Genomic DNA, 72,089 nt, shown 5'->3' with positions numbered 1-72,089 from the left:
GGGGAAGGCTACCTTATCTACGCCATTGACGCATCCTTAGGAGAGCCAGATATCCGAGAGATACCAGTGTTTTGTGACTTTCCAGATGTATTTCCAGAGGAGATTCTAGGTTTGCCACCAGTAAGGAAGATTGAGTTTGGCATTGAGTTAGTGCCAGGGACTGCACCAATTTCCAGAACTCCTTACCGATTGGCACCGTTAGAAATGAAAGAGCTGCAGAAGCAATTGCAAGATTTTCTTGATAAGGGTTATATTCGACCTAGTGTTTCGTCATGGGAGCCCCAGTACTGTTTGTCAAGAAGAAGGATGGTTCGATGCGGTTGTGTATTGACTACCGTTAGTTGAATCAGGTGACAGTGAAGAATAAGTATCCTCTTCCGTGGATAGATGATCTCTTTGATCAGTTGCAGGGTACTTCTGTCTATTCGAAGATTGATCTTTGGTCTGGGTATCATCAGTTGTGAGTTCGACAGGAGGATGTTCCTAAGACAATATTTCGTACGCGGTATGGACACTATGAGTTTCTAGTGATGCCGTTTGGTCTGACGAATGCTCCAGCAGTTTTTATGGATCTGATGAACAGAGTTTTCCGCAACTTTCTGGATAAGTTCGTGGTGGTGTTCATCGATGACATTTTGGTGTATTCTCGCAGTATGGATGAGCATGCCTACCATCTCTATACTGTATTGCAGGTCTTGAGGGAGAGACAGTTGTATGCGAAGCTGAGTAAGTGTGACTTTTGGATTGACCGAGTTGTGTTCCTTGGTCATGTAATTTCTCAGGAGGGCGTATCAGTTGATCCTAGCAAGACAGAGGCTATTTTGAATTGGTCACGTCTGACTACAACTTCTGAGATTCGTAGTTTCCTTGGTTTAGCAGGATACTATCGTCGTTTTGTGGAGAATTTCTCTCAGATAGCTAAGCCTTTGACTCAGTTGATGAAGAAAGACGTTTCTTTCGTTTGGTCTGATGCTTGTGAAGACAGTTTTCATGAGTTGAGACGTCGTCTGACGACAGCTCCAGTTCTTGCTTTACCGTCTGGATCAGGTGGTTTTGTAGTCTTCACTGATGCTTTTCTCCAGGGTTTGGGGTGTGTGTTGACTCAGAATGGCCACGTGATCGCTTATGCCTCCAGACAGCTGAAGACTCACGAGGAGAACTATCCCGTACATGATTTAGAGCTTGCAGCCATTGTCTTTGCTCTTAAGATATGGCATCACTATTTGTACAGAGAACGATTTGAGATCTTCACCGATCATAGGAGTTTGAAGTATCTATTCACTCAGGCTGAGTTGAACATGCGGCAGCATCGTTGGATGGATCTGTTGAAGGATTACGATTGTGAGATCAAGTACCATTCAGGTTCTTCAAATCCTGTTGCTGATGCGCTTAGTCGCAAAGTCTATGCGAGTTCCCTTCGTACCAATTTGGTACGGAAGGCAGTGGAAGAGTGTTGTTCTTCAGGATTCACATTCCGTCATAAAAAAGAACAGAAAGGGATTCGTGTTTCTTCTTTGCTTGCAGAGCCAGCGTTGTATCGACGAATCCGGGAAGCTCAAAATTCTGATCTGAAGACACAGAAGTTAACCCGTTTGGCTGAGGGTGATAATACTTCTGGTTTCCATTTGCAGGGAGACGGTCTATTGTGTCTTTCTGGTCAAGTTTTGGTACCCGAGGATTCTACTTTGAGGGATGAGATCTTATCGCAAGCTCACCGAAGTCGATTCTCTGTACATCCAGGCAGCATGAAGATGTATATGGATCTTCGCACTCGATTTTGGTGGAAAGGCATGAAGCGCAGTATCTATCAGTTTGTGTCCCGATTCCTTGTGTGTCAGCAAGTCAAGGCAGAGTTTAGACAACCCGGAGGGTTACTTCACAGCTTAGAGATTCCTGAATGGAAGTGGGAGCATGTGAAGATGGACTTTGCCACCCACTTGCCTATGTCTTCCAGGAATTGTGATGCTATTTGGGTTGTCATGGATCGGTTGTCGAATTCAGCGCATTTTCTTCCCTATAACTGCGATTACACCTTTGATAGGATGGCGCAATTGTATGTGCGGGAGATTGTTTGATTGCATGGGATTCCGTTGAGCATTGTCAGCGATAGAGATCCGAGATTCACCTCGAGATTTTGGGGTAGTTTCCAGCGAGCCCTTGGTACTACTTTGAGCTTGAGTATGGCTTATCATCCAGAGACGGACGGACAGTCGGAGCGTACTATTCGCACTCTAGAGGATATGCTTCGCGCGGCGGTGATGGATTTTGGTCCAGCGTGGCATGATCATTTACCCTTGGTGGAGTATGCCTACAACAATAGTTTCCATCGCAGCATTGGCATGGCACCATTTGAGGCTCTTTATGGACGTCGTTGTCGTATACCTTTGTTTTGGGACGAGGTTGGCGAGCGTCAGGTTGAGGGTCCTCAGATGATTCAGCAAATGATTAGTGCAGTAGAGTTGATCCGACGCAGGATTAAGACGGCCCAGGATCGACAGGATATATAGCTACGCGAACACTCACCGGAGGCCGTTACACTTCGAGGTGGGAGAGCTTGTTTTCTTGCGTGTGTCATCTTTCCGGAAGGTGATGAGGTTTGGTCGCAAGGGTAAGCTGACACCTAGATTTATTGGTCCTTTCGAGATTCTCGAGAAGGTTGGGGATGTGGCTTATCATCTAGCCTTGCCACCCGATCTTTCGGAGATCCACAATGTGTTCCACGTGTCCTTGTTGAGGTAGTATGTGGCGGACGAGTCGCATATTTTGCATCCGACCGAGGTAAAGGTAGATCGGGATCTATCGTATGTGGAGAAACCCCTGCGGATTCTTGACATGAAGGACAAGGTACTTCGTAACAGGAGTTGGAGAGTCGGATGTTAGCCGAGCACCCCGAGTTATTTTGAGATTTTGTATTTCATTATATCAAGCTGTACTTGTTCAGTTGTAATAAGATTATTTGGTTGACTATTCCTATTTTCCTCTAAGACTTAAATTTCGAGGACGAAATTTCTTAAGTGGGGGAGAATGTAGTGATCCGCAATTAATCGAGGTAATTAAGGTAATTAATTACTAAAATGTACCTAAATAGTCCAAGGTAGATCGGACGGTCCGAAGAGGAGTTCAGAGGATCCGAAGTGGATCGGAAGCTCCGAAGTCAGGATCGGAAGCTCCGATCGAGATCGGAAGCTCCGTCGGCAAGATCGGAAGCTCCAATCGGACTCAGTGTACATTTCATCGCTTACGTCAGCAAGGTGACGTCATGGCTGACGTAATATCGGGCGATCGGAAGCTCCAAAGAGGGGGTTCGGAGGCTCCGAACTGTGTCTATAAATAGGGGATCCGAAATTCATTTTTCTTCGCACCAATTCCTCTCTTCTCTCTGATTCCTAAGCCTTCTAACTCATATCTAGGGAGATCTAGGAGTCCTATCGGTAATCCGGAAGTGGCTTAGTGATCTAGGCGTCGACGCGGAGCTATGGCCTAGTTTTGAGGCTATCGACAGCAAAGGGCTAACGACAGACACAGGTATAGCTTTGGCATCCGAAAAATATTTAGGAGTACGCTTTAGCTTAGTTAAGGCTTTTAGAGCTTTATTGTTAATGCATGAATATTTGCATTGTAGTAGCAGTAGACTGGACTAGTAGGCTTGGAGTATAGGCCAGTGGAGCTAGGTTTGTCTAGCAGTGTTAGAGGTACGTAAGTACTGACCGAGATAGCCGGCATGATATATTTGCATGTATGTTGCATGAGCATGTGCTATATTTTTTTATCATGTTTTATCGCCTTAGCACATGCATGATTTTACGTATGACTGCATCCGGAGAGATGTGAGTCATTGACAGTCTCCATAGGGAACTATGATCTCATTTTGGACTCGAGTCAGGTATGATAGTTTCCATATGGGGCTTGTATCCTGTTTTGGATTCGGGTCAGGATGGGGTTGGCTCAGCCCTGATATGGAGTATACGAGTACCCCGCGGAGTCGCTCTCTAGCCAGTACTGTATATTCTCGGCGCCATGAGCAAGTGTTTTCACTTGAGTTTTAAATCATCTGTGTGCGCATATTTGTATTTATATCATTTCTTCGTATTGAGCGTTCTAGCTCCCGCCCCTGTGTTTGGGTATTCGTTGTGTACCCTGTGGCGGGGCAGGTTTGAGGCTGGACGGTCCAGGCGGCTCTCAGCAGAATTGAGCTTGGGAGGGTGTGAGGTTGTAGAGGGTAGGGATTTATTTACCCTAAACCTTCGATTTGGTTGTATAACAGTACTTATACACTTGTTATATCGTCGGTTGTATTCTGCCGATTGGATTTGTTGTATTTTAATTATCCGTACTTTACGCTTTAAGCTTTTATTGCATGCGCTTTTACTGTAACTCTGATTAGGTAGTGGATCCGGGTTGAGTCACCACAAATACCCTCAAGTTTCCACTTTTTGACTTAAAGGAATAGCCATCAGTGTCCAGAGTTCCCAAAGATTTTAAGTTCCTCTTCAATTCAGGAACATATCTCACTTGATGCAGAACTCTATCAATTCCATCGCGCATTCTCATTCTGATTGAGCCTATTCCCTTGACTTTGCATGATTTATCATTGCCAAAGATAACCATTCATTGATCAGTTTCTTGAAGGTATTCAAACCATGACTTATTTGGAGATATGTGGAAGGAACATCCTGAGTCAAGTATCTATTCATTTACTGAGTTTTTATTTGTAATGGTCAATGATTCTGTTGAGTCATATGCATCAGGTACTAGTGAAGCCTCTGCAATTTATTTACTCTTTTCTGATTATTTTTGCTTTCTCTCAGGGCAGTCTTTTTTAAAATTCCCTTCCTTATGGAAAATTAAGCACCTTAGCTTAAAAGGTGGCCTTGACTTGCTTCTAGATCTAGTCTTACCCCTATTTCCCTTATGAAATCTCTTCTCCTATCTGTCTCTTGTCAAAAGGCTCTCACCTTGGGGTTGAGAATGTGACTGAAGCTTTCTTTGTAATTCTTTGGCCTTGATAGCAGATTGAACTTCATCTAAGGTTATAGTTTGATCTCTGTCATAGAGCAAAGCATCACGAAAATTATCATAAGAGTGAGGCGGTGAGTTAAGTAGGATCAGGGCCTTATCCTACTCTTCCAACTTGATTTCATTGTTCTCTAGATCATCCAGGATCTTTACAAACTCATCAACCTGCTCAGTGATCCCTTTGTCATCAGAAATCTTGAATGAATACAATCTTTGTTTCATGTAAAGTCTATTTGCCTAAGATTTTTTCATATACAGATTTTCAAACTTAGACCAGATCCCTGCAGCCGATGTTTCCTTCGAGATTTCCTTAAGTGGTTTATCTCCCAAACAAAATATGATTTCACTATGAGCTTTCAACATGATCTGGGCTTTATCTTTGTCTTCCCCTTTTAGTGTCTCCTCTCCTTCCAATGCTTCAAGAAGTCCCTGTTGAATCAAGATTGCATGCATCTTGGTTCTCCATAACCCAAAATCATTGCTGCCTATGAATTTCTCAATGTCGAATTTCATAGTTCCCATCTGTTTTGTTTCTCCTTTCTCGATTCCCACAGTCGGCGCCAGTTGGTGACAATGAATAAAGAAACAAAACTACAACAACCAATATACTCCAATCTCCAATTCACAGAGTAAAAACAATGTATAACCAACAACATTAATATATCAGCAATCAAAATGAAGAACACACGCAGCACCAGTCACACAAGAACACAATTCAATTACGTGGTTCGACCTCTTTAACAAGGTCTACATCCAAGGGAAACCAGCCACCACTTTTATTGATAAACCTCGGTATAAATCCGATTACAACCAATACCAGAAGAAAAGTATACAGCTCAAGATTGAATCCTTGAGTTCTACAAAGAACATGAAGTCTTACACCTTTCTTCTCCTCGATCAGTGCTTCTGGATGAACACCTCCAAATCCCAGTTTTACTTGTGCTTCTTGATTCGAGATCCTCCCACTCTGTAATCTCGAGTCTCTCAGTCTAATTGTCTCACTCTACAAATGATTCCCTGAGCTGCTGTTTATATCTTCTCAACCGTTCAACCAACTCTTAACTACCGAGCTGGACTATATATACCAAGATTGAGTGATCAAGTCCAATAGCATATTGTTGCTTACGGAGATCCAATAAGAATTAAGCCCAAGAAACATGGTCCAACATGGATAGACACCCTTTTACAGATCCTCTATCTCCCTGAGCTCCTAAGTTTGATATATATATATATATTTAATTTATTTATTTATTATTTATTTGAGCCTACAAAATAATAATTTTGTGGCCAACAGCTGGTAAAAATATTATAAATGGCTTGAAGCGTTGAAGTAATTAAATTATTGGTCCAATAACAATTGGTTGAATCTTGTACATTACAATTTTCAATAATGACCAATTTGGATATTAATCTAGTATCGGAGATGAATCAATTTATATTATATTCTAATATCAAATGAACTGTAAAAAATGTTTTTGCATTTTTTTTTTTGTTTTGGTTATATAATGTCTGATTTTAATTGGTACTTTATTTCTGAATCACCTTGCAGATAAGTTTAAAATTTGTTTACACGTACAGATTCTAGTAATGAAAATACGTTAAAAAAAAACCAATTGAAGTCATATCATGAACACCCTTTTTCGTCAAAATAGGCAAAGAACATAACTTTATTCACACAATTTACAAAACATTTCAATCATACCATCTCTCCACTTTTCCCCTCCTTTATGAATTACAAGAACAAATAGAACTCATCAATATCCTACCAATCTCTCACACATCTTTTTTTTTTTTTTCTGATCACTGCATACTGTATCCTAATCCATAATCTTGATACATTATTTCTCCAGATTGATTAAGCATATTCGCCGAATCCCATGAGTTTGAAGACGCTGAATTCGCCTCAAACTCGTTGCTCCACCATGCGAAATTCTCCTTCGACACATCGATTTGTTTGAAACAATCAAATTCAGAAACCTGGTGGCCACTCTCATGATCCGTTGCAAGAAAGTTGGAAACTTTGATTTCCAATAATTCATCCATTTCTCCTTGAGTGAAGCCTGAACCTCCTCCCGGCTGGTGATCAATTCCTGTACTGTCCATTTGCCCCATAATCTGATTTGAATCTTGAAAATTGCTTTCTGTGCTATTGAAAGTTGTGGTATTGTTGAAAAGTGTTTCGTCTGCAGTCTTTAAGTTGCCGATCAAACTGCGATAATCGTGATCGAGACCAGTGGCAGCAACAGATTGAATGTTTTGATTTTCATCCAAAGAATGAAGGGTTTGGATCATCTTTTGCTGCAGATGATTTAGCTTAGGCCAAAGTGAAGGGTTATTGTAAAACGAGAAGGGGTTTTGAAGGCTTTGAAGCTGGATATGAAGCTGAAGCCTTTCCAGGGCTGAATTGCTAAGGTTCTCCATGCTATAGTTGCTCTCTTCTCCAATACTATTTGTGTGATCTTTCGAAGGATCTTGATCGGAGATCGATAAACGTTGATTCGCGGACGAATTTTTACGCCTTCCCAACAATTTTTTCTTCAATCTCGTGTTCCAGTAGTTCTTGATGTCATTGTCCGTCCTTCCAGGCAGCTGTGCTGCAATGATCGACCACCTGTTTCGAACACCGAAAAATTATATATATATATAAATTTAGAATCAAGAAACCCTAATACATAACATGGTTTTGAATCTTTTAAATCGATAACAAGTTAAATGAAAAAGAAATATCCAAATGATCCTTTCAGAGAAATCATATTCGATTTATGGCCATGAACATGTGATTTTTCGAATTTTTAGACAAAGAGTATCGTAGACAAGGGCAAAAAGACAAGCAGCATTGGATCAAGCCGTTGCATGTGTTTTTCGAGGATTTCTATATTCTTTGTTGGTGTTTTTTGAGGTAAAGGGGGTAAAAAATTTACCTGCTGCCTATACTTATATATAGGCTACAAATGATATTATCTTCTTCTTCGGTAAATCCGCCGTGCTTAATATTCGGCCTCAGATAATTCAGCCATCTTAGTCTGCAGCTCTTCCCACATCTCTTAATCCCTATAGTAATATATAAATTCACATCAAATCATATGAACATGGAAAATAGATATCAAATATCCAACCCTTACTATGTAGTACTTAAACTAAAGCTTCCGTTTTTTTTACTTCCAAGAAACATCTACTTTATATATAGTTTCATGTCAAAAATCAAATTTAAGCGCGATATAAATAACTACCAATTAGAAATCGAAATCCAAAAACAACACCAATTCATGCATATGCATACCGATTTTCTGAGGAAGAGCGATCCAATTTCCGCCTGTCCCGTTCTTGTCGATATAAGCTTTGAGTGTGGCATCTTCTTCAGGAGACCATGGTCCTTTCTTGACATTAGCTTTGTCACAACATGGAGCTCTTCCCATCTTCTAGTTTGATATATTATATTTGATCGATTTCTTGGTGCAGATGATAAATCTTGAAACAGATGAAAAAGTTTTTTGTTGTTGAGACAAAAATGTCAGAAGGGAAGACCAGAATTTATAGGTGGGAAAATGGTGATGTGATACTTGCAAAGTCTTACAGCTTCCTTAATCTCTAGGGTTTCTGCAATTATCATTTTTTTTTGGTTCTGGATTAGGTCAGTCATGATATTATAATATATAGTAGTCTCTGATTATTAATTAATGGTAGTATATAAATGACAAAATAATAATTAAATTTCTTTGGAAAATATACATTTATAATACGATCATTAATTTGCCTTTTGGGTTGCAATGATTATTAGTGTTTCAGGAGTTGTTCTAAGTGAGATAGATTTAACAGTAGTAAATTAAGCACTAATTATGTTCAATTTTTAAAATATGAATTTTCTCCATTTTTTTGAAGTTCAGTAATATGATTTCTTTTTTTTTTTTTGTTAATATATATATATATAATATTTTCATAAAAAGAGCGGGTAAACATAATAAATTTTAGGAAAAATTGCGTTTTTGGTCCTGTATGTTTGTCACTTTGCGATTTTAGTCCTTTATATTTTCAGATTTCAGTTTTAGTCCGCTATCTTTATTTTTTTGGCAATTTTAGTCTTTTTTCCGACGTGGCGCTGACGTGGCACCAATTCAGTGCTGATGTGGAGCTGACATGTACAGTGTCACGTAAGTATTTTTGAATAAAAAGGACCGAAATTGCCAAAAATCAGAACATGTAGGACTAAAACTGAAATGTGAAAACATAGAGAATCAAAATCGCAAAGTGACAAACATACATGACGAAATTTGCAATTTTTCCTAAATTTTATGTGTATTGTTTTTTAAAAAATGGATATATATATATATAAAATTTATAATTAATTAAACCTGTCAACTCAATTTCCTTAATTACATGCTTATATCGAATCCACGCACATTTCAAGAAAGAAGAAATTATACATGCTCTCTTTTTGTCGCCAACTTCTATAAAACGTTCGATTATTGGGGGTATTTTTGTCCTCGTAATTAGTAGTTGATTAAAATGCTTCACATTATCTAATAACTCTGACAGTCAGTCGGAAAGTCATGTCTCAGAAAATATAATAATTCCCCTTAATCTAATCACCAATATTAATTCATCTTTATCCGGTTACAGTTACTAATAGGGGTGTAAACGAGTCGAGCTACTCGTGAGCAATTCACGAGTAGGTTGGTCAAAGCTCGACTTGAGCTCGATTTGACCGAGCTCGAGCTCGAGTAGCTCGAGCATACAATCGAGCTCGAGTCGAGCTTTGAAACTATGTGATCGAGTAGCTCGAGAGCTACTCGGTAAGCCACATATATATATATATATTAAAAAATAATATAAATATATATAAATATAAATATAATATATATAATATAATATTATATTTATATATTAATTTATTTATAATATTTATATATTTATTTATAATATTTATTTTATTTTATTTTATTTATTGTATTTATATATTTATTTATTTTATAATATATATAATATAATATTTTATTTATTTATTTATTAATATATTTTTAATTTATATATATATATAATATAAAAACTCGAGCTCAAGTACTCGAACTACAATCGAGCTCGAGCTCGAGCTCATATTTTACTACTCGATCGAGCTCGAACTCGAGCTCAAGTAGTAAAATATGAGCTCGAGCTCAAGTAGTGTGTTACTCGAGCTCGACTCGGCTCGATAACACCCCTAGTTACGAATCACGAGGTTAAATAAGTGAAATATTAATGATATGAACCATTTGTACTAGCCACTATATTATGGAAGATTAATGCATGTGTTATCACTAATTAATGATGAAAATAATTATCCCTCGCTACTTTTGGTAAGATTAATTAGCGAGCTTTTATTTTAAATCAATTATGTTTTAATATAAATCAGTATGCTTTGATAAAGACGGTACGTATTTTAACAATAGAATCATAAAACATGAATTGTGTTTTGGCATTTCTATGCACAACTATACATATTAATTCTCACCATGCACAGATATGGTGTCAATTGAAATTTAATTTGATGTAATAATCTATATTCGCACATGTATAATAGTAAAATAAAAGATAACTTTTTACCATTGGATCCCCTTGATTCTGACGGGATATACTCAAAATCTTCACGAAATTTCTTCGAAAATGGAGTACCATTACTTTTAAGTTAATGTTTAACACGGTAAGAAAATGATTAGAAGAAGCCAAAACAGATAAAAACAGGATTAAATATCAAATATCTTGTCAATCCTATCATGTTCTTCAGTTGAAATATTTTTCTGCATCGCCCACAATGATCTAAGAATTTTGATTAGCATAACATATGTATGTATATATATGCATAATATATATATATATATAGAGTTTTGCTATGTTGTCTATCCACCGTGCACACTCAATGTGTCATACATAGTTATGGATATTCTTGTTGGCATGATTTTGTATTGTTTCTTAAAGACATCCTAAAAGTAATTAAACAAGTTGGCGTAGGGATTAATTAATTAATCTTGATTAAATTACTAAAAAGCTAGGGGCAATTAAAAAATAAATATTTCTTAAAAAATTCACTAACTTTTAGAAATGGAGAACCCAATTGATTGACCTTGGTTCCCTACTAAAATATTTTTAATTAACGATTAATATTAAATAATAAGAAACAAAGGGTCCGGAACCGCACTTGGACAGAAATTACAAGGGGAAAACAATCAAAATTTAAAAAGATGTGACAAATTTAAAATAAATATAAATACTCAAATTGAGTCAGATCTTTAGGAAGAAGAAAACATGCTTCTGCTTGTCTTTCTCCCGAGGCTAGAATCTCTCTCTCCATTGACATTGCACTTTCTTGCATCAGCAAAGAAGACCTTTGTTGTCTTCATTTTTTTAAGGAGATTTGGTGAAAAAGAGAATTTCAAAAATTGTTATATTACATTCACTCAAGAGATTAATTGAGCTAGCCATTTTATCTAAGTTTAATTGTATACATTGTCTCTGTAAAATCTCGAAATTGTTAAAAATAACCATCCATAAATAATATTTAACTAACTCCCTATGTTTTCAAATCTTGAGCACGAATATGTGTGTTCAAGATTTGAAAACACGAAGATCGGATGATAGATAATTTTTTTTTAAGGGTGGTTATCGACAATATCGGGATTTCACCAGGATAAATGTACATAATTATCCCTTTTATCTATTGTTAGTCAAGCTTCAGGTAATTAAAACTATACTTAATTAGTGTAAATGGTTTCTTAAAGATGTTTGAATTTCCTAGTTTATAAATTTCAACTTACTTTTGACAAATTTAAAACAAGAATCTAGTTTAAGTTTAGGTACTTAGTTTATTTATTATTTAGATCATTAATTTATATTAAACTTGTTGACCTAGAGTACTACTAGCTAGCTAGGGTACAAAACGTACTAGTTCAAATTTGATTTTCTTGCTTCATAAATCAAGAATCAAGAGAATGAGGTGTTTCGGTGTACAATGAATTAGTATTTTTGAGTCATGTAATTTACTTTTTTCCCCATTTGTGGTCTTTTTATCGACTAAAATCCATGGTGTCTTCTGGATATCACTCATGTGATGACCATTGATGATGGTATGTATTTTTGGAAGAAAAATTGCACGTATTATGATTTTTTTTTAACATATATAATATTAAGAGAATTTGGGATTGCCGGATTGATTCATTTTTTTTTTTAGTTTATTGTCAATTTAGAAAATGAGAACCACATTAAACATGTAATTTTCTTTCCAAAAATCTACGTCAGCATACGTAGCTTCCACATAAGTACGTAATTTCAGCCGACACGTTCGAATCTGATAAAAAAAGAATCCAAAATTTAAAAACCAAAGCAAGCTACATGGCTGAAGATGCAAATTCAATGTCATGATCATGACCAAAATATACCTTCAAACGCACGAATTTTTTTAAAAAATTTTGTATAAATGAAAATATATTTTGTGGTGTAGCATGCTCCAAGCAATACAGTTAAATTTAGCATTTATGCTTGGTGTGTAGCATGCAACAATTAGCAGTATAGGGTCTAAATTGGTTTTCAACTTTGAAGCTTGTGAGTAGAAATATATAAGAAGTGTTGACTTATTGGGCGATGGGTGTGACCGTACGTCGTTTCAAGGTCATACCAAATTTCCTTTAAGTAGACTTGGTGTGGTAGAGCAACAAATCAGATTAGACTAGCTTCCACAAATTAATTCACTTAATTGGCATCTTCTTTTACTCCAATTATTGCTTTGACATAAGTCTCTGTAGTAGTTAAATATGCCGGGAATTTTTTTTTTAAATAAACAATGGTCGGAATTAATTAAATTTTGATTGGATATTATTTTTATTTTATTATTAATTTATATATAATAACGAAGAAAAATACGAAGGCTTAGTACCTGTTGAATCCGATATTTTGGTGATAACAAACAACAACTCATTGTATAGGAATGTGCTGCCAACCATTGTATTTCAGGAATCTACTACAACTTCTACCGGAAGCTTGTCAATCGCCCTTGCTCTCGATCGGCTGAAGACACAAGGATAAATCCTTCTACCGGAAGGTTGTCAACCGCCTATGTCTCTCGACCGGTTGAAGTCTCAAGTTTATCGACTGGTTATTCAAACCAGCAGAGGACAAATATCCCTACCGGTAGAATGCCAACTGCCTATCAAGATATCTCGAGACAAGTACCTGTGACAAGATGTTCTTTGCAGGATCCTTTATTAAAAGCAGAACCGGTGTATCAGAAGATTTGTTGACTCCTGTAAATCAAGACAACAGGTTATACCAAAATGGCAAAAACACAGAATGAATGCAGATAAAGCACTCGACCGTTTATTCCAGTTTTGGACCCTGGAAGTTGTCTGCAGTGTACGATCCTCATGCAGAATCATCAATGCATTTATGAGCATTAAATGTGCATTCAATGCAGCATCAGAACGTTCAAAATAAAGACGTTGATGATTGACCTATTTAAAGGGAGGATTGCTCAAGAAGTCAAAAAAAACAACAACAACAAAAAAGGAACAACATCAAGTGATACGAGACAACGAAGAGAGACATTTTCAATCACTTGAGTAATATCAGAAGTCCTCATCTGATATACTTGAGCACACTCACAAGATCATTCATCTGCTGCTCAAATAAACCCTCGCTTATAGTTCACGTATCTGATCATCAAGGATCATCCTAGGGTTTCCAAGCCTCTCGACCGCTCTGCAGTCTGAGAAGCTCAACTCAACTATACTCAGTGTTGAAGAGACCTGAAGCTGCTCTGAAAGCTTCCACCAGTCTGATAAGAACTGAGAATCTTATCTGTGTAAATCTAGGAGTTTCGGATTAGGCATTGGATAAGTCCTAAGTCTGAAGTGGGTGTATTACAAGACGTTGTAATAACCAAAGTCTTCTAGTGAATTCCTTCCTAAGTGGAAGAAGGGGAGACGTAGAAGGATTAAGCCTTCGAACTTCCATAAAATCGTGCTTTAGCCTTTACTGCCATTTATCTTACATCCTGCTCATACATTGCTTTATAAACTTTGCATCACTAAAACCTCTGAACCAGTTCCGCACTATTTAAGTTGTTCAAAACGTTTTAGAAGTTGAGAAAACAGATTAAGTGAACTAAACCTCACTTGATCATTTTTTTTTCTAAAGAAGGAGAAGAAAAGTTTCAGAGTGTATTCACCCCCCCCCCCCTCTACCCTCTGAACCGATCCCAACAAGTGGTATCAAAGCGGGTTCCTTTCTCAACTGTTGATCTAAAGTTTTAAAATCATGACTTCTTTCAACAGAATTCCTATGTTTTCTAAAGAAGAGTATGATGATTGGAAAATTCGCATGCAGGCACATCTTGCAGCACAGGATGATGACATGCTATATGTCATAACAGACGGTCCTATCAAAATTATGAAGGTCAACCCAGCTCTAGCCGATGGTGCAGGACAAATGATTGAGAAACCAAGAGCTGAGTGGACCACTGAGGACAAAAAGAAGGCCAATCTTGACAATGTGGCCCGGGACATCCTATACAAAACACTGGACAAGAATATGTTCAGCAAAATCAAGTCATGTTCCACAGCAAAGGAGATTTGGGAGAAGCTCACTCAGCTGTGTGAAGGGAATGACCAGACAAAGGAAAACAAGCTCACCTTGGCCATTCAAAAATATGACAACGCCAAAATGAAGCCAGGGGAAACCATGGCTGAATTTGATGAACGGTTCAGTAGTATCATTTGTGATCTTATTGCTTTAGGTAAAACTTATACTAACCGTGAAATTGCTGTGAAGGTTATGAGAGCTCTGCCCAAAGAATGGGAGATCAAGACAGTGGCCATGAGAGAGTCGAAAGACTTGAGCAAGGTTGAACTGCATGATCTCTTTGCAGATCTTAAAGCCTACGAGTTCGAGCTCAATATGAGAACAGAAGATGAACCATCTACCTCTCAACCAACCAAGGCTTTAACCTCAACCGTGATACGTCCACCGGTCGAGGAAGCTCCAAAGAGATCAGCTGAGCAAATCAGCAATGAAGCCATGACACTCTTTGTCAAGAAATTTGGTAAATTTATGCGTAAAAACAATTCTAAATTTAAAAATTACCATAAATCGGACCATACAAACGATGGTCCTACTTGTTTTAACAGTGGCAAGCCAGGCCATTTCATTACAGAGTGCACCAAGCCTAAGAGCAATGATCAGAAGCAATTTTCTGAAAGAAGAAGGGGCAAGGAGGACAAGAGGACCCTTAGAAAAGGAAGAGACCAAAGGGTTCTAGTAGCAGACGAAAGCAAAAGCAAGTGGGCCGAGTCTGACTCCGACAACTCCAACACCGGAAGCTCTTCAGATGACAGCGATGATGAAAAGATGGAATGCCTTATGGCTGACATCGAAGAAGAAGCTGAGGAGGTATTTGACTTTGGCTCACCTGAATTTACTCACAGTGAGTTGGTTACTGCTTTACACGAAATGGCTAATGAATACAAAGCATTATCCAAGGAGTTCGAGGAAGTAAAGGCAAAAAGAGCCGACCTAAAAGATAAGTCAAGCGAATCAAGATGCATGCAGCAAAAAGAGCTTGATGGTCTTAAGGTCAAGCTAAGTCTGCTGGCTACTGAGAACGACACCTTGAAAAGAGTATTCCAAGCTACCTTGATTGAGAATAAAAAACTACTTGAAACCATTAAGGCTTGGAATAAATCTTCTGTAACCATTGACAAGATTCAAGAAATCCAAAGACCGGTACATGATAAGACCGGTCTAGGGTTTGGAACAAATGAACAGTCTATGGAGTCCTGTATTCAGTCAAGCCTGGACAAAGACAATCTTAACAAAATAAGATTTGTCAGGTCCAGCACGATATATGAACACGATAAGTGCAGCTTTGACAAAAATCAGAAAGTATCTAACGAACGAAGTTCTAAGCATAGAGGGCTGGGATATGTGGATCCCCAGATCTCTAATCAAAGAGGAACTTGGATCAAACCTAAACCTAATGAAAGAAGAAAGGGAAACCAATCTAATTTCAAAAGGCCATGGAATGAGCCTAACTACTCTAAGAAAAGATGGTCAAAGGAGAAGCCTTACCAGTACTTTAATTGCAGGCCAGTTCAAAAGAGGTACAGGCTAACTGATAAAAATAAAAAAGGCAAGCAGCACACAGTAACCTCACAAGCACACACATTTACTGCCTATCGACCGCACAAATTTCTGGACACACACACAGGCAAACCTGTAAGGGTGTTCCAGGTGTGGGTCCCGAAAGGGCTAATCCGACCTGGACCCTACTAGATATGGGTACCAAAAATTCTTCACCCTTTGCAGGTACTAAAAGTCCAAACAGGCGAGAAAACCACTTCTATCAAGGACACTACCTGGTATTTAGATAGCGGTTATTCACGACACATGACAGGGAATCCTGAACTTCTAACAGAAGTGGTGTTGTGCAAAGGACCAAAGATCACCTTTGGAAACAACTCCAAAGGTAAAACCATGGGTAAGGGTAAGATTATCCATGGTAACATCATTATTAAAGATGTGTTACTTGTTGACAAACTATGTTATAATTTGATAAGTATTAGTCAACTATGTGACAATGATCATTCGGTCGAGTTTCACAAACACACTTGCCTCATAAAAAATGACAAAGGTGAGACTCTTATGACCGGTGTACGAGACCTAAACACCTACAAGGTAAACTGGTCTTGCTCACATATTTCCTCACCTACTTGTCTTACTGCTCATCATGATAAACATTGGCTGTGGCATAAGCGATTAAATCATCTAAATTTTAAGTCCATTTCTAACTTGAGGAAGCATGGTTTGGTTTCTGGATTGCCCGAAGGAGATTTTATAAAAGACAAAGTTTGTCCTGCTTGTCAACTAGGAAAGCAGGTGAGAGCAACTTTTAAAAATAAAGAGTGTATATCTTCTTCCAAATGTTTAGACTTACTTCACATGGACCTATTTGGTCCTATACCAGTAAGAAGCTTAGGGGGAATGAGATATGCTCTTGTTGTTATAGATGACTTTTCTCGATTTACTTGGGTCATCTTTCTCTCTTCAAAAGATCAAACTGCACCTCACCTGATTAAGCTTTTTAAACGCTTGCAAAATGAACAATCTACTGTGATAGATAGGATCAGGAGTGATAGAGGGACTGAATTTTTAAACACCACTCTTATGACTTATCTAGATGATCAGGGAATCAAGCATGAGTTGTCAGCTGCTAGATCCCCACAGCAAAATGGGGTGGCTGAAAGAAGGAACCGTACTTTAAAAGAAGCAGCCAGAACTATGATTGCTGATTCAAATGTTTCTCAAAGGCTTTGGGCAGAAGCAGTTAACACAGCTTGCTATACTCAAAACAGATCTATGATTAATAAACGATTTAACAAAACTCCATATGAGATCTGGAATGGCACAAAACCTGATATTTCATACTTCAAAATTTTTGGGTGCAAATGCTTTATCCACAATAATGGCAAAAACCATTTGACAGCCTTCGATGCCAAAGCAGACGAAGGAACTTTTATTGGTTACTCAGCCGTTAGCAGAGCTTATCGAGTGTTCAATCAAAGATCACTAACGGTCGAGGAAACCATTCATGTTATTTTTGATGAATCTACTCTTTGTACAGAACAAACTCAAGGGAGCATAAATGATCTGAGTCACAGATTGGAAAACACAAATCTACAGGAAGAGAGTGACAGTGATCTATATCCTCCAAAGAAGGATGATCCAGCTCCCTCTACCGTTTGTGATCAAACAAGGCCAGGAGTGGATCCACCGGTGGATAACGATCCTCCTGCCAATGATGATCCAGTAAACGAGGACGTTCATCAACCAATTGATGACAACCCTTTAGGGAATTATTTTAGGTGGAACAAAAATCATCCACCTGGGTTGGTCATAGGTGACCCTTCTGCTCCTCGAAAAACACGTGGTCAAATGATTAATGAATTCTTGCATGCAGCTTTCATATCTCAGGTAGAGCCCAAGAAGATAGATGAAGCCCTATCAGATGCCAGCTGGATCGAGGCAATGCAAGAAGAACTGAATCAATTCACCCGCAACAATGTTTGGCATCTAGTTCCTCGACCGGAAAATCAAAATGTGATTGGAACTAGATGGGTGTTTCGTAACAAGCTCGATGAACATGGCACTGTTGTGCGTAACAAAGCTCGACTTGTTGCTCAAGGATTTAGACAAGAAGAAGGCATAGACTTTGAGGAATCCTTCGCGCCAGTTGCAAGACTAGAAGCAATCCGCATCTTTCTTGCCTATGCAGCTTTTAAGGATTTTAAAGTTTATCAAATGGATGTCAAGTCTGCATTCCTCAATGGTCTACTTCAAGAAGAGGTGTACGTTGAACAACCACCAGATTCAAATCTTAATCTTATTGGCTATTCAGATGCAGATTATGCAGGGTGTAGAATTGATCGCAAAAGTACAAGCGGCACATGTCAATTCCTTGGAGATAGACTGATTTCGTGGTCAAGTAAGAAGCAGACATCAATTGCTACCTCGACCGCCGAAGCAGAATACCTTGCTGCTGGCAGCTGTTGTGCTCAAATACTTTGGATTCAACAGCAGCTTAAGGATTATGGAATCCGGTCGAGTGAAGCTCCAATCTACTGTGACAATACAAGTGCCATAGCCATCACTCACAATCCAGTGATGCACTCTAGGACAAAGCACATTGATGTCAGGCATCACTTTATCCGAGATCATGTCTTAAAGAAAGAAATCAAGCTGGAATACATCTCTACCAATCAGCAAGCAGCAGACATATTCACCAAGCCTCTACCGGACGCTAAGTTTTCTTATTTTCGAAATATTCTTGGCTTAGTAGATCTGAGTTAGTATGCATGTGTTTAGGGGGAATAATTGCCATTATGACATTAATAGCTTAGCTTTTACATTGCCATAAATAGTGGCATATCATCCGCCTTAAACTAGTGTCTGACAGGCTTAGTACTAGCAGCCTTGTGCTTTGAACCAGTTGACATTAATTGGGCGCGGTGATTATTCTCCTCAAATTTTTTTTTTGAATTTCAAAAACACTTTTTCATGACGTCACCCTATGGCCCATAGGTTCCTATATATACCTCTTTACACTCGTATATCAACCTTTCACATTTGCTAAAGCTTTCATATTGCACTAAACGTTCCATCGAATTACTCTCTAGATTTTGTTTACTTTCTGCTCTAGTTCCTATCTACAGCTATCATGTCGATCCAGAAGACCTGCCTGGCAATCAACTTTGACTCCGTGGTTAAGGCAAACAATGCAGGAATTACAGAGGTCTTCACCATGCTTGAAGCCTCTGGACTGAAGAAATTTCTGGAATGCAGTGCCATCTGCGATTTGCCTGTTTTGAAGGAGTTCTTCACTACCGCTCAAATCGAGCATGGGACTATCAAATGCGTGATCAAGACAGAAGTCTACTCTTTCAATCAGCAGTTCTTCGCTAGCATTTTTGATCTGCCCTCCAGGGGTTTGACAAAATGCACGGATCTTCCAGACGGTAATTGCTCTTACTGGTTGAAGGAGTTCTCAACCACTGATGCTCCAATCAAACTGCCGGCCCAGAAGACATCTCTCAAAGCTCCATTCAGGCTCTTGACCAACATCGTAGCCAAGAATCTTCTGGCCAAGGCTGGTTCTTACGACAAAGTCACACTGGAGAAATTTCAATACATGGCGTGTATTGCCTCCAAGATCAACATAAACTGGTCAGACATTCTGTTCAATATTCTATGTGAAATGATCAGGGGCAAAGGGCAATCCGAGGGATTTGCTCTGCAAATTTGCCATATTTTGAGCACCCTTGGAGTGGACTTCTCCAAAACTGAGCCTCTGCATCCCACCAAATGGCTCAACAAGTCCACGATTCACAAATTCCTGAACAAAAAGGAGACTGCGGTCGACACCTTGCCCGCTACCGCAAAGGTTATTGCTATCCCACAACCGTTTTCAACGGTTCCGGTCGTGGCCAAACCAGTCGACACCAAAAAGTCTGCCAAGCGCCAACTGATCATCGAATCTGACTCTGAAGATGAATCACGTGAGAATGTTCCACTGATTCAAGCTTTCAGCAAATCATCTCCTTCTCTATCCAAAGCAGCTGTGTCATCTACGCCTGCAGGCGAGAAGAAGAGGCAGCACAAGAAGCTAAAGTCTCTGTCTGGCCTTGCTCCTACCCTGCCAACGGTCGAGACCACTACCGCTGCTGCTTCTACTGCTCCTCATCCTACAAAGGGTGTGACAATCCGGGAAGGTGCCTTATCAGCTCCTAAGGTCACTCTAGCTGATCCCAAAGACAAAGGGAAAGGTGTGATGATCTACACACCCAAGGCTCAACCAGCAGCTACGATAGAGCTAAATCTGATCATCTCACACGTCCTCCGCACTGTCAAGCGTCACCTACAACGCTTTGACAGATGGCATCACTCCCGCACACACCTGACTCTGGCTCAAATATTTCCTAAATGAAAATCTCTAAACCTTATTGAGCAAAAGATGCTTCTATTTGCTGATACTAAAGACATCGTGGAGGCTTTGGGAAGAAGACAGCTCATAGACTTGAAGCTTCGAGGAAGCCTGCTATCTCTGTTAATTAATGAGCGTGTCAAGAATTTCAAATCTAAGAGTTCTACCGCTGCCGATGACTTTGTGATTTTGACTGGACTACAGGATAGTCTACGTCAAATCACTCAACTGCTTCAGCACTATCAAGCTCTCAACACTGACAACACACCAGCTTCAGCAGCCTGTTTACAAGCTTATGTGCTGGAAGGACAAGTGATGATGAAGACCTTTCTCACTCAAGATCAGGATGAGGAAGACGTCTCTGCTTTTTCTTCTTCAGATGGGATTCTGACCGATCTCATCACTGCCGACCTCTTTCAATCATCTGCTCTAAAATCGAGTGTGGCAGCCTCTTCATCGGTCGACCCCTCCTCCACCGCAGTCCAAGCAGTCACTCAACCGGAAGTAGTTGTGATTGCTCACTCCTTTCCAGTGACGACCGCTTTCACCTCTCCAAGTCATCCACAAGATGTTTCAGAAGTGGTTGCACAAGAGATACCTGTCACCTCTGTGACAGAGGCTCCTTGCAGTAGTACAGCAATAGTGCCCCCAATGGAGACACCAAGCACTATTGTATCACCTGCATCTCCAGTACAGCAAGTGACTGATGCTGATCAAGCACATCAACCGTCTCCATCCACTGAAAAGTTTATGGAAGATCTCATTATGGATGAACCAAGTGCTGATCCTGATACTCCACCAACCATATTGGCTGCAGTCGAGACTATTACATCTCCAACTGTACCATTATTGGAGGGTCCATCATCTAGCTCTCCAGCCAGATCACCATCACCACATCATCGTGAGTCTAGCCCGGTTTCACCAAGAAATGACCAACAAGGGCAAATGCTTCAGACTGATGAGTCTTTGATTGACGCCATGGCCGCAGCTCTAGATCATACCTTGATTAATAGGCTACATGAGCTCACGCAAACGGTTAGGTCCTTCTCTCAAGATATCACTAACTCCTCCTTCTCCGTTGATAATTCACGCCAGACGATGATTCGGCATTTCGAGACCGTGTCTCGAGATCTTGCTCGTATGACCACAGAAATCACTAATCATCATCGCACTCAAATCAACACGCTCTCTACCGTCTCTGAACAAGTTATCCGCTCCGAAAATCGCCTTCACAAGCAGTTGAATGATCGGATGGACACTATGCAAGCTACTCTACTTGCTCAACTCGATGCAAAGATTGACAATATGCAATCCTGCCTTGGCACTCAACTCACTGAGATCATCGTTCGACTCAACCAAGGTGATGCCAAAAAGGGGGAAGAAGAGCAACGTAGAGCAGCAGAGGCAAGAAGACGAGAAGAAGAGTCCAGAAGAAAGGAAGAAGCCGACAGAAGAAGAAGAGAAGGCGACAGGTCAGGCGATAGGTCGGGAGGAGCCAGTTGGTTCAAAAGATGAACAATCTTCACTTATCTCAGCTGCATCTCATTTTGACTTTCTTCAGTAGGTGTAATAAAAATGTTTATTGTACTTAATGAAATTCATTCTCTCAATGAAGTTCATTGTACTGCTTTCATATTGTTCTTGGGGTACTTAAGTTTTGTCATCACCAAAAAGGGGGAAATTGTTGAATCCGATATTTTGGTGATAACAAACAACAACTCATTGTATAGGAATGTGCTGCCAACCATTGTATTTCAGGAATCTACTACAACTTCTACCGGAAGCTTGTCAATCGCCCTTGCTCTCGATCGGCTGAAGACACAAGGATAAATCCTTCTACCGGAAGCTTGTCAACCGCCTATGTCTCTCGACCGGTTGAAGTCTCAAGCCTATCGACTGGTTATTCAAACCAGCAGAGGACAAATATCCCTACCGGTAGAATGCCAACTGCCTATCAAGATATCTCGAGACAAGTACCTGTGACAAGATGTTCTTTGCAGGATCCTTTATTAAAAGCAGAACCGGCGTATCAGAAGATTTGTTGACTCCTGCAAATCAAGACAACAGGTTATACCAAAATGGCAAAAACACAGAATGAATGCAGATAAAGCACTCGACCGTTTATTCCAGTTTTGGACCCTGGAAGTTGTCTGCAGTGTACGATCCTCATGCAGAATCATCAATGCATTTATGAGCATTAAATGTGCATTCAATGCAGCATCAGAACGTTCAAAATAAAGACGTTGATGATTGACCTATTTAAAGGGAGGATTGCTCAAGAAGTCAAAAAAAACAACAACAACAAAAAAGGAACAACATCAAGTGATACGAGACAACGAAGAGAGACATTTTCAATCACTTGAGTAATATCAGAAGTCCTCATCTGATATACTTGAGCACACTCACAAGATCATTCATCTGCTGCTCAAATAAACCCTCGCTTATAGTTCACGTATCTGATCATCAAGGATCATCATAGGGTTTCCAAGCCTCTCGACCGCTCTGCAGTCTGAGAAGCTCAACTCAACTATACTCAGTGTTGAAGAGACCTGAAGCTGCTCTGAAAGCTTCCACCAGTCTGATAAGAACTGAAATCTTATCTGTGTAAATCTAGGAGTTTCGGATTAGGCATTGGATAAGTCCTAAGTCTGAAGTGGGTGTATTACAAGACGTTGTAATAACCAAAGTCTTCTAGTGAATTCCTTCCTAAGTGGAAGAAGGGGAGACGTAGAAGGATTAAGCCTTCGAACTTCCATAAAATCGTGCTTTAGCCTTTACTGCCATTTATCTTACATCCTGCTCATACATTGCTTTATAAACTTTGCATCACTAAAACCTCTGAACTAGTTCCGCACTATTTAAGTTGTTCAAAACGTTTTAGAAGTTGAGAAAACAGATTAAGTGAACTAAACCTCACTTGGTCATTTTTTTTTCTAAAGAAGGAGAAGAAAAGTTTCAGAGTGTATTCACCCCCCCCCCCCCTCTACCCTCTGAACCGATCCCAATAGTACCCTTGTTAAAATACAGATAATATCCTTGATAATATATAATCATCATTTACAAAAATGCGAAGAAAATATAACACATAAAGTAAACTATATATCTTCAAATTAATATCCTTTTGTTAAAAATTTAGTACCCTCGCACCATATATATCACATTTAAAATCCTTTGACTTTTTTTCAATTTTAATTATTTTTAATCCGAGTACTAATATAATGCCAAATTTTTCTGATGTGTGTGCCGATCATTATTTACATGAGCTTGATATTACTGATGTGTCTGATATTATATCAATTTTTTTTACCAAAAAAAAACTAAATTTTGAAGACAAAGCAAAACTAGACCAATACATGACCAGTTTTACAATGTTTCCCTACAAAAAAATAATAATAATAATAATAATAATAATAAAATAAGAATCTTACATGAATATTTATAAAATTCACGACAAAGTGGTTGTACATTGGAATCGAACACTTATCGTTTAACCAAAAATTATAAATGATAACGATGCACCTCAAATATTTCAAACAACGCAACAACTCAATATTATATTTTAATTGATCTATCGACAAAGACAATTATATATAACACAAAAATAGTAATATATTTTATATTCATTTATTACATCGCCATACAATATTGATGTATAACAGTTATTGTGTAGGCCACCTGGCAAACGACGACGTACGACGTAAGAGTTGATGCTTGATTATATTTAATCCAGGAAATTACGTACGAGTCATAAAAAGGTCAGCCCCACCTCGTAAGTCGTAACAAAACGGGTTTGTCAAAGTAAGACGACACAGTAATTATACAAACTAGGGAAAAATGCAAATGTCTTGCATGTGTAAATAGAGGGATTTTTTTATATGTAAATTTTTTTTTTTAAAAAACAAAAAATGGAGTGAGTGAAAAGTTTAGTGGAATAGTGGATAAGAAGGGGTAATTACGAAATAAAAAATTTTGGTGTCCTCAAAGTTAGTTAGTATAGTATGCCCATCTTTTATATAATAGTATAGATTATGTACTAATTGCTTTGACACATATGTAATTACTCTAATATTTATTTCATACAAAACCTTTAGACTTTTTGGGATTCATCATTTTATTTAATAGTAAATTTTTGTTCAAAATTGTTGGAGTATTCATCGTTGATTATCTATTTCTATATATCTCCTTATTAAAGTTATAAAAAATAAGTTTTTTGATCCATTAACTTGTCTATGTTTTGGTTTTGGTCCATTAACTTTTTTGTTGTGGGTTTTGATATACTAACTTTGTATTTTCAGTGTTTTTTGGTCTAACTGCTTGCGTGTCAACTTCTGATTGGTCCAAAATGATGACGTGGACCAATCAAAAGCTGACACATATGCAGTTGGACCAAAAAACACTGAAAATGCAAAGTTAGTGTACCAAAACCCACATCGGAAAAGTTAATGGACCAAAATCCAAAGGGGATAAAGTTACTGGACTAAAAAACTTATTTTCTCATTTCAAAAAAAATTAAAATTTTTGGTCATATATTTTTGTTTTTTTGCGATTTTATATATTGAATTATCAAATTTCAGTTTTAATCTCGTATCTTTCCATGTTTAGTTCATTATTTATTGTGAGAGTTATGTGTCACTGCGCATACATACATTGTAGTGACTCAGTCTAGATCACATACTAACTTGCAGTCTTAAGTATGCAATTAGCTTAATATAAAATATTAATTAAAACACAGAGTTTGTTGCGGAAACTTAAAAACCTACTAAAAAAATCGACGGAATACAACCGGTACTAAGAACTCAAAAGTGTCTTCCGATAACTATTTCCAACATGAATCTGACTGTAGACATTGTTACTTCAAGCAGCTCCTGGCCCTATCTTTAACCCTGCCTCGATCCACCGTCCAGCCTGAGACCTGCTCCGTAGAATGGAGTGTCCAAGATAACATCGTGGACGTGAGCGACTAACCTCCATTACGTAAATATGAATATACAAAAATAATATGATGCAGGCAACGTGAGATGACTGGGGTGACTGGTCAACTACCAAGTCCTGCTCAGATTGGGCGCCTATGAGTATGTAGTACCATCTGAAAATCCGACCGCTGGATAACTCACACACTAGTCTAAACAGTCATAGTATCAGTCTCTGCGCATTGCGGTAACTCCTGGTGGCAGACAGTATAAACAGGTGTAGGGCTGAGTGACCCTACGAGAAAGACTATCACAAATGATATACGGTTTGAGCTCAATGTGTGGTACGTATGAAAAGCAGTAAAACATGCATCATGGCACATAAATGCAACATATAAGCATGCATACTCAGCTGATAATCTTAATCAGTACTTACGTACCTCTAATGATAGATCAAGTACAATCAGGGTATAGGTTCCAAGCATACAGTCAAGTAATTATCATATCACTAAATATGTTTTAGAAGTCTTAACTAAGCTAACAGATACTCTTATAAATCAATAGAATTTTCTAACCATACCTTCGTTCGTCGTTAGCTCAGCCCATTGATGTCGATACCTAGTTTCTACTCACCACTGGATGCTATTCCAGAAGCACCTCACTAGCTATTATCATCGGGCCCTCTTATTTATAGACTAATCAAGAAGGGAATTCAGGAAATTGTACCAAAAATTGAAGTCTCGGACCCTTATTTATAGGCGAAGTTCGGACCTTCCGAACTCTGCATGCAATACATGTATCTGGCTGGTTGGGTTCAGATCTTCTGAACCCTGGTTCGGACCATTCAAACTCTGCATGAAATTGCTGAGTCACAATGGTTCGAACATGTAGCGACCCTACCTGGATCCACTACCTGATCAGAGTTAGAGCATAATTAAGCATGCATTTAAAATAAATCGCTGCGGAAGACTTAAATAAAAGCAGACCGATAGAATACAACCGGTTAAACAAATTCGATTATACAACTCAATCGAATAAGCTTAAATACAACCTAAGGAAAAACCTACAACTAATCCTGTTGTCTCCAAGGTCAATGGCCTCTCCAAGCTCCTGGGTACACCACTTGTACCTGCACCTGCCCCATCGAATGAGGTGTCCAGATACACAGAAAAGACTGGACGTGAGCGACTACGCTCAATACGCAAATACGGGTAAACATACAAACATGATGCATGCAAATGACATGGTATCCATATCTAGAATAACTGTATAAAATTGCTCAGAAAGGCGCCTAGGATATGAGTGGTACAACCCGGGACAATCCACTGAGTACACTTCTCATTCCTACTGGATGTGGACCGTGTCTTACAGATGTTAGTTGATGGGCATGTTTGTGTTGCATATTTTATTATCATTTTATTGTCATTTGTGCGTGAATTCATTTGTTTTAATTAAGTTTTTGTTGGTTTTTCATACATCGTGTCTACATTATGCGCACCCGTGTTTATTGTATAGGACGTAGCGTTTTGTCGAGGAAAAGATGGAGAAGCTATTGCGCAAGAATGAATTACGGAGCAGCAATGATCAGAAAATCATATTTAATTTTATAGAAGTCCAAATCCAATCTTCACCGTCCCGAATATATTTAAAGATGTTTTGAAACAGCTGTCCAAATTTCATCTCAATCCGACGGCTAGATCTCTGGATATAAATTTTACAAAATCGCTGCTCGCTGGGAAAAAAGCTGCGCGCTCGAGCGCATGAACTCGGTGTGCCCTAGCGCGCCTATTACCAAATTTGGGATAGTAAGATGGATGTTTTGTGCACGCTCGATCGCACGTACTCGGTGTGCTCGAGCACACCGACTTTTTCGAGAAATCTGTTTTAATTAGGAAACTTTCTTGGGAAAGACTCTAGTCTTTAAATACATCATATAACTCGAAAATTACTATCTTTTGATCACTTCTGAAGATCTTTAGACGGCTACATACAGAGAATTCATCTGGTGGCTAGGTTTTATCTTTCTTGTTCTTAGATTTTAATTCTTCTTGTTTCTATTCTTGGTTGAGAAAGACGAACCCTTGAATTTATTTATCTTGTGAGATTCAGATTTTCATTGTTTGATTTTTATCGAGTATCAAGAGTTGTTCTGGTTTATTTCATGCTTGTGTGTTTGATTATTAGATTGATCACCTGATAATTCTTTCGTACAATCTACCGCTAAATTAGAATTCAAATCCGTAATTGTTTGAATCATCTGATTTGTGAAGCAACTATGATTAATATTTTTTGCTGTTGAATTTGTTAAATCGTAGGAACAACAATTGACTAGACTAAATACAACCGCTGGTGTTTGTGTTGTCTAGCTTCATTAGTTTTACTCATTTGAATGCTCTTGTGAGTTTAAATCTAGATTGCTGTTATCGGATTAATTTATTGATAAGGGTTAACTTAGAACGCTGGTGTCTAGTTAACTAAAATTAAGGTAAAACAGGAATTAAATTTTCAATGATAAATATTCGATGTGAATTAATTATTTTTAGGGAATCAATGATCGAGTGAATGATTTCAAGGGTGTAGTCGATCGATACCAAGTCTCATTAATTTATTGATCTTCCTTTATTTTAATTCTTGCATAGTAGATTTTAAAGTTCAAAATCCCCTTTTATTTATTTCCAGTATTTTTAAGAACACAAATAAATTTCACTTTCCTCGTGGGAACGATCCCTACTCTCGCTACTACATGTTTATTTAGTTAATCTGAGTTGGGTTAATTTGGGCGTGATACGACTAAGCGCTACCATTAGTGCCGGCTAACCCGTCGGTCGCGGGACGCTCGACATCGATCGTCCAAGCAGGGTTGAGCGGCCCTACATTGCTCATCTCAAAAGATGGACAAACACATTATGATATGCACATGCTGCAGAATAATATGGCACACAATGCAACACATAAGCATGCAAACCCGCTGGCTATCTCAGTTAGTACTTACGTATCTTACTACAGGTAGTCCTAGCTGTCCCACTCTAGGATCCAAGCCTATCATCAACTCTACAATGCAAATACACATGCATCATTCATTAAGCTCTAAAAGCCTTAACCAAGCTATTGCATACTCCTAAGTAATTAAAGGAGACCATAGCTATATCTGCGTCCTTCGTCAGCCCGCTGATGGCGACTATCCCGCAACTAGGGGCACACCCCTGCTGCATCTCCATAGCCTCGAGCACGGCTCCGCTACACGAGCACTGCTCTACAACTATGTCAAACACTGTTTGACTATACTAAGATATATTTCCTACTCCAACTCTAAAATAAGAGTACCCAAAGCCCTAAAATAGAGCCGGGCAAAGGAGAGGAAGTTGGTGCGGTTCAAAATGAGGTCTCGACACCTCCTTATATAGACGCAGATCGGATCGTCCGATCCCATGTTCGGAGCGTCCTAACTCGATCGGAGCCTCCGATCCCTACATCGGACCGTCCGATCTGTGCCACGCGTCAATACCTTCGCATGCAACCATACACCTGTCCCGAACTCCGATCGGAGCCTCCGATCTACACCATCGTATCGTCCGAAGTCATCTCTGTGACGTCACCAATGACGTATTATTTCGAGACAGCTGACCATGCACGTTTGGATCCTCCGAATGAACTTCGGACCGTCCGAACTCTTCAGACCCTCCGATCCTTGGCTCCATTCCCAGTTCGGATCCTCCGAACCTGCATCGGATCGTTCGAACCCTCGGAACTTTTCCGGCTATTTTCGATTGCTCTGGATCCATTTCTGTACTCCGTTAATCCATTTAGAATTTCTTTAATCATGTTTTCACTTAATCTAAACATGATCATTGGATTAATTACAATTAATCCTTAATTCCGGATACGGGTCACTTTCTCCCCCCCTTAAAATATTTCGTCCTCGAAATGTAGGGTAAAACCTCAAGAACGTACAAGAGATCTCTACTTGAATGTCTGGTCGAATAGCTTTCAACACACTCAGACTTTTGTCTAAATTCCTGCGAGATTTATTAACGACGATTTACTTTCAGCACTCCTCAAACTCCTCATTTGGTTCTGAAAGGTGTTGTACTACTATACGAAAATCAAATTTCTTGGCACTAATGTATCACAACACTGATATAGCTTTCGTCCTCAAGGTGCATCTCCCGAGATCCTTCTGCCGAGCTAACACTCGCAACCTCTGGGTACTGATCTTGTACCAAATGACCACAACAAAAGAACGCAAACATTTTCTTGCTCAAGATCACCATCCACAAGTAAAATCTTATGCAGATAAAACACACGTCGAAACCTAACTGGTTTGCGACATTCGTCGAACACTAACAGATCTAACCATCCAATGGTTCCCCAACTTCGCTCGATGTGGATTACCCATAGTCAGGAAACACTCGTCCTAACACTGTTTTTGCCACAGCATAACACTAATTTCTCCTCAAGAGAATTCGGCTGACACAAAGCTATACTTCAACGTAACTGCTTCCCACGATTTCCAGACTGGTTACTCCTCTCATGCTCTCTTGGGGCGAAGACAAGGCTGTCAAGCAATACCAAGGACTCAGACCACCAAGTCTAGTATTAATCGTAGTTCACGTTTCTCAATACGACTCAATATTGTGTCCTGATGAAAACTATCATCACTAGGCAATTATGACGCTAAGTCATCCTTTAACCATTGGCCTGCGAAGCCATACGCATACGCCACAATGGTAGTCACCACATCTCTAATGAACTACCTCGTCTCAGCCACGGACTACTCACCTATGAGTCTTAATCGATAGACTAGTCAAATCTCTCTACAGGATTCAGTTATCGTTGGACGTTCCCCTGATAGTTATACATACTTGCAATCATTGTACACACATCAAGACTAAGGAAAGCTTCCACCAAGATGCTCGACTGGGACATTCCACAGTACACATGCATATGGAAATGCTTTCTATCCTGTCTCGAAAATCGACAGTCATTGTACTCGACATAACTCATCTCGGAGTCCCTGATGACAACCATCATCGTGAATTCTATCCTTACAAGATCTGACCAATTAATCCCAACAGATTCAACATTTTCACTAACTCATGTTCCTGCTTAAACACATCATCCCTGACATGAATTGGAAAAGACTACGATCTCTGATGAACACATCATCCCTTGGAATCGTCACAAGATATTGGTCACCATGTTACACTTGACCCTTTACTTACTCAGCCTAAGTTCACTATTTATGAACACGAAGCAATTGCTTAGATCAATTTCAGCTTATTCTTAACAAGGAAACACTATACTTGGAAACTACCTCATTTCCTTTGCTTGTTCTCACTGTCAAGTTATCGCCTAACTTGACCATACAAGTCGATTTGCAATCATCCTTGATTAGCAGCAATCCCAAAAGATCCATCTCTGGCAGAACAAGAGATTCTCATAATATACTTAAATCGTCAACTTCTCTGAGATTGCACCAAGTACTCGTCTCTAAGGCACCAAGAGACAAAATACTACTCCAAGTACTTCTCGATTCTCTATGTCCTAATCATCACTGATTGAACTCAACCTATCGACCTCGTCGATCTACTACTGCTTACACTTAGCTGGGTAGTGAAATCAAATCAGACTACCTACGTGGCTCGATCAATAGTTTGACTCGGCTGCCACAAGTCTACTATTTCCAACACTTGAAATACTCAAATCGCTCTGGTTTCAACACACCTATACTCGATAGACAGACAATATCTATTAGTAGTCTATTGGAACCGTCTCGTGCCTTGCCACTGACAGCTGCCTCGTACACTGGAATCGAATACTAAGGCTGACTAGACGCAAGGAATGCTCATGATCTATCAACCTAGATCATTCCTATCCCATGAAAAATCCTACGCTCAAACGTTGAAAACACCAGACGGTACTTAGCGCTATCACTGGACTCACTATCCTACCTTAACTCGTTCATTCAAGATGGACGTCAAGGCTCGTCAGGTCCAAAAGTGAAATCTAATCCCAAAGATTCCCACTATCTCTGGACACGCTCCTGATTATACCCCTTGCTAATACTGTACAACAATTCAAGACTGAGGTAGCCTACCATGATGTCCACCTGGAACAACGACCAAGGGTACTCTGGCACCGGCTACGCTCTCCTCTCGCCTCGAAGAATCCTATACAGTACTCACCCTTGGATATAATCCATTACTGACGAAAAACTATCATCACTGGGCAATACCCATCTCCAGGTCTAAGCCTACAATCCCATATCCTGGATAAACCTTATGGCACTAAATCTCAATCGTATCATCAAATATGATACTAAGTCAGATGATATTCCCAATCATCATTGGTAGAATTTGACTATCGACTAGATCGACTAGTCTAGCAGTGTCTCATAGGTCAAAACCCACCTGCTCAGAGCATTCACTCGTCAAGAAAATCCCTCCAAGACTGGTTCTCACAGTAGAACACTCCAACGAACATCTCTGACACAAGTCAGATTATATCTAAATCATGATACCAAACTAGGCATCTAATCCAAGGTCATACCTCGACGTGAATGTTACCAAAACCCTAGACTGAGTAGCCTTCCCACCGTCATCCCCCTAAAGCGCAAAGGCTTCCAGGTACGTCGACATAGGGTCGCACCTCCTCACGTCTAATCATGGTCATAGTCCACAACTCTTGCCACATACTCGACCTGACATCCTGATGAAAACCCATCATCAAAAGTCTCAACCTACGAAGGTCATCAGACTGCTGTTCTAAGGAAACAACCTAGAACAAAAACTCATGCCCACTGATGAATCAACTCATCGCTGGCATTAACCATAGTCAATCGGCTAACTAGGTCAATCCTAGGAAAACTTCTAGACTAACCATAAGTCAAGCTGTTACAATCGGCCTACTCAAAACGTATGAGTTATCACAGTTGAACACTAAACAACTAAAACCATGCCAAACTTAGCAAAATCACTGCAGTCGGACACAAATCCACAATTCGCTAGACAAATCTCAAATAATACATGTATCATTGTTTCAAGTTTATGTACAATTTCTTTATTACAATCTCATTTAATACAATTACAGTATCCAAAATACAATGGAAAATGTACAATCAATAACTCGAAATGATACAACCAGAGTCTGATGATTCATTACAACTGAAATATTATTTATAATTACAACAATACAGTATTTAAATCATCGTACTAATCTTCGTTTCTTGAGCATGAAGCTTCTAATCGACACACGCATCAATACAAGCATACTCCTGCTTAAATCTCTCGGTATGTCGTCCTGCCAAGACTTCCGGAGAAATAACTCGAGCTCACTAACCAGTTATGCTCTGCATCAGTGCATGTCAGTTGACCTCTTCTGCTCACAATCTAACGTCAGATTTCTTCTTGCATTCATCACATGCTTTTGAACATGAAGTTTCCCGTGTGCCTACCAAACACATCGATACAAGAATACAGAAAGAATCATGTTTTGCATGAATTTAATGACCTTACGCTCAAAACCAGTCATGTCTTAGCCACTCGAGGCATTCCCAAGTGAAGGTCTATGTGACAATCTCTCCAAATACGATTGAAGGATATTCAGAGTAGTGTCAACATGGTACAGACGGTACAGATGCAAACATCAAGTATGTCCCAACCAATCCTCTGGCATCTGGTACTCGATCCAAAGCTAGGATCCACATGAGTAGAAGTCTCGAAAACTCGGACACGATCCATCGCTCATGTCCGCACTTGTTAAAATTCCAAAAGCCAAATCTTTAGAAATTCTGCGTTGATGATAGTCTTCGGGCAACCTAAATGTCTCATCATCGTCTTTTTAAAGGTCTCATCAATCCTACAAGGATAACCCAAAGAGTCTCAATACTATCTCCCAAATCTCTTTGCATGCTGCTCTGATACCAATAAATGTAGCGACCCTACTTGGATCCACTACTTGATCAGAGTTAAAGCATAATTAAGCATGCATTTAAAATAAATCGCTGCGGAAGACGTAAATAAAAGCAAACCGGCAGAATACAACTGGTTAAACAAATTCTATTATACAACCCAATCGAATAAGCTTAAATACAACATAAGGAAAAACCTACAGCTAATCCTATTATCTCCAAGGTCACTGGCCTCTCAAAGATCGTGGGTACACCACCTGCCTCGTCGAACGAGGTGTCCAGATACACAAAAAATATTGGACATGAGCGACTACGCTCAATACGCAAATACGAGTAAACATACAAACATGATGCATGCAAATGACATGGTATCCATATCTGGGATAACTGTATACACTGCTCAGAAAGGCGCCTAGGATATGAGTTGTACAACCCAGGACAATCCATTGAGTACACTTCTCATTCCTACTGGGCGTGGACCGTGTCTTATAGATGTCAGTGCCGGCTAACCCATCGGTCGCGGGGCGCTCGACATCGACCGTACAAACAGGGCTGAGCGGCCCTACATGGCTCATCTCAAAATATGGACATGCATAATATGATATGCACATGTTGCAGAATAATATGGCACACAATGAAACACATAAGCATGCAAACCCGCTGACTATCTCAGTCAGTATTTACGTACCTTACTACAGGTAGTCCTAGCAGTCCCACTCTAGGATCCAAGCCTATCATCAACTCTACAATGTAAATACTCATGCATCATTCATTAAGCTCTAAAATTCTTAACTAAGTTGTTGCATACTCCTAAGTAATTAAAGGAGACCATAGCTATACATGCGTCCGTCGTCAGCCCGCTGATGGCGATTTCCTGCAACTAGGGGCACACCCCTATTGCAGCTCCACAGCCTCGAGCACGGCTCCACTACACGAGCACTGCTCTACAACTATGTCAGACACTGTCTGACTATACTAAGATATATTTCCCACTTCAACTCTAAAATAAGAGTACTCAAAGCCCTAAAATAGAGCCACGCGGGTGAAGGAGAGGAAGTTGGTGCGGTTCAAAATGAGGCCTCGGCACCTCCTTATATAGACGCAGATCGGATCGTCCGATCCCATGTTCGGAGCGTCCAAACTCGATCGAAGCCTCCGATCCCTACATCGGACCGTCCGATCTGTGCCACTCGTCAATACCTTCGCATGCAACCATAAACCTGTCCCGGACTCCGATCGGAGCCTCCGATCTAGACCATCGGATCTTCCGAAGTCATCTCTGTAACATCACCAATGACGTATTATTCTGAGACAGCTGGCCATGCACGTTCGGATCCTCCGACTGACTTCGGACCGTCCGAACTCTTCAGACCCTCCGATCCTTGGCTCCGTTCCCAGTTCGGATCCTCCGAACCTGCATCGGATCGTTCGAACCCTCGGAACTTTTCCGGCTATTTTCGATTGTTTTGGATCCATTTCCGTACTCCGTTAATCCATTTAGAATTTCTTTAATATTGTTTTCACTTAATCTAAACATGATCATTGGATTAATTACAATTAATCCTTAATTCCGGATATGGGTCACTACAAGACACCTAAGGGATGGTTGGCTTGGACTAAGATCGGATCTTCCGATTAGGATTCGGAACTTCTGAACTGTTCCCCGGCTTCTGAACCAACCATGCACACTTCGCTACTTTCAAAGTGGGGGTTTAGATCTTTCGAACTCTCCAATGAGTTTAAAATCCAGATTTCATATTTTAATTCTTTTTAATCACCTGATTTGTTTATTTAATAACCTTTAATCATATTTAAATTTCAATTAACTTAAAATAAGATACGTGTTACTACACACCTATATACATACATATATATATATATGTATATACATATATATAGAGTTTTGTTATGTTGTTTATCTACCGTGTCCACTATGATGTGTCACTCAACTATTTGATGCACAATTCAATACATCTAATAGCTGAGTGTCACCTCATAGTGAGCACATTAAATGAGCACGGTGAGTACAACATAACAAAACTCTATAGATATATATATCTCTCTCTGTCTCTCGTAATCAATGTCATGCACATCATAAAAATGATTTAAATTTTTTTTTTTGAAAAAAAAAACATCGGGTTAGTCGTACGTGGAATGTGTGAAATAAATACCAGAAATAAATGGTCAAGCCAATTCAATTCAATGATATGGAAAGGAATTACTCTTCGATCTACCGGTTAATTCGCATTCATGATATCATGACTCTGGCGCCAGCATATTATAAAATGGATCTATGTAGAGTAAATTATTTTACTAAATACTAATAAATTATTTTATTACAAAAGAGAGGTTAGAAAACCACCGGGGTTTGAAAGCTGCGGCAAACATTAATAACTATATTATATATGTACATGTAACGTAAAAAAACATTGGCATATAATTGATTATATTAATTAAGAATATATATGAAAGAATTTCCTTCTGACAATTGTAAACCTGTTTAAATTAATTTAATGAAGCTGTAATTATCTAAAAGCACTTTATGTACAATAATTAAGAGACTACGCTACAAACAGACGCAGCTGCTGAGCTCAAACTGAACCCCTAATTAATTCCCTTTTAAAAATATAATTAACTACTGGTTTCATTAACAATTGTCAAACCCTTCTTTTCAACTAACCCAACTAGCAGCTACACATTGGCATCCAATATATTGACTTTGCCCTTATCAACCAACACATAAATTGTATGGCTTACCCTTGTAAATTTAAAATTTTGATGAGCTTATAATGAAATTAGGTTTGATTATTACTAATTATTACATATTCTCCCTACATGCATCAATATACGAAAAATTGCAAGTGTCACCGTGTCAAATATCGAAAAACATAAAGCCCTTATGATAGAGATAAGAATAGAACACATTTATATATTTGATTTTTATAAACACGCGCGAGATTTTAGAATGTCATTATATTGAAGTCATTTAGGTGGTTGGTTCTTTATTTATTTATTTTAAAGGTTTTCTCATGATTAATGTTAATTAATGCTATTTATCCGATAAAAACCATGTATTTAATGATGAAACAATTTTACGTAATCACATGGGGATCTTACGTACGGTTTATATATCACCTAGAAATATCTTTTACATTGTACCTGATGAGTTTAAACTGATGGGTTATATTTTCGGCCAGTTCCTTGACTAGTTTCGATGGACAAACTTGGATTGAAACTCAAACATCAAATTAAATAATTTCAATAATAATTATGACAGATTTCAAATAGACGGAGAAATCATTTATCAAATCTAGCTCGTCCGTAGAATTAATTCTACCGATCTCCAGTTTTTATTAAAACCAAGAACCTGACACGTGTGAATGCATGGGTAAGCATGTGGTACGTGAGAGGCCGTTGACATTAAAACCCGTGAGAATTAGGTACAAAAATTATGGAGCTTCTAGAGGGATAGGGAAATGAAATGAGATATAGGGCTAATCATAAAATTAAAAAAAAAAAAAAAAAAAAAAAAAGAGAGAGAGAGATATATAGGGTGTCACCAAATTTGACCTCTAAGATTTGTTAATTCAGTTGTTCATGACATCACTTTTTAATCATTAATTTGTAACTATATATATATTTAAAAAGAAAAAAGAAAATAAAAAAGACAGAAACCTCACCTAAAATATCGAAAACTAAATTGGAAGCTAATGTCTGATATATGTTATTAGGTATAAACTTTCATATAATTATTGAAATTCTTGGTGTCTTAATGGTTAATCTTGTGAAGAATCGACTTTCAATTTTGCTTTTACGAACTTACATGACCAAAATTTGATTTCATCGTGTGCGTGATAACAAATTTGATCATCATAGAAAGTGGTCTTTTTTTAAACTTTTTTTTTTTTGTATGGAAGCCGTCCTCGTCACCTTTCTGTGTTATTGGATATCTTGTAATGTAATATTCTACAAACAACCTTAGTCACGTAAAACGCATTGGACAGGTTTGTCGCAAAAAATGTTAGTAATAGGAATTGAACTTGTGTCATTCATGTGTCAAAACGCTCACTTATTTCATCAACTGATCAGACATCTCACCCGAAGCTCCTAGAAAATCATGTTAATACTATTGGAATTTTTACAGGCTTAATAAATTGAAATTAAGCAAACGAAACTCGAAAACTTGAAGGAAATAAAGAACCAAGCTACAAATGTGTTGCCTCGAAATTTAAGGCAGCAAGGTAGCACAAGGGTGCCCTAGCGCCCCCTAAAGTTCTGCCTGGAATTTCCAAGTAAAGTGTGCAGCGTAGGGCGCCCAAAAGCCAACATAGTGTTTGCATGGTTTTAAGAATGGTTGTGTATCACTTTCGAGTTTTCTGCAATTCATTCATTTGATAGGTGTTCTTTGCAGTTTCTAATCAGTTTATCGTACCAACAAACATACCACATCATCAAATAACATGTCTACGCAGGCAAACGACATAAAATAGAAGATCAAATCATTTGAATTATTGATATTCAGTTTTTTTTAAAACACATTCTGCATTCATCTTGTTCTTATCATTTTTTAAACTAAAGAGAGTATGTTACATTTATGAGTGTGAAACTAGTGACTCAAGTGTTTCATTTTTGAAGAAGATTGTCTTGTTCCATCAAGATCAAGAGTAGGACAAAATCTTCTTAAAAAAATAGCGTTCAACACTAGTCATTATTCACTCTATTTCTTGTTTACCATCTTCAAGATACCCAACAAATACAATTATTGGATCATATGATGTATATGTTTCGATTTTATTAATTATTTATATTTTATACATATATTAAAACTTAAAATATAACAATAACGAATTTGAGTTGAAGTTCCAGAATATTTCTTCATTGATTTTAATAGTTAATTAAGATCTAAGTGAGTAAATCGAGCTTGAATGTGAAAATTAAATCGAAAATATCATTTTCGAGCTTACTAAACAAAACAAGCTGGAATTCGAACTGACCCTTTGTAAATAATTAAAAAAATAGTGTTCAAACTCAAATATACAAAAATGACTACTGTCAAAACAATTCGATTCATTTATGTCCCTAACTTGAAATATTGCAATCTAAACATGAAACTTTCAACCACAGCATTAAACAAAAATCACATATTAACAAGAAATATAGCATTTCAAATATAAAATAAGAGCTTTCGTATAAAATTCATTCCCCACAAATTTCATTTCACCTACAGATGAATAATAATACTTCTCTATTAATTATTCAAAGTGTATACCAAACATGGACCTTCTACACTAGAGCATGAGAACAAAAACAACTTAAGTAGACAACCAATACTACAATAAGATGCATAGCTGCACAAAGCAACATCATGTAGAATACCACTTTGGAGTACAACATATTACATTCCTATAAGTTTTCCCGAGTAATAGCGCGCCCGAAGGCACGTTATTACACTCCACTGAACTAGATAGAAAAATATTACACTAGTTAGTGGATGCTTTATTTTAAGGCCACAGGTGCTTGGTTCTGCAGCCATATTTTTGTCAAAGGCGAGATGCACATGAAAGCTTATTTCTGGTGAAGGACTACTTCAGATTCATTGCTGCGGCCATGTTTCTTAATTTCTGTGAAATTTCTGAAAATGATGGCCTCTGTGCTGGATCAGATGCCCAACAACTTTCCATCAATGACTTCCATTCGGGGTCACACCATGTAGGGCTTTGTGGACGCAATGTGTTGTTAACGATCCCTCCTACATGTTACAGTTAGGATGTTTCTTATTTCAAATCGAAGCGATCAAGAAATTTGAAACATAATTAGATAGAGCTATGGCATATTTATCTATTTACAAAAATTGAACTCATCAAGAGACGCAACAAATGGGGACCATCATCTAAGGCAAGAAACAAATGCAAAAAATATGGTGCATACCAATTATAGAAGCACAGTGCATATCTGCATAGGGTTCATCACCAGTCAGCAATTCCCACATCACAATCCCAAACGAGTAAACGTCAATCTGAAGAATGAAATTGTAAAATATAAATATAATATAAATAAATAAAATATGCATGAATGCGTGAAAGAGACGTCAAAAAACAGGTACAGGGGATCAAATTGAAGCACAATTACCTTTTCAGTAACCTTACTCTTCCCACTCAGAAGTTCAGGTGCCATCCATGGTAATGTGCCACGAACACCTCCCGACACTAAAGTGTGTTGTTTCACCTTCGATAAGCCGAGATCCCCAATCTAAAATGAAATTCAGTCAAAAGAAAACGGTTTATATAAAAACTAATATGCCCAGATCACCTAACTCCCAGAGAATATCAGCGCCAAACAAAGACTTAAGATAATAAAACAAAATCACGGTAGCAAAGTCGCCATGCAAATAAACTTGTACAATGATAATTACAAGCAGACATTCTGAGAACCAGAGGAAAGTTGACAAGAGCGGTTTAAATAAATTTTGCCCAAATTCCTGCTGGTTGCCCACATAAACTTGTACAATGATAATTACAAGCAGACATTCTGAGAACCAGAGGAAAGTTGACAAGAGCGGTTGTGCTATGTGGGCAACCAGCAGGAATTTGGGCAAAATTTATTTAATGGTTCAGCCTGTAATTTTTTAAATGGTCCAAATATGTCTTAAATTATCCTTGCTTAATATTGGAGAACTAAGACAAAATTTTTTAATAGTTTAGCCCACAATTTTTGAATGGTCAAAATATATTTTACCTTAAACTAATATCGAAGAAACTAATGGATCTTTTTCTTTTCTTACAAATATGCAATTTTTCTGTTTGTATTAATATTTTAGAGATAATTTTGTTAGATAAACTTGGATGTTATGTTTCTAATTGAACGTTGGGATTATTAAGTATTTTTTACTGTGCTCCCTTTTTTTAATATTGGGTTGTACTTTGTAAGAAACATCGGTCATCGGAGTTGTTGGAAAGGTCAGAATTTGGAATAATAGGTATTGTCTTAAGCGTATGATGATCATCGGTTTTTATTCGGGCATTTTTTAGTCATATGTGGAGATTATTTTGTTTAGTTATTCATTGTATTTGAAGACAAAAGTAGTACTGGGAGGACAAAAATCGAAACAAATATAACCCACATGATTAAAAGTTTCTGGCTACGACCCTGACGGTAACCTGCTTCATCTTAAATTTATATCATTTAGAGTTTTAGGTAGCACATATAACAAATAATTTTTCCCATCCTAAAATTTGTCGAGTTTAAGCTTTGCCCTTCTTCCACATCTAGTAAAGTAGTAAATGCAGTAAATGGAATACCACAGAAACTCAAATGTCCATGTTCTTACCTTGCAAACTGGACGATGAGGGTCTCTCATATTTACCAGCAGATTCTCACATTTTAAGTCAAAATGAACGATATTCTTTCCGTGTAAGTACTCCATACCAAATGCAGCATCCATTGCTATTATTAGTCGTTTGCGTCTGTCGATTGTTCTGCCCAAAAAATAATCATAAACATCGCATATCAATAATCGGGTTACAGATACGCTGGTCAATGACTGAAAAAAAACCTGTCTTTCTTCTGCAAAAATTGTTTAAGAGATCCATTAATCATGAACTCAGTAACTGTTGCTAAAGATCCATCTTCACCATCACGAACTACGCCGTAAAAAGAGACAACATTTGGATGGTGCAATGAACTTAAAATCAGCGCCTCCTTCCAGAAATCCGCAATCTATGTTAACGAAATATTGAGTTAAAACTTGAAAACCAATATGACAGGAAAAATCTATATAAGTTATTACACCAAGTTTTTTAAGAACGGAAATGCAAAGAAAAACAATACGTCATAGTTCAGTTCATATACTGAAAACAATGCGGTAAAAGTTGCAAATAAATACGAGAGTATAATCACGACTAGCAAAACAAAAAAAAAAACTGAATTATTATAAGGTCATGTCTGAATGTTCATCAAGGAGACATTGAACTCAACCAAATGTATCATGTCATTCAATGGAATTACACAATTTATCATCATCACTTGCTCTTTCTATTTTAAAAAAAAAAACCAGCGGGTACACATTTGCTTCAGAAATAATATTGATCTGAACAAAAAGGATTACTTTAACATCATTTTAAGAGGATTCTAAATACGACGACAGACTATATTATTTTCCAGCAAGTCGGTCCTGTTGGTAGAATCATAGGCAAGAACTTTCAAAATATAGATTATTTGCATAAAAAGAAAAGAAAAGACAACATTTATACGGCAAACATCCACTAATAATCGATGTTCGGATGAAAATTGTCACAGTTCACGATGAAGTTAACATGGAAATGAAGATGCTTTTAAAACCAATTATACATTTAATTGAAAGGAAAAACTTACCAGTCGTTCCCTTTCAGAAGGCTTTCCAGCAAAGCAGCTGGCTTTTATTCTTTTTATTGCTACATCCGAGCCCTTCCACTTGCCATGATAGACTGCACCATATGTCCCAGAACCTAACTCCCGGATCTCCTCCAGATCTGCACTTTTTATTGTCTACAAGGGTAACAAAATGTAGAAATAATAAACGGCACCGCATGACAGAAAAAAATAATTTATGATTAAAACATTTATGATGGATATAAAATTTCTCCAATGGCATGAAGATCACATAAACTCATAAAATATCAGTTATAACCTGTAATCCTTGATCAATCGCTTCTGCTTCAGCTTTTGTCGGCTCGATCTTGGAGTTGTAAACATTTTCGTTATCGAAATCTACTTCCAATTCTGTATTGGCATCCTATATAAAGCAAGAAAGAGTTTTAGTTAAAAAAGGACACTAAAATTGTCGATCAAAATTTACTCAATACTTACAACTCCATCTGCGTTCTGAGTATGTTCATTTGCAACTACTTTATGCTTAACACCCAAAGCCGCATCATCTTGAACTTTAGACTTCATCTCCTTCATACTTCGCAAGGCAGCCTCTTCTACACATGCAGTTAACTCCGGCAAGACTTCCAACTGGACGTGTAGGGACCCCTTAGGCAAACTAACTTTGGTTGCATCTACTGTTGCAGCCCCACCATTTTCTACAGTGGGTTCCGGAACATTAGATTTAATGGATGCATAAGATGCTAAACCATTGGAATTCTTGTCCATAATGCCACACACAATAGAATTTTCTACTGCCCCTGCGTGATTTGATTCTTTGGTAATATCTGTATCATTTCTAAAATCTATACTAGCAGCAGCAACAGGAATTGATTTATCATCTGCTAAAGATGCTGGGTCAGCCTTCTGAAAAGGACCTTTGGAAGCACCAAACTTAGACAACTCAGCTGCTGATTGGACGGGTTCCAGACCATATTGTTGAGGATTCTCCACAGTGTACACACTAGGAGCCACTTTGACAGCTTGGAGATTAAAATGTTCAGGCATGTGGGACCCATTGAAGCCAGTAATTTTTTGGGATGACTCAGCCCAAATATTCTGATTCTCCAAAAAAGCTTGAACTCTGGGGCTACCCTCCACTGTACCTCGGATGAATCCAGTACCGACAGAGCCATTCGCGAGCTGATGTGAAACTGATGCCTCATAAGAGGGAACACCATTTCTCCATAGAGCTTGAGAAGGAATGTGACATTGTGGTGCCGGGTGGAGATTATCATCCCCATATCTATAGGCAGGATTTACATAGCGAATTCCATCAGCAGATGGCAAATGAATATGTGATCCACTTGCAACAGCATGGTCCTGGAACACTTGACTACCATACTCTACCCCAGACCGAGCGTATCGTTGATCTTCATGATGGATGTAAGGTGATTGCACATGGTGTCCATCACATACATTACCATGACCATGGAGAATATTATTCATACCATTTTCGATAGTGTAGGCATCAGCCAACCTTCCAGCAACAGATATATGTGGTCTCGGTTCCTCGGCCCAAGGATTTGACTGAAGTGGTGAAACCCATCCTCTTTCATGATTATGGGTCTTAGGATGCACAAATCGAGGATCATTTTGATACGCAGGGTGCATATTTGGATCCGAACTCAACATGTACACTTCCCGGTTTGGAGGGCATTCTGCGCACGAATTAGGGACCTGAAAATACCCATTTCCCAGGTTAGGAGTTTCAAGATGTGACTGTTCACTGGCCTTCCTAGAAGATTCATGATAAACTTGATTTTTTGGAAAGTTCATCCGGCAACTCTCACAAATACTGTTGTTTCCTTCATAAGCGCTGGATCCTTGGAGTATGTTGCCAGGGAAACCAGCCTTCTCATTGATAGCAGATCCGGTTGGAACTAACACTACATTGTCTGAATACTGCAGAGGTTGTTCGTAAATGAATTGGGTATTGACTGGGGGTCGACTGTAGTCCTCAGAATAAATTCTGTCCGGAAAGTCTCCATAAGGTGTTCGACAGCGAGAAGAAGGCGAACTTGGAAACTCTGCAAATTGCCTCTGATCCATGTTCCCAGGATGCCTTGGGGAATAGTAACCAGGACTCCACGGTGCCTCCATCTCATTATATCTTTGAGCCATCGGTTGTTGAGGTTGCCCCGAACCCAAATGAGGTATCGTTAGGCGCCGTAAATTCATCTGAGCAATTGGCAATTCCATGTTTCTTTGACCATGGAAGCTGCCCTCAAGATTCATCTGATTAAAGAACTGCTCAGCTATATGAGCATCATCAAAAGCCCCCGCTAACAAAGACTCCCCAGGCTGCTTTCTAAATTCGGGAGACTCGTTAAGGTTGTTCAAAGCATCCACATACCTCCTCTCATTATCCCTTTCATCTCCATCACCAAAATGCAATGACCCATCCTGATCATTATGCAAAAACAAAAATATCCTCAACCTGATAAACCCGTCCCTGAATCCTAACTTGTCGTACTCCTCCATCATATTTGTGACATCATCATCGTTGACAACAGATACCAAGGCGTCAAGATCCTCATCCGGCTGTTGGTACTTCAACAAAGTTGCACCTTCCAAAAGCTCCCTCATTTTACCCATGAGTTCTTCATAAGTTATATCACGCGAGACGCTCACAATACGTGTCTCACCTCCTACATATCTAAGTTTACCATCTTGGGGCCGCGGCAATATACTACCCGAAAAGCTACACAAGAATTTAACACGTGGAATGTCATCATTAGAGCTCACGGTGGAGCCAGCAGTCACCGTGGTGCAATCCATTAATAACACAGATCGATGCTGCTGATCAAAAATTTGGCATTCTCGTCCGACTTCCACTTTGTTTAGGTTGTCAATTTCCTGATAATTACACATAAGATATTCCCATTGGTTTCATGATAAAAAGGTAAGCTCCCACTCCATTTCCGCACCTCCTCAACCAGAACCCAAAATTACACCACTTTTCACACTTACAGATTTAAAAAAACCAATAAATCAAACATAAAAAAAAACCTAATCTTGTCGGCTAAAATTAATTAATTACTCCAGCGATTTAAATTTTTATGAGTGTCCCAAATCACAGCAGCAACATCAAAACTCTGGAGCGCAGATTGTCTCAAAGAACGAAACTTTCCATCCAAAGATGACTCTTTACACGTAAATTTGATCAAATCCCACAAACAGAGAATACACACATATATTGGAAACAAAAAAAAAAAAGAAAAATGACTAGCGATTCACCTTGAGAATGGGGATTCCGACAACACCAGAGCCCTGAATTTCCTGAAAAATCGAATTCAAGAAAACCCCGGGAAATCCCCCGAAATAATAGATCCCTAGTACCCTTTTGCATCAAAACAATACCAACAAAAAAAAAGAAAAAAAGAAAGAAAGAAAAACAAAGCGGTGTGTCGTATTTCCTAGAAAAAGAAAAAAAAAAGAAGAAAAGAAAAGATTCAATAATTATATCCGCATGGATAAAAATATGCATGTATGGAAGAAATCGAGCGGAGGAGTTTGGGAAAATGGTTTGTGCCGAAGAAGAAAAGGAAAAGGGGGTGTGTTGTGGAGAGGAGAGGAGATGCCATGGCTTGGGGGGATGCTGGAGGTGCCAGGTTAGGAGACACGTGGCGGAATATGAGTGCTTGGAATACAGGAATCAGTGATTATTTCTCTCTTGCTCTTATTTATGGTACCGCTCACAACTTCATTTATTAACGTTAATACAAAACTACCATCAGTTTTTTGTAAGATTGTGTTGTGTGTGTGTAATTTACATGTGAGGAAGCTTCTTGTTTTAGTCGTTAATAATCTTAAGATTTAAGAATCAGCAATTGTTAATCAATTTGAATTCTATATCGAGATATATGTACATGGAGAGATTTAAATTCTAAAGTGGTATATTGATGATACCAAAATTTTACCTTGGGTTCGGTATGGTAGAATGTTCGGTGTTCAGAAGACGAATAACTAGCGTAATAAAATTGATAGAGCAAGAAAATATGAATGAGTGACTGCGCGAGCCAAAAGTAAAGGTGTAAAACCATAAGAAATATCTAGTATTTATAGGGGCAGACGTTACCTAGGAGTAGAATTCTTGTTGGAGTAGAGTTCTATACGAGGTAGAAGACTGACACTAGTAGTACTCAGTTACCATGGCAGTTAGGACTCCGCGCCGACCTGATAGTCTCATTGTAATCCCAAGCAGTGTTTTCATAACCGGACCGGTGATCGAACCGGTCTACCTAAAAAAAACGGTTCAACCGGTCGGACCGTTTTAACCGGACGGTCCAACCGGAAAATCGTTTATATAATATAATATAATAAATAATATATTTTGAATTTTAAAAACTCAAAAATATATTTAAATAGACAAAAAAATATATATTTGTCATAATTTGAAAGCTAAATAAAGATGTTAATATATTCAAAATATCAATTATAGTTATAAATTATTTAAATAATAAAATATTTAATTTTAAAAAAACAAATAACTATTAAAATAAATTTTTTTAATGAAGTAAAAATTTTAAATAATAATGTATATACATAAAAAAAATTAAATTTAAAGTTTTAAAAATAAAAATTTAAATTTTCAAAAAAAAAAATAAAAAAAATTCGGAAAACCGGTTCAACCTGTCCGGTTGAACCGGTTTTCCGGTTATTGACAGGTCCAACCGGTTCTTGACCGGTTTTGACCGGTTCTGACCGGTTGGACCGGTTTTCGGTTCTTAGAAAAGAACCGGACCGGACCGGCGACCGGTTCCCGGTCGAACCGGCCGGTCCGGTCCGGTTTTAATAACACTGATCCCAAGTTTATCGTGATCTTTCATTATCTTTTAGAGATTTCCAAGTGTTTGCCATAATTCTCGGGTCGGCATTCTTCCCTACCCAGACATGGCTCAACCCAGTGGGCTCAGCAGCTTGAGTTTTGACCATGATCTTTACCTTTTGTATTGGTTGGGCTTTTATATAGCCTGGGCTTTTACATATAATAGGGTTTAATGAATTTTGAGAACATTTTTCCCAAATATGGGTTGTTGGGTTCGGGTCGAACCAAACATAAATATTTTTAGTGGCATCATATATCATCATTATATAAATGACAAAAACTCTTGTGAGAGAGACAATTTCACGGGTTAATTTGGTAAGACATGTCTCTTATTTGGATGACTTATTTCATTATAAATTAAATATATATGTATAAATATTTATTCTATCCATTCTATATTATTCATTTTGTTTTGCATTGTTTAGTTTTTTTTTTCATTTTCATGTTATTATTTTCTGATGGTGTAACGATTTTAGTATAGTCATACCAAATTTGTCATTATAATCCTTATTTTTCGTTTATTTACAATAATTAATTTCATTCAAAATTTATTCAAAAAAAATGAAAACTGCTCCTGAATTTGATAATTTTTTCCAGTGAATTATCCCACAAAACCCAAAAATTATTTATTTATATATTTAGAAAAATAAGAAATAACTCTTGGCATCTTTTTTTCTATATTTTATGTTTCACGCACAACTTGTGTACTTTGTTCTACTAGTATATTTTACTTGGATAATGGGAAAAGTTTTCCACTTGTAATCGCCGGTAAGCTAAAGTGTGTAAATACGAAATATACAGTAGACAATTATCATAGTCGTAAATACCGAACGATGAATGAAACCAATAATTTGCACAAGACGTGAATAGTTGTAGGCAAAAACAATTACAAAACTTCAAACAAACCGAGGCATGTACAAAGATACAGTGAAAAGCAGATTCGTCCCTCCCATGTGTGCTTCGAGGATTAAGATGGACGAGTGTATAACAGGACACAACGGCAAAACCAAGGACGACTGTTTCCCAGGATACAACAGTAAAACCTGTGGTGCCCTAGCACAAATCTCACTGCGCAGGCGAATTGAGGCAGTGTCTGAACTTTATCACGAGGTAGAAAAACCGAGAAGACTGAAGAAAGAAGAGCATAATGATTTTTGGTGTGTTTTAGGATTCTGGATGGCCTCTATATATTGGAATAAGAGAAAAAATTATTTGTGGTGTGTTTTTAAGACTTGGACAGCCTCTATATATAGGCATAGGCTGTGCATTTGAAAAGCCAAAGGCTGGGTAGAAAGCGATCCATACCCATCTGGAAGGTGATTTTTCGGGTGACTACATTCTTGGAAATTTTGTCTTGATCGATCCGAAATTCAATACATCTAGGTTGTGCATATGCATGCATTCTTGCACACAAGTCAAGCTTCTTCTTTTTTTGTGCAAATCGGGACCTTGGATTTGTGCCCTTGCGCAGGCGCACGCAAGAGAGTCTATTGACTAAGGATGACAACGGTGAGGGTTTGGCCAAACTGAACTCGTCCCGTCCCACGAACCCAACGGGTTCAATCTGTGTTAGACCCATAAGACCCTCCAGAATTTATATAAATTTTTTTATTTTTTAAATAAAATATTGTAAAATTTTAATAATTAACAATAATCATTAAAATTATTTTCAAATTTATATTAATCATATTTAGGACAAAATTATTCTCACAAGTTAAAATTTATCAACTTTTATTTAATTAATAATTAATAACAAAAAATTAGAATGATATATTTTCATATTAAACAATTGGAGTTTTGCAACCATGAGTTTGATGAGTATTGTGCTAAGTATGGCATTGCTAAACATAGGACTTGCACATATACACCACAATAAAATGGAGTAGCAGAATGAATGAATAGAACTATCATAAACAAAGTGAGATGCATGCTTAGTGAGAGTGGATTGCCACCAAAATTTTTGGCAGAGGCATCTTCCACTGCTTGTTACCTAATCAATCTATCTCCATCTTCTGCTATTGATTTTATGACTCCAGAATTAAATGGTCAAGTTTTAAATCGAATTATAAACATCTAAGAATCTTTGGTTGTGTTGTGTACATTCATGCAAACCAAGGTAAATTAAGTCCTAGAGCAAAGAAGGGCATTTTCTTAGGTTACCCTACTGGTGTAAAAGGTTATAGATTCTGGCTATTAGATGATCTAAAATACATCATCAGTAGATATGTGATCTTCAATGAATCTGAATTTTATAAAACTAACAAGCATGTTACAAAGTCAGCCAACTCTAAAAAAGCTGAGCAGAATTCTCAGGTTGTTGATCATGTACAAACACAGGATAGTACCTCTGGTGAGAATGAAGGTGGAGCTGATCTCAATGAACCTGAAGATTTCCATGATATTAGTCATGATGAGAATAAGATTTCATATCAAGCTACTGATACATTGGATGCTAACAGGGATGAGCAAGTGATTACCTTAGACAGGACCAACATTTGAATGACTATATGCTTGCAAGAGACAGGGTCAGAAGAGAAATCAAGTTGCCATATAGATATGCATCATCTGAATTCACAACCTCTGCACTCAATGTGGCTGAATTGATGGATTTGGAAGAACCAACTACCTATGAAGAGGCAATGAAGAGTAGGGACAGTGCTCTATGGCTAAGGTCCATGCAAGATTAGTTCAAATATTTGATCAAGAACAACACATGGATATTGGTTGATAAACCTAGCTAAGGATAAAAGGGTGATTGGTTGTAAATGGATTTTTAAAAGGATACCAGGAGTTCCAGGAGTTGAACGGCCAAGGTTCAAGGCCAGATTAGTTGCAAAGGGGTTATCACAAGTGGAAGGGGTCAATTACCATGAAGTGTTTTCTCCTGTGGTTAAGCACTCTTCTATCCGAATTTTACTTGCAATCACTGGAATGCAAGAATTGGAGCTTGAGCAGCTAGATGTAAAAACGGTCTTTCTACATGGAAATCTTGAAGAAAAGGATCTTAATGACTCAACCTAAAGGTTTTGAAGTTGGACATCAATCTGGAAAAGTGTGCTTGCTACAAAAATCTTTTTATTGTCTAAAGCAATCACCTAGACCGTGGTATAAACGATTTGATGACTTCATGCTACAGCAAGGCTATGTTAGATCAAAGTATGGCAGTTGTGTGTACTTCAGGAGACTTCAAAATTAGTCTTACATCTACCTATTGATCTATGTTGATGATATGCTCATAGCCTGCAAAGATCCTAAGGAAATACAAAAGTTAAAGCTTCAACTCAATACTGAATTTGAAATGAAAGATCTTGGTGCAGCAAAACAAATCTTGGGAGTTAATATCGTGAGGAATAAATAGCAGAAAACTTTGTTCTTGTCACAAGAGAGGTACATAAGGTTATAAATCTCTTTAAAATGGCTGATGCAAAGGCAATAAGTACTCCTATTGGTGCACATTTCAAGTTAATGGCAGCAAAGCAAGATCAAGAAGAACTTGAGGCTATTCATATGAAAAATATTCCTTACTCTAATGCAGTATGGAGTATTATGTATATGATGGTCTCAACAAGACCAAATATCACATATGCTCTAGGCCATGTAAGTAGATTCATGAGTAAACCAAGTCAAGAGCATTGACAAGCAGTTCGATGGCTATTGAGATACTTGAAGGGAACTACAAAGCTAAAGTTAAAATACTCAAAGTCCACTGCACACACATGTGAAGTCACTGGTTATTGTGACTCTGATTATGCGGCTGATCTTGACAAGAGAAGATCGATTTCAGGTTATGTATTCACAGTTGGTGGCAATGTGGTGAGTTGGAAATCAAACTTGCAAAGTGTTGTTGCCTTATCCACAACCGAGGCTGAATACATTAGCCTAACTAAGGCAGTGAAACAAGGTGTTTGGATTGTTGGTTTTGTTAATGAAATGAGTTTAGAGCAGAAGGATGTCACCATCTATTGTGACTCACAAAGTGCAATTCACTTGTCCAAAAATTTTGTTTTTCATGAAATGACAAAACACATAGATGTTAGATTGCATTTTGTGAGGGAAATCATATCTATGGGCTTGGTGAAGGCCCGAAAGATTGATACAATGATCAATCTTTTAGATATGCTGACAAAATTAATATCAATGAGCAAACTCAATCAAGCATTGGTATGCTCAAGCTGATGTACTGATCAAGTTACACATTTGTGGGAACTCGGAAGAATTCATTATGTGAAGCAACCAATTCAGTCAAATGTGGAGATTTGTGTGGACTTATGTTGATTTGGCAATTAGTTGCAAATGGATGGTCAAGATTAGTCCTGAGATTAGCCATGATCCAACGGCTAGGATTATCTCTTGGGTTAGTTATGGCTGTTAAGTGTATTAAATTTGTTTTAAGGAAATCAATAGCAGTGGTGCTTGGACTCTCTCAAGCTACAAAAAAAATAAGATAACTTATTTCTCTCTTCTCTCTCGATCATATTCTTGAAGAACACAAATGGGCTTGCATCTAGATTGAACAGTCAAGGTCGAAGGTCATCTTGATTGATCTGGAACTTCAGAGATCCCTTGTATATCAGTTCTTGATTGTATTAGCCTAAGTTTCTATCATAGCTTATGGTTAATATATGTACTAAAGATATTGTATCGAACTTGATCGAGATTGGTTAATAGTGAATTCATATGGATGAATCTCAGAACCTTGGATGCAGGATTTGATAATTCGAACCAAGTAAATCTCTGTGTCTTCATTGATTGCATGTGTGTATTCTTACTCAATTGTTTCTTGTTCATTATTGCTGTTGTGAGCTTGTTATCTCAGTAGTTTGGCTTGATTTCTGGTGTTAGTACTTCAAAAACTATAATTATTAAAGTTGAGGGGATTAAAGTATATAACTTTGATATCATCGTATGTGTTTTTATAAATAAAAAGTATGTTGGAAACTTCGAATTCTGGTGTTTGCAAACTAACAATAAGCGAATATATTCATAGCTCAAATCGCAGCGCAAAACTTATCGCAAAAGAAGAAACAATAAACTGATCGCATTGCAGAGCAAAAACGCTAAACTGATAGCATAAAGAGAAGTGCTAAACTGATAATGAAGAATTGCTAAACTAATCGCAATATCAGTTTAGTTCATTACAACAGTTGTACTGATCAATTGTTTTGGAAGAAAGCTTATTGCCCAAACAGTATACATATTGCATCAGTCTGCTATCGTTCATCCAAGTGGATAAAGTCTTCCATACACTGACACACCTGCAACATAACCCCGCGATTTCATATTATACTTTTTGCAGAGAATGTTAGCAAGAACAAAAGCAAACAAAGCAACGAGAATAATTCAAATGATCTCTGATGCAATTCAAAATTATTACCGTTGGAATTCGAGCTTATAAATAGGAATATTGATCAGTTGGACAAGCTATCTTCCTCTCGCTTGCTCACTTCTTCGCATTCAAGAACATCAATATGGTCTCAAAGCTTTAAAAGCTAAACTGATCAAGAAACTCGAAGCACATTGTTATTCTAATTTTTCAAGGATCACATTGTGCAAGTAAAATCGAGTTGTAATATATTTTTCTTTTATCAGTCGAGGACTATCATCATGTTGTAACTAGGAGTTCTAAGATAAGAAATTGTGTATAAGTTCTAGTCATGAAGTGGAGTTTTGCAAGTTGATTGTAAAATTCAAAGTCTTTTAGTGCTATCCTTTCGAAGAAGAAGAAGAGGTGACGTATGAGTCATTGAAATCTCCGAACATCCAGAAACATCTATCCGTGTCCTTTCATAGTTTACTGCACTTTACGAGTCTTGCATACATATTCAATTTAGTGTTCATAATCTGCACTTTGGCATATTTTCACATTTTTTTTTTGTTTGTCAATCCGTATAGACACCAAGATAAGATAAGAATTCAATCATTAATCCGATTGAATTTGAATTTAGCTTGATCAAAATTTGTTGAAGTGTATTCACTTCCCCCTCCCCCCCTTCCTAATATGCAACTTCACGTACCAAGAGCATTGGTATTAATAATAATACAATATTATACACCAAAAGATCGTAGTTGTGGATTCTTACGTAATAATAATAATAATAATAATAATAATAATAATAATAATAATAATAATAAGGGGTGGGTTTTCGGTATACCGTATCAAAAATATTATTATGAAAAAAATTCATACTCATACCGATATCGAAATTCTGAAATTTCGATATGGAAAAAATCCATACTAATACCGTATAGATATCGAAAAAAATTCGATGTACCAAAAAAAAGTCTATATATCCAAAAAAATTCGGTACGGTATCCCGAAAAGTCGGTATTTTGGTTCGGTATCCCAATAATAATAATAATAATAATAATAATAATAATAATAATAATAATAATAATAATAATAATAATTGGAACACTGAAATGAATGAGTTTTGTTGGGTAAAATTACAATTTTAGCTATGTATATTTATTTATTTTGTGATTTTGATATTCTATGTCCTCTTAATGAACTCGGGTGATTTGATTTGGAGTAAATAATTGATTTGGGGAAGAATTTGAATAATGAATTTCAAATGAAATATTGAAGGATGAAGACAGAATAAATGTCCATGCAATGTTATTGAGAATTGCATAGATAGGTATATTCTCATTATATCCGCCCCCTTCAAGCACCGTCCATATATCATCTCAAGAATAATGCTAATTATATTCCTTCCTTTTGGAATAGAAATCGTAATTATTATATTCCCCTTTATACATACATAAAACATATATTACATACCCGGTTAAGTCGATGTCACCCTGTGAGTGGCATGGCGGATTTTGATTGGTTAAAATCAGTGGATTTCACATGGGATCCACTGATTTAACCAATCATGGGGTTACACGTCGCCCGCAGGGTTCGGCATGAACAAAACCTACGGTAGATTTCAACCTAGCATATGGGTAATACCTCAATGATAGATCTAATGTCTCATGATTTGCCACGTCAACAATATATAATTAATTATGCCTATGTATAAAAATACTAACCGTTGGATGCATGGTTTGGATATTACCCATGTGCTAGGATCTCATCTACCCAAAACCTACATACCCACACCACATGCACATATATATATATATATATAATATATATATACGTATATATGAAGTATATTATATTATTCCCATTATAATAAAATCATAAAAAATGTGATTGCTGCTATTGTCAGCAAATGATTAATGAAACGGTAATTTGTTATTTAGTTTTTGAACCCAAACATAAATTGATTATCGGTCCCTATCAAAAAAAAAAGTTGTTTAAATTTCATGGGCCCACATATTTTTGCTCGGATGAAATTCTGTACAAAACCGGAAAAATATGGTACAAATACATGATATTTGAGTATCAACTGTTTCAAATCTGGTACTAATGTATGATTTTTAAGTACTCAAATATGTAAGCAAATATTGATATGACACATTTGTCTTCTTTGGATGAAAATCGATACAAAATATTAGAAATACAGTACTAATATATGATATTTGAGTATCAAATGTGTTAAATCTGGCACAAATATATGATTTTTAAGTACTAAAAAAATATTAATATTTATAACACATTTATCTTATTTGGATGGAAATCGGTACAAAACATTGAAAATATGGTACTAATATATGATTTTTGAGTATCAAATGTGTTAGATCTGATACAAATATATGATTTTTGAGTATTCAAACATATGTTGCAAGTTCATATTAATAAAGATGTTCGGGTTTTATGCTCAAAATCTTATTTTTTTTATAATCTATTTTGAACAATTAGTGCTCGAATATCATGTATTCGTACCATATTTTCAATGTTTTACATCGAATTTCATCCGAGAAAAAACATATTTGTAGAACAATGGAGTTTAAACAATTTTTCTGATAGGGATTGATCACCAATTTAAGTTTGAGTTCAGGGACTAGTCACTCATTCATCCTTAATTATATAGTCATTCATCCTTAATTATATGTCTCTAGATACTTTATTTTTAATATATATTATGCTATGAGTACAGTGGAAGATCTCAGACATAAAACGATCCACTATTTCGACGGAGAATCTTCTTATATTAATAAAGTATTGCTTAATTTATAATCTTATGCAGTCCACATGGGACAAAATGACAAATATTGCATCCGTCGATTAACAAACGAAATTAGTACTTTTCTTGAAAATATGGTACAAATTTTATAACATGATTTTGCGATGGTCTTGAAAATATAAATTTGAAAGTTTAAGTGTACAAACCATAAAATGTACATAATACACAAAATATTAAAAATCAATGTTTTACAAAATAATTATTACATGTTGAAAATTTATGATACAATTTATAATAAACGTTTTTTTCCAAACATACAATATATAAAAATATAGTAAATATTTCTTAATTCTATAAATAAGTACAAATTTTTTTAAAAAAATTTCTCAAACCAAATCAGAATAAATCAATAGCAACCTACTCAAACTCGACTAACCCGAATAACCCAAATCTACATGATTTGATTTTTTTTATTTTGTTTAAAAAAATAATTAATTATTACACATAATAATAAAAAATATATATTAATTTAAATACATAATAATAAAATCTCACTTATATATGATGTAAATTTAAAAGTTTAATTTTTAAAATTTTAAAATATATTTATTATAAAAAAATAGATAATTATTATTTTTGTTCAACTCAGTAAATAATTATATTTTCATAATTATATTTTAAAATTTTATAAAAAAATTATTTTTTTTAACTCAGTAAAATTGATTCTATAAGTAAGTAATAAAAATAATAATATTTTCGTTAAAATATTTTTTGAGCAAGACAAAAGAATGATAGGTTGAAAAAGATAAAATTTTAAAAGAATCTTGATATACTTTCTTAATTTAATAGAATGTATAACCCTCTATGTAACACTCTAAATACACGTAGCATTATCCTTGTTGAATTAAACTAACTTAAAAGTTATTACAATATTAGTGGCGTGGGCGCGTGGCACACAAAGGGTGTCCGGGTAAAAACTCGTGTGGTGAAATAAAGTAAAAACTCAATTGAAATACTCGATTATAATCATTTTAAAAGTTATTAATATGCAAACTTTATAAATAAAGATAATATTCAGCTGGAAATTCCAAGTTCAACTGGAAATTGTTTTTCAACCACAAATATATGCACTTTATGCATGTAATCTCTAAAAAATTTTAAGCATGTTCTGAATGAACATTTCAACTTGTTAAGAATCAGAGTTATGCTAAGAAGAATGCAAGCTTATGGAGAAATTTTCTCCATCGCACAAAACTGAAAAGTGAACTAACTGTACATTTTAAGCAATTATTTATAAAAAGTTGAAAACACTTTTTTAACTAATGAATTAACTAGCAACTTTAACACTCCCCTCAAACTTGGTATATGTTTAACATATCTATATATATATATATATATATATATATATATATATATATACTATAGGCTTGGATAATAAATAATATAATGATGTTGGTTTCTTCCCAAGCCTTAAATCTGATGTGTTGAAATACTTATTCACTTGATACATCATATTTGAATCATAGCTTGAGGCATTAGAAGAGTGGTGTGCATGCAGCTGATCTCCTTCTTCTTTGTGAGCTGATGGAGTTTAGATTAGTGGTTCCACATTGAGCGTCTGTATCCCCGATTAAATTCTTTGCTTGTGTATCAGATTGCTGGATTGATTTGAAGTGATTGCTTGTAAACTCAGAACCATTCGGTTTCTTGTATATAGTGATTGAGCCTTGGGTAAAGTGGATGTACGTAGGATCATTTATCCAACCGCTATATATCGTTTTGTGCTCCTTTTTTTTGTTTCATGTTCTTTGCTGATTGATTGATCGTTGTACGTTGTGTTGTTCTTGGTGAGATTTGATCGATTTGCATCTTAGATCATTGCACATATTGGGTAAAATCATAACACAAGAAATCCATGGTTTGATCATTCGTTGAAATATATTCGATCTTTATGAGCTTCTCTTGAATCTTCTCTCTTATCAAGTGACAATCTATTTCAATGTACTTTGTTCGCTCATGGTACAATGGACTCGCAGCTATTTGAATCGTAGCCATGTTATCACAATATAATGAAGAGCAACCGGATGATTCAACTTCCCTAGCTACCATGTCTTTCGAAAATTAGAATCCCAACAATCCAAATAATCTCACACTGAAGACCTGGATATCGTTGATCGTACCTTTGTCTTCCATGATAAATAGGAATCCCCGAGTTTTACACAATAGTCAGATACTACAGATTTTCTACTCATTGGACAAGTTTATCAAATGAGCTTTGCAATGACAAGAAAATACCAAGTCCTGGTGCACTCTTTATATATTTCAAAAATTTGATGGTTGCAAATATCAGCATATGTCTCATCATGAGTATAATAATATTATTACAATCTCCCTATCAACCTTTTATACTCACTTGGATTCTCCAATATTACTTGATCAATGATCATCTTATTTACCATGCTCATTGTTGTTAATCTTGAGTTTTGGTTCCATGGGTGTGTTAAAAACTCTTGCCTCTGACAACCCCATATTCGATATTTATTCCGGTGTGTATTTCCTTTAGCTCAAGCAAATTCCGTTCTTGGCACGAGCCACCTCTCTAAGGTTTGGATAGTCTGAAATCACAGAAATACCAAAAATAACTTTTCGAGTGTGTGTTATTTTTTAATATTGTCAACACTTCACGATAATACTATGCAGCAGAATAGATAAACAACAGTACAAAATAAATAACACACAGATATTTATGCACAAGTACTAAGTACTTGTACGATGCCTCATGGTGAAATAATTACTAGAAAATCAAATAAGTTTACAAAAACCAACTAGTGATTATTTTACGAAAAACTACTTTTCTCAACAGTTTGAGAAAATAAATGACTTCCTAAAAACTAGTAAGAACTAGAATAATAAACTAATAGGAAGTTCTAAGCCGAAAAACAAAAACCAAAGATCCACTTTCAGAACAACATTTCACTCGTGTGTTCTTCAGTGTTTCCAACACTACTCGGCAACACAGTAACAACAACGAACACTCCAGAAATTCTTCAACAAACTATCTTCAAAGCTCCAAAATTTCTGCAGTGAATTCTCTGTGTATTTTGCTCTCTACGTTCCTTTCTATTTAATTTTGCGATAGTTGTGTCTAATCTGATCGGTCCATGCACTCCTTTAAATAGATCTTTAATTTGTTTCCATAAATAAGTTCCTACAAAGCATGGAAATAATATATCATCAGAAATCAAATATTTCGAATCAGAAAAAATAAAGATTACCAATTTTAAAACTTGTCTAAGAAAGGCAAAACTATAACTATAGAATTTGAATGCAAATAAGGAAATAATTTAAAAGACATGTGCACAACATGTTCTTTCAAACTCTCCCTTTTTGCCTTTCTGGACAAAACACACATACAAGTGAAAATTACTCCCCCTATCTTATGCAACTAAAGCTCCCCCTGAATTTAACCATCTCAGAACATAGTGTTGTATGATTGTGTTGGCAACACACACTCTCAACACTTACAAGATCAGAGTAGCAGATAGCTTAATAGCATATCAGAGAGTAATAAGGAGCACAAACTAATCAACTCAGAAATATATTTCGAACTTAAAGCAAAATAAGCAAGATAACAAAAATAAAAGATAAGGATAATAAAAAATCCTAAAACCAATTATGATCAACCACATCTAATCATCTGTCTCTTCAGCTTGCTCAGCACTTGATCCTACTCCCTCTTTTTGTCCAGAGGGCCCTGGTAGTCCAAGTTTAGTCTTGTACTCAGCCATTAAGGCTTCATAGTACTCGAGATCATCTTTGGCTTGTGCAATTTTCAGTTTAGCATGAGCCATTTGAACACGAATTGCAGTAGAATTCAATATAATCACAGCAGTGTTATGAATGGTCATGGGTGGAACAGACTCAGTATTGGCAACACTGGGTACGATACCAGTCCATGGTAGATCAATCTTCCTATTTCCCTTCAGCAAACCAGGTGCGATCTTGATAAGATCATCTCCTCCAATAATGAAACGTCTACTACTAATAAATGCGGAATTTTTTTTTTAATACTAAAAATAATACTATACATATATGCCCATACATATATGTATAAAATTTAGAAATAATACTAACAAATAAATCCTTTTAATAATAACTTAAATAAATAAAAATCTTGAAACATGCAATATTAATAAAAACCTGTAACTCAAAATTTAAACCCATGCATGCGAAAATAAACATAAATAAAGTGAAACATGTTTAAAATGTTTGATAAAATATTTCAAACATAATAAAGCTCTAAGACAACGGTCACGGGGTCCACTGCCAGCTCGCTCATACGTCCTCGCCACCGGTAGGAGCAACATAATAGTCATCTGACTCACCTGTACCATATAAGCGTAGTGAGCCTAGGGACTCAACATGTCTAACCCTTTATAACAAGGTTAAAAATAATGCAACATATAATCATACTAATACATATATGTGTACATGCATGCATGAATAAAATATTTCATCATCTTGCCATAAACATCACTGATCTTATTCTTGAACATAAGCATACATAATATAGTTGAGCACGACATTTTGAAACATAATATGGTCATATCCGTAAGTGTGACTAAATCTGTGCCGACTGATCAGTCTCCTGAACCAACGTACGTGGCGGTGATAAATCACCTCTGTGCTGGTAGTAAACTACCTCTTAACATAAATAGTGGATAACCACCTCTGTGTTATCATACTACTTCAATTTCCATCATAAAAATATTTTGCTCAACACTTGATCATAATCATAACATGTAAATTTTTCATGAATGCATGCACTGAAAATATGTCCGTAATATATATTTAATTTATTTTCATAATAAATATACTTATACTTAAAATATAAACTTCATGCATAAAATAATTAAATATATATTCCGGACTTAGTTATTTTTCATGGGTTGGTCCAGACTGCTGATCACTCACTTTAACCCCATAATACTTAAATAAAACCCAATAATTATATTTTAGCCCAAATAACTTGATTAAACTTAACTGGGCCTAAATAAAAATATTTAAGCTCATTAACTTAATTAAACCCAATAAAACTCTAGAATGGCCCAAAGATCCACTGACTGGCCCAAAAATTCTCATGGGCTCCCAAGCCCATAAAAATCATTGGGCTAACTTAAATAAATTATTTAAGTCCCAAATAAAAATATTTGGAAGCCCAAATAATTTTTTAACTATTTATTAAAGCCCAAAAACCACTTAAATTCATAAACACTTAAAAATTAAAATACCCGAGCCCGGCCCACCTAATCCAGACCCAGACCCTACTGACCCAACCCAATACACCCCAGACCCAACCCAGAGCCCAGAACCGACCCGGAACCCCTCCTGGACCCTAAACCCGTAGCCCCCCTTCCCAGCTCTCCTCAGCCGTGAGCAGCAGGCTTTGTGGCCTTCTGCCGGCCAGCTCTGGCCATCTACCGGCCAGATCTCCACCATCTACACCTATAGGACTTCAAGACGTTTCCAGAAAGCCAAAAACCAGCCAAAACGGAGTCCTAACGAAGGAGAACGAATCCCTGCAAGTCGCCCCGTCCTCAGCTCGCGCGCAGACGCGAGCAGTCCCAGCGTTTTGCTTCGTGCCGATGACTCAGACCACCAAAGGCCACGAAACTACCTCTCAATCTTAGCCAACATCTAAAGATTTCAAACCCAACAAACCTCACCCAAAATGGTGTCTTGAGGAAGGAGAAGAACCTCTTTTCCACATAAGCCTAAACCTGCGCGAACCATGCACCAGAAGTGATTGCTTCGAATTTGACCCATCCAGCCCCTTTCCAACCACATCACTCGACCATGAGGACCTTAAGACACCCCTTGACCCTCAGCTAACTGCCCTGGACCGAACCTTGATGGATAAAACATGAGCATGAACAAGAAATCACCAAAAGCATGCATCAAACCACAATATCTTGCATAAATTCGAACCAAGCAATAATAAATCCTTAAGAAAGATGTCATGCATGATATATAGCTTATATGGTGGCCAAAGAAAAGTTTTAGACATGCCTTGTAATTATTCGACGATTATTGATGCGTGAACGAGGCTCCGGGAAGACGAACGGGCCAAAATAAACAAAGAAAAATGATGGATCGGCTATGGAGTGAATTTTCTGCTGCTGGATCGTGAGAATGGGGTGGAAGGAGATGGTGTCGGCTAATGGAGATGGTGGTGGGGTGTGGGGTTGGGTAGGTTTAGGTTTTAAATTTTAATAACATAATAACAAATTATTTAATTAATAAAAATAACTCAAAAGCTCTTAAACATAATAATTAAATCTGAAATAAAAGTCATAATCCCGAAATTATTAAATAGACTAATTTTAAAAATTAATAAAAGTCAATAAAGAGATTAATTTTGGCTAAAAAAAAATCCTTAAATACATATATAATTACATACTAAAATTTTCATGACAAAATACCTTAAAATATTATTTTAAGGCTCATAAAACTCATAAAATATTTTTGGCTAAGAATTTTGGTATCTCGTCCGTCCACGGTCCCGTCAACGCGATCAACTCAAAAATATTTTCAAAATTCTAAAAATACAATAACTGCGGGTTAAATGATAAAATAAATTTAAATCATGCATATAATTCACATAATAACACATAAATGCCATTTAACCCAAATATAAATTTTAAATAATTATTTTCCCTAATTATGCATGCAAATTTACGTATTAAAATTTCCGGGTGTTACAAATAAACTCTTCATCATCATCCTTTTTGAAGCCTTGAGATTCCAGCATACCATAGATCAATGAAGGAAACGGAAACTTAGTTGCTTTCCAACCACCTTCTCTAAAGGTCATAATATTTTCAAATACCAGATTTCCAAAGTCCAAAAGAGCTTGAGTTCCAATGGCAAATAGCGCAAGGGCTTGTGATCTAGTAACCACTGTTGTATTGGTAGATGGTGTCCAATTCCTGATTGCAATTTTGTGAAGCACAGAGAATAAGGAAGTTAGATTTGCAGCTGACAACCTTTCTGGATGCAAAGGAAATTTTTGAATCATTCCTCCAGTGATCACCTTATTGATTTGATCAATATCCTCAGCAACTGCATCATCATCTACATCAGCAGTCTTGAAGTGCTCATTAATCAGAGCAAGAGTGAAATCATACACCTTTTCCCGGATGTACACTCTTCCAAACTTAAATGATTCTTCATCTCCAGTCCTTGTATTCGGATGCAGTAAAACTCTAGCACAACTCTTCTTGAAAATGGTCCGGCAGTGGTGACAGTAGAAAATAAATTCTGCTGTTTCAAGAAAGTCACCAAGTTCTGCTTTTCGAAGGACACTTCATCAACATTTCTTTCTTCCCAACAGTCTTTTTTCCGACAGAGCTTCCCATTCATCAGTAGATTCCTTTGAATAAAACTGAAGATTGTATGCCTTAGCGGGATCAATCTCAGAGTCAGATTCAACAGCAGTGTTGTCATCAGTGTTGGCAACACTGTCATCAGCAGTTTGTTCCTCAGAACTTCCAGAACCATCAAAAGCAGCATCCTCATAATCTTTTTCCTCAGAACTCAAAGAAGATGAACTATCAGACTTCTGGGGCCGGTTATCCTCATACTCTTGCATCATTTCAGCATCGGGTTCATCATCATCAGATGGAACACGTGAAGATGCAACTAGTTTAGCCTTGGACTTCCGAATGTTCGCCATGAAAGTGGCCAGTGAAATTTCCTCATCAATAGAGACTGGAGCCTCTGTGGTTGTCTTTGTGTTATCATCAACAACAGCAGCACTAGATGGCTCTTTCTCAGTAGAAGCCACATCTATAGAATCTTCATCAGATGAATCATCACCAGTAGATGAATCTTCATTCTTTGATTTGGTCTTTTCAGTAACAGAGGTTTTTGTCCTAGCAACTACCTCAAAATTCTGATCCGCATAATCATCTCCAGATGAAAAATCAGGATCATCTAAAATGGGACGAGACAACTCCCCCTTACCACAAAATCTCTTATTGGTAGTAAAATAGGGGTTGTAACCCGCTTGACGCTTAGAACTCCTCGTTATTGGCTGTGTTGGGAACACGCGATTCAACACCGAAAAATCAGGAGGATTCTCAAGGTCGATTTCGTTCCCGGGTTCTCCTGGAGCAATTTCTGCCAATGGTGTAGGTTGAATGACAGCAGGTATGATTGCGAGGGTAGGGTTTTCAGAATGAACCTCCGAAGACTTGGCATCCTCTTGGTAACCCATTTTCGATCGTATATCGTGAGAATCAAAAGCTTTGCCTGCCATTATCCAAAAATAAGAAAGTAAGGGTTTCAGAGAATTTTAGCAGAGAGAATTAGAGAAGATTTAGGCCAATGAAGAGTATAGAATCAATCTCCACAGTGATAGAATTATATAGGGAAAAAGGGTTCAAACGGTAAAAAAATCTCAATCCCTATCTATCATATCAGACTTGAAATCTCCCCCTAACGGTAATAATTCTCCAACGGGTAAAAATCTCTTAATTAAGGAAATTCAATTTGATTAATTAAGGATACCCTGAAAACTCTCACTTAAGAATATATCAATATTTCTCAAAATAAATAACTCCACATCGAGTTTTAACGCCACTGAAACATATTCAATCACAACCAATTCAATTTTCAGCAAGTTGTGCCATTTTTTCAATTTTTGTTCGTCTTTGAACTTTTAACCCTGAGCTCGATATGATCATAGTAAATGCAAAATGCATGACCTAATTTATGTCTAAAACAGAATGTAATGAGATTAGATAAAAAACAAATGCATGCAAAGTGTGTGCAGTACGTGTTAAACACCAGTATTGACAACACTTCCCAACAACACTGTAGTCTTCAAAATAATTTTGAATTTGTCACACTTCCAGAGCCATGTTTTTTTTCTTTTTATTTTGATTCAGAAGTGGTAGCCTGCACACTAAAAGAAAGGTCTTCATTGGACTCTCTTAGGTAGTTTTTTTCCAATTTTCTTCCGATTTTAGTTTGATTTTCAAGACATTGGTCACTGAAATTTTATCAAACCATGCTTTTTAATTTTTAAAACCACTTTTCACATGGGACAAGATCATGGAATACACGAACATCCCTCAACTACTTCGTGGTTTAAAGCATATTTTCATGGCAAGTGTGATCTGAAAATAACTTTGGCAGAAGAACTACAAAGTGTTAGTCAGTATTATCAAACAGTGCAAAACATAGAACATTATGAATATGCAGTATGCCTAAAGTTCTAAAAATGCACATGCATGTTTGGTGTTGTCTGTCAGTGTTGGGAACACTTAAGGACAGCAACCGTGAGTGCTTATAAAGAACACATGTTGAGAGATTTCCTAAGACTGGAGAATCTCTCGAAGTCTAATACTTTTGTAAAAATATCGGCCAGTTGGTTATTGGTCCCAACAAACTCCATATGGATCATGTCCTTCTCAACTAAATCTCGAATGAAGTGATGTCTTATGTCAATATGTTTAGTTCGAGAGTGTTGTACTGAGTTTTTTGATATATCTATAGCACTTGAGTTATCACAGTACAAAATTGGAGTTTCACTTTTAAGACCATAGTCTTGTAGCATTTGATTCATCCAAATTAATTGAGAACAACAACTTTCCGCTGCCACATATTCGGATTCAGCAGTGGAAAGTGACACACAGTTCTGCTTCCTATTATACCATGAAACCAAGTTGTTACCCAAATAAAAACATCCACCCGTGGTGCTTTTTCTCTCATCAACATCTCCTGCCCAATCAACATCACTATATCCTGCCAAATTAGTATTGGTTTCTTTAGTGTACCATAAACCCAAGTTTAAAGTGCATGCAACATACTTCAAAATTCTTTTTACAGCTTTCATATGTGTGACTTTAGGATCAGATTGATATCGGGCACATAAACACACACTGAACATAATATCAGGTCGACTTGCACTTAAATACAATAAACTACCAATTATGCTTCTGTACAGAGTGTTGTCAACACTGTCAGCAACACTGTCTTTGCACAGTTTTTCATTAGTTCTCATTGGTGTTTTCATATGTCTAACATGATCAGTACAAAACCTCTTCACCAAATTCTTAGCATATTTGCTTTGACACAAAAAGATTCCATCACTCATTTGTTTTACTTGTAATCCTAGAAAGTAATTCAACCCACCTGCCATGCTCATTTAAAAGGTAGCAGTCATGCTTTTAACAAAATCATTCACAAGTTTTTGAGATGAAGCACAGAAAATTATGTCATCAACATAGATTTGGCAGATAAGAATGTTACCTTGTACTTTTTGAATAAAAAGTGTTTTATCTACCTCACCTCTTTTGAATCCAATGTCAAGCAAATACTCCGTGAGCCTTCCATACCAAGCACGAGGTGCTTGTTTCAATCCATATAAGGCATTCTTCAACTTATAAACATGATCAAAATGACGTGGATCTTCAAATCCCTTAGGTTGCCTTACATATACTTCTTTATTCAAAATTCCATTCAAAAATGAACTTTTTACATCCATTTGAAAAAGTTTCATTTTCATGTAACATGCAATAGCCAACAATAATCTAACAGATTCTATAAGGGCTACAGGTGCAAAGGTTTCATCAAAGTCCACCCCCTCAACTTGTGTATACCCTTGACCTACCAACCTAGCTTTGTTCCTTACAGTATTTCCTGATTCATCAGTTTTGTTCTTAAAAATCCACTTTGTTCCAATGATATTACTATGATCAGGTGGAGGAACTAAGATCCACACATCATTCCTAACAAATTGTTCAAGTTCATCATGCATAGCATTGACCCAAAACTCATCTTTTAAAGCCTCAACAACATTTTGTGGTTCAATACTAGACACAAAGCAAGAATATTTTATCTGAGAGTATGCGGAAGTCATGCACACTAACCCACTCATCTTTCGATAATCAACTTTTTCCTTTCTTCGGGTTTGCATCATTCCTTGTGCATCTCCAATTATTTGTGAAGTAGGATGGTTTTTCTAAATTCTGCTTGGTACATCATGTCCAGCATCTTCTAGTGTTTTGCTGGGTGATTTTTCAGGTGAGACAACACTAGTGACAACACTGGAATCAGTCTGGGGTGCAAGAGTATCCAACAGATCATCAATATTGTATTCAATTGTTTTCCCCTTCAGATCATGGTCGGTTCGAATCCTGATAACCTTCAAAGAAAACAAGTCAGTAATCTGTTTTATCAAGTTTTTGAAAGCTTCGAATGTTTCTGACTTTTATCTTAGAAAACTTACCCATGAGTACCTTGAAAAGTCATCAACACACACAAAAGAATATCTCTTACCTTCACAGCTTTCAACCTCCATAGGTCCCATTAAATCCATGTGTATGAGTTCAAGACATCGTGTTGTCCCACAGTGTTGTAACACTGGATGAGACACACGAGTTTGCTTACCTTTTTGACAGTCTCCACACACGTATGGAACTCCAGAAGTCAAATTTGGCATCCCACGTGCAACATCATACTTGTTCAGTTTCTTCAGTGCTTTGAAGTTAGCATGTCCTAACTTTTGATGCCATAAATTCAAATCATCAACCTTGGTGAATTTGCAAGCAATTTCCTCTTCAAGTTGATAACAGTTGTCCGATGATATAGACCCTGTCAAAACACACGAATTACTCTTATCAAAAACTTGACACAAATTCTTATCAAATTTAACATAAAGATCATCATCACAAAGTTGACTAATGCTAATAAAATTAGCATTTAATCCTTCAACATGTAGAACATTGTGAAGCTTAGGCAGTCCTTCTACATTCAAGGTGCCTTTTCCAACAATCTTTCCATTGGCTCCTACTCCATAAGTCACTTTTCCTTTATCCTGTTCAACATAGTCAGAAAGATACTTCTTCAATCCTGTCATGTGACGTGAACTGCCACTGTCGATGTACCAATGACCTGCAACATTAGTTTTCAAGGAAGTATAAACGACATTACAACTGGATTTAACTTTTGGTACCCAAACCTTATTCTCAGAATTTTTTCTCCTGCCAGTGTTCTGGTTTAGTGTTGGCAACACTGATGGCAGCACTTGCCTGGAATTCCAGTACATATAGTCATACCTGATATTAAAACAGTAAGGCTTGATGTGACCTTGCTTGTGACAGTAATGACAAACAAACCTATGCTTCCTTTGTTTTTTCCTCTGAACAGGAGCTTGTGTCTTTAATGGAATTGGCTTTTCCTTTGGAATTGCAATCGGAACACTAGCAGAGTTACTGTTCTCTTTGACAAAAACAGTTTGTGATGACTCCCCTACTTCAAACTTACTATTATGAAAGCCTAGACCAGCTCTATCATCTTTTTCCATCATCAGAATTGAATTCAGCTTGGTCTTGCTTGAATTAAACTTTACGAGAGTTGCATTGACTCTTCCAAGCTCTTCTTTGACCTTGCATAGTTCTAAATCCTTCTTGCTCAGAACAACTTCAAGTCTAGCCACTGATTCCTTCAGTTCACTGTTCTCTTTTGATAAAGCAGAATTTGACTTGTTCCTTACTATCCAATCATTATACAATTATTCATATATCTTCTGAGCATTATCCCAAGAAAGTTCTACTTCACCAGCTTCCTGATTTGAGTCTCCAGAAACAGATGCATTCAGACAAAGTACCTTTTGGTCAGTGTTGTGACCAAGTGTTGTGACATCTGTGACAACACTGTGTTTCTGCTGTACCAGAACTGACAGTGCATTGTGAGTCTCTTCTTCTCCTTGTTCTGTACCCTCCTCATCTTCATCATTACTCAAGGAAACATACATTCCTTTGCGAAATCTGGTTGGGCACTCATTACCATAGTGACCGAAGCCTGTGCACTCATGACACTTCACAGACTCAAACTTCTTTGAGATAGTCAGTGTTTTTCCTTCTTTCTGAAAGTGATTTTGACTCTTTGAAGGAATGGCAGTCTGTTCTGGTCCGCATATCCTCAATGGTTTTCCAACAGCAGGAGTATTCAACACTTCAGGTTTCTGACTAGGTTTCTTATAATCTCTCATTATCTTCAAGTAGTTACCAAATTGTTTGGTAAGCAAGTCAATAGAATCATCTTCTAAGTCAGACTCGTTGACTCCCTGTGTCAGATCAACAAAATTATTGTATGAGTCATTAGAAACTTGAAGTGCAATAGACTTACCTTTGTCATTTTTTCCAAAATTCATCTCCAACTCATAAGTTCGAAGTGAACTTATCAATTCATCCAATCCCAGAATTGATGTGTCTTTTGATTCATCAAGAGCACAAATCTTCATTTGAAATCTTTCTGGCAGTGATCTCAACACTTTGCTCACCAGGCGTTCATTCGAAATAGCATCACCAAGATCAATTGCCTCATTCTCGATCTTCCTCAAGCGGCGTTCATAATCATCGATTGTCTCACTCTTTTCCATTCTCAGATTTTCAAATTGAGTAGTGAGAATCCTTCTTTTGGTTCGACGCACACTTTCGGATCCTTCATAGTGAATTTGAAGTTTTTTCCAAGCCTGTTTAGCACATACACAGTTAGTGCCAAGTGAAAACATATTAGAATCAAGAGAAGTAAATATAGCATTAAGGGCTTTGTTGTTCATATTCGAAGCAACAGTTTCATCGGCATTCCAGTCCGTTTCTGGTTTGAGGAGAAAATCTCCTTCTCCATCAGTTCTCCTTGGTGGATTCCAGCCTTGTAACACACGCTGTCATGCCTTTTCATCAATTGATTTGATGTAGACACGCATCCTAACTTTCCAGATAGCATAGTTGGATCCATCCAAGATTGGAGGACGTTGAGCAGCTCCTGAATAAGGTATCTCCATTGTGATATCCTGTCAAACACAAAAACAGAATCACACTTAGTATCGTCAAGTGAATGTCTCTGACGCCACTTGTAAGGTTTGGACAGTCTGAAATCACAGAAATAAAAGAAATAACTTTTCGAGTGTGTGTTATCTTTCAGTGTTGTCAACACTTCACGATAACACTATGCAGCAGAATAGATAAACAACAGTAAAAAATAAATAGCACACAGATATTTATGCACAAGTACTAAGTACTTGTACGATGCCTCATGGCGAAATAATCACTAAAAAATCAAATCAGTTTACAAAAACCAACTAGTGATTGTTTTACGAAAAACTACTTTTCTCAACAGTTTGAGAAAATAAATGAATTCCTAAAAACTAGTAAGAACTAGAATAATAAACCAATAGGAAGTTATAAGCCGAAAAACAAAAACCAATGATCCACTTTCAGAACAACACTTTACTCGTGTGTTCTTCAGTGTTTCCAACACTACTCGGCAACACAGTAACAACAACGAAAACTCCAGAAATTCTTCAACAAACTATCTTCAAAGCTACAGAATTTCTACAGTGAATTCTCTGTGTATTTTGCTCTCTACGTTCCTCTCTATTTAATTTCGCGATAGTTGTATCTAATCTGATCGGTCCATGCACCCCTTTAAATAGATCTTTAATTTGTTTCCATAAATAAGTTTCTACAAAGCATGAAAACAATATATCATCAGAAATCAAATATTTCGAATCAGAAAAAATAAAGATTACCAATTTTAAAATTTGTCTAAGAAAGGCAAAACTATAACTATAAAATTTGAATGCAAATAAGGAAATAATTTAAAAGACATGTGCACAACATGTTCTTTCAACCTCTATTCCCAAGAAAATATTTCAAAACCCCCAAATCTTTAATGTGAATTTTTGTGTGATTCTAAAGAGCCAAAATGGGTTCCTCATGGTTTCTTGAAATCGCAACGGTGTCTACTGTCTACATAAACCAACGAATGATCATGTTTTGATTGGCAAAAGCCAGCCTTCTTCATGACAGATGCAAACTTCAAATTCCACCGTCTCGAGACCTATAGGGGATTTGAGTAATCTACTTTCACCTTGCAACTCTCTCTGATTACCAAATCCCTGATGTAAAGTCATGTAAATCTCTTCCGCGATGTCACTCTGTAAGAACGCATTGGTGACATTCATTTTGGCACAATGACCAATGAACAACAGCTACACTCAATAAACATCCAACTGCAGTGACTGTTTTTGCAACAGGGGAAAAAGTGACGTGAGTTGATTATATCTCTTAGCAACCTAGTGTGCCTTAAACCGATCAACGCTTCCATCCGGGTGATATTTCACCTTTTAAACCCATTTATTCCAAGTGCGAGAGGAACTATCTCCCACGTCCGATCGACCTCCAATGCAGCTATTTCAGTGTCCATGGTAATTACTAGGTTCCTCAATATGGTAGAGGTAATGAGTGAAGAGTGGTTATTGTCCAGAGAAGGCATGTGAACATCAATAGGGGCAATAGGTAAGGAGAAAGGAGGATTAGATATATCTGTACAAAAAGGGAATATGGACTCATGGAAATTAGAGACATTCCTACAAACAAGGAACTTATGGGTACTGAGATCAAAAGGTTTACAACCCTTTTTTGTGTACTATTGGAATAACCAAGGAACACACATTGAACTGCTGGAGAGAACTTATCACCTCTAGGAAGAATTGACGCATAACATAGACAACCAAAAGTGCGAAGATGTCAACAAGGAGATGATGGAATGACTTTCAAGGGTTGACGTTTTATTGGACAGGGAATTCAGTGTCATTATCTGTTCTGATAGTTTGAATGATGGCGGAAAATTTGAGTTTGAATGCGAGTAATGAAGCTTTTGATCATAGAAAAAATATCAAGCTTCAAGTGCATCAAATAAACCCCAAGTAGCGTGAGTGAAGTCATCCACTACGGTATGAAAATATTTTTCTTCATCATAATAGTCGAGTAGAAGGGACCTCAAAGATCCATGTGAACTAACTGAAAAGCCTGAGTTGATTTTGAATATATGTTTTTGGGAAAACATAATTTGGTTTGTTTAGATTGAGGGAAATTTTTGCAGTGTTGGAAATTAAAGTCATGTGATAAGAAATGTAACATTTTCATTCTAGACAAAGATGCGTGACCAAGTATTCGATGTCAAGTAAATTCATTTGTAATTTCAGGGGTTACAACATGCAAGTTTTAAACCATAATCAATATGAGTAAAAGGTTTCATAGCTGAAACATAAGATTCAATGTTCTGAAAATCAAAAGTGGAAGTATCTAAGTGATAAAGTCCTTGCATCACTCTATCAATGTCTTTTATCCTCTACCAGCGCATAGGTCCTGAATGTCTCAGAAGTTGGGTGGAAAGTAATGAAACAACTATGGTGTTTGGTGAATTTGGAGACACATAAATAAGTTGAAATTGAAGTCAAGAATTTGGTTTTATTACATTCAGCAACTGGACAATTTCATTAGAATAGAAAATCATAACAAGACATGTCTTTCACGCCCTTCAGGTTGAAAATATGCGGGTTGAGTCAAACATTTAGTGGCTCTTTTGGAGACGGACCAAAACAAGCCAGCCCATTTGGGTCGCAGATTGCCGCATCAAGTAACTTACTTTTAGAACATGCAATTAGGAAATTTAAACTATTTGATGTGTTTCCGATAATTTTGATAGGCGCAAGATTTTCGGTGGTTTTGTGTTTCCTATGTCTTACATTTATATTCAATTTTTTATAATTTAGTTTATATTTTGTTATGAATATTGCTTGGGTATGTGATTTTTTAATCAAAATATAGTCAATTACATTAAAATCTTATGATTTGTTTGACTGCGACTGCGACTTGCGACTGCGACATTAGTTACTTGTTATTATATGATAAAAACTACGGCATTACATCGTTCCCATTGCGTCATATATAATAGTGCTAGAACCTGATTCAGGTCTACAACAGCTCCTATCGTCCAAGGCTAATTTATAATTTATTCTCTTCTCGCAATGCAAACATCATCACCGACTCCAAATGCCTTATCTGTTCCAATTAGTTGTTCAGATATAAAAAACTGAGACCTGGCTGGCATGTCAAACGAAAGGACATAGACTGGATCGGAGTGTCAATTGTTGCGGCAGAAGCTCCGACCATTGATGCGATATCAATTCACAAATCTCCCAACAATCTCTAAATAAAATGCCAAAATAGATTGGATTTTGCAGTCAAAGTTACAAATCAGATCATGTTAAGAATCAGAGTTAGGCCAAGAAGAATGCGAGATCGGGAAATTTTCTCCATTGCATAAAACTAAAAACTGAACGAACTGTACATTCGCGCACGTATTTACACCTGCGACTACAAAGTTAAAAACGTGTTTTTAACATGAACTAGCAACTTTAACACAACTGAATCTACAACTTCGGATGCAATAAAGCATACAAACCAGTGCTGTAACAAACGCTCAGTTACTTAAGCCGGAAAAAACTACCATTGTTTGAAGGAACAAAATATATCGAGTTTAGCTATACTCCTTTTAACTACGTACCAGCGTCAAAACATATCAAGATAAACAA

The 72,089-nt window shown here is 37.1% G+C and overlaps 3 protein-coding genes across 6 annotated transcripts in view; all 3 read right to left on the bottom strand.

Moving 5' to 3' along the window:
* Positions 1–6,729: 6,729 nt before the first annotated feature.
* Positions 6,730–8,497, bottom strand: LOC140892455 (transcription factor MYB36). The gene is made up of 3 exons (XM_073301343.1): positions 8,297–8,497; positions 7,938–8,067; positions 6,730–7,627 (listed from the first exon to the last, which is right to left on the bottom strand). Exons 1-3 carry the CDS (start codon positions 8,430–8,432, stop codon positions 6,817–6,819), a joined length of 1,077 nt encoding a protein of 358 aa, XP_073157444.1. The 5' UTR covers positions 8,433–8,497; the 3' UTR covers positions 6,730–6,816.
* Positions 8,498–38,509: 30,012 nt separating this feature from the next.
* LOC140887883 (uncharacterized) lies at positions 38,510–45,410 on the bottom strand. 3 transcript variants are annotated; one of them, XM_073295457.1, is made up of 9 exons: positions 44,975–45,410; positions 42,176–44,593; positions 41,997–42,101; positions 41,702–41,854; positions 40,884–41,047; positions 40,659–40,806; positions 39,461–39,580; positions 39,260–39,347; positions 38,510–39,080 (listed from the first exon to the last, which is right to left on the bottom strand). In XM_073295457.1, exons 2-9 carry the CDS (start codon positions 44,513–44,515, stop codon positions 38,914–38,916), a joined length of 3,285 nt encoding a protein of 1,094 aa, XP_073151558.1. In that variant the 5' UTR covers positions 44,516–44,593; positions 44,975–45,410; the 3' UTR covers positions 38,510–38,913. The 3 variants fall into 3 exon arrangements, 2 of the variants coding, with proteins under 2 accessions (XP_073151558.1, XP_073151557.1); XR_012152035.1 differs by having other exon boundaries at positions 38,560–38,661; positions 38,694–39,080; positions 42,176–45,410; XM_073295456.1 differs by having other exon boundaries at positions 42,176–45,410.
* Positions 45,411–71,911: 26,501 nt separating this feature from the next.
* Positions 71,912–72,089, bottom strand: part of LOC140887672 (uncharacterized) — a 10,430-nt gene continuing 10,252 nt past the window's right edge. For both annotated transcript variants that reach the window (XM_073295090.1, XM_073295091.1), the window contains one exon: positions 71,912–72,089. This exon is cut by the window's right edge and continues 177 nt beyond it. The gene's annotated coding sequence lies outside the window, so the exon portion shown is untranslated.

The sequence above is a fragment of the Henckelia pumila genome, chromosome 3 (assembly GCF_033568475.1).
Source record: "Henckelia pumila isolate YLH828 chromosome 3, ASM3356847v2, whole genome shotgun sequence".
Classification (NCBI taxonomy): Eukaryota; Viridiplantae; Streptophyta; class Magnoliopsida; order Lamiales; family Gesneriaceae; genus Henckelia; species Henckelia pumila.
This window is presented reverse-complemented; position numbering and strand designations above follow the sequence as displayed.

Excerpts from the sequence above, each read along its gene's own strand:
- LOC140892455 (XM_073301343.1), bottom strand. The coding sequence starts at position 8,432 with ATGGGAAGAGCTCCATGTTGTGACAAAGCTAATGTCAAGAAAGGACCA. Across the intron at positions 8,068-8,296 it reads CGCTCTTCCTCAGAAAATCG|GGATTAAGAGATGTGGGAAG; the intron begins GTATGCATATGC and ends ATATTACTATAG. Across the intron at positions 7,628-7,937 it reads TATATAAGTATAGGCAGCAG|GTGGTCGATCATTGCAGCAC; the intron begins GTAAATTTTTTA and ends TGTTCGAAACAG.
- LOC140887883 (XM_073295456.1), bottom strand. The coding sequence starts at position 44,608 with ATGTGTAATTATCAGGAAATTGACAACCTAAACAAAGTGGAAGTCGGA. Across the intron at positions 41,048-41,701 it reads CTTCTGAAAGGGAACGACTG|ATTGCGGATTTCTGGAAGGA; the intron begins GTAAGTTTTTCC and ends TCGTTAACATAG. Across the intron at positions 39,581-40,658 it reads CTCATCGTCCAGTTTGCAAG|ATTGGGGATCTCGGCTTATC; the intron begins GTAAGAACATGG and ends ATTTCATTTTAG.